Source organism: Pinus tabuliformis, chromosome 3_2 (genome assembly GCF_031772625.1).
Source record: "Pinus tabuliformis cultivar Carrire ecotype Pingquan chromosome 3_2, CPIR1, whole genome shotgun sequence".
Taxonomy (NCBI): domain Eukaryota; kingdom Viridiplantae; phylum Streptophyta; class Pinopsida; order Pinales; family Pinaceae; genus Pinus; species Pinus tabuliformis.
Genome location: NC_142302.1, coordinates 743,249,634 through 743,321,722, shown reverse-complemented (window position 1 = coordinate 743,321,722; position 72,089 = coordinate 743,249,634). Strand labels below are relative to the sequence as shown.

At 38.9% G+C, this 72,089-nt stretch overlaps 2 pseudogenes; both read left to right on the top strand.

Moving 5' to 3' along the window:
- Positions 1-43,278: 43,278 nt before the first annotated feature.
- On the top strand, positions 43,279-44,883 carry LOC149182732 (putative E3 ubiquitin ligase SUD1 pseudogene; annotated as a pseudogene).
- A 190-nt stretch (positions 44,884-45,073) lies between these two features.
- On the top strand, positions 45,074-50,843 carry LOC149182731 (putative E3 ubiquitin ligase SUD1 pseudogene; annotated as a pseudogene).
- The last annotated feature ends 21,246 nt before the right edge of the window (positions 50,844-72,089 follow it).

Genomic DNA, 72,089 nt, shown 5'->3' with positions numbered 1-72,089 from the left:
TGACCAAAGTTTTGGAGGTGTCCTTAGATTGGTTTGGATGTCATTTCAAAAGGACAACATGTGAGCTCAACAAAGGATAACGGTCAGAGGACAGTGATTTAAATTCACAATGCGCTGTGAATCCAGGAAAAATGTTGCGCATTCATGATATTTATCCCTAAATCATAATTAACACATTCACACTTGCTCCAAGCCATTCAGAGTGATCATTTGAATTTCATTATTTTCTCTTAATGCTCATCTTTTCCTTATCATCATAAATTTTTTTAAGAGGACTATTTTTTTCGATAAGAAAGGGAGGCAGGGGCACTGCAAATCCACACAGGGTTAAATTTCTCGTAGCTCGATGATCCAAATCCTTTCACAGGTGCAAGTTTGGCTTTTGTTTTGTCTTTCAGTCATGATAGAACTTTGATATTGCATTTAAAATCCAACACAAACCATCTAGAGCTTTCAAAAGGAGAAAAAATATTGTCGTTTATTTTATGCATTTCACTACGTTTTTTCTTTCTCAGCACTGCATTTTCATCCCAACTTGCTGCGAATCCACACAATGAAATATTTTCCTTATTTCTCATTGCTAATTTTCCTTTTCACTATGAGAGCATCTGCATGAAAATAGTTGCCTTAGTTTAAATAATCTAACAAAAAAAAATTCCTTAAAAAATTTATGCTCAAAGGTGTTTAGAGGTTGAATGTTCTAGAGTTGCATTTCTGATTTGTGCGTTGCGACTGTCCCTAGTTTTCTCTTTTTCCAACAAATGCAAAATTATGGGTCCTATAGGGTTTTCCTGAGGAATTATAAGGTTGTGTTTCTTCGTAATTTTGTTAAATTGTGTTTTAAAGATATTGTCATAAGATTTAAAAGCCATAATGCCTCTATTATTGCTCAAGCAATTTGTTCATAAACTGAAACTATCTATTGCTGCAAAAGTGAAACCATGAAAACACCAAAAGACAAAAACACAAAGGGGGAGCCATTGTGTGTTTTTAACCATATAAAATCACAACCATTAATTCAGATCCAACCATTGGGATGGCTTTTGAACAAGGAGGGTGCATGAAATTCTATGAGAGAATTTAGGGATATCATTTGCAATTGATAAAGGAATTTTCTAGGGGTTTTGATGGTGTACAAGCAAAAGTGGGAAGCATGACTTTTCCTATCTCAGCTCAATCAATAGTTGAGGCTACTGAGATACCTTTGAGTGGAGAGGAATGGTTCAAAGGGATGGATTTTGATTTGGTTGCTTTAAAGGACTTCCTCAAGCCAAAACATAGGAAAGGGTATGGTTCATTTGTTCCAAGGAGCTATTTACAGGATCATCATGGAAAACTGTTGGAGGTCATCCAAATGTACTTCACATGTGAGGGGAGATTCAACAGGGTGTATCACTATCACATTAGGCTCCTAATGCATTTTACTTGCAAGAAACCTTTAAATCTTCCCTATTATCTATTTAGGAGTTTATGTAAAATGGTTGACAGGGTTCAAACTAAAGGAAGTCAAGTTGAGGCAAATTTGTTCCATTTCTCATTAACTAAATTGTTGGTAATGAAGGAGCTTGAGAAGAAAGAGCAGTCATGGCAGGAGTTCTTGGTTTCTTCAAGATGGGCAACCCAATATTCAAACAGTCAAAGGAATAAGAAAGACACTCCCTTAGTTGTGATTAAAGAAGCTTCACCTGCAGCATAAAGCTCAATCAAGAAACCTTTGACTAAGAGCAAATTGGTTGGTAAGAAAAGTGCTAAGAAGCTATAGTTTTCCCCATGAGGTAGAGAAGGTGACATCCCCTAAGGTAGAAAGGGTGGTAAGGGTGCCGAGAACTAGAGTTGCAGCCAAGAGAGTACCCGTGGCTCCTCTATCATCACCAATTCCAGTCATGGAATCAGAAAGCACATAAAGAGAAGTGGAAATTGATGAGAAGGAGCCATTTGAGCATTCTCGAAGACCTAGGACTAGGTCTGATGCTAAGATACATATGTAGGAAAAGGAGATAGTTCATCCTGTGGTTTTTGATTAATAAAAGGAATTTGAGAAGCTACTGGAATAGCTTGAAGGGATACAACATCAAGTGGATCAACTTACAGAGTAGGATCATAGGGAAAAGTGGGCCTTGTTTAGAGAGGTAGAGGTTTTTTTGTAAACTGAAGTGGAACTTGCCTCTACATAGGCAAGTAAAGAATTTATATGTACAAAACTTACTCCTTAAAAAAAGACTCAGGTTGGTAAAAAGAAAACTCATTGAAGTCAAAGAAGATGGAAGGAAGAGGAAGAGAAGAAAGTTGGACTTACTTGTAGATGCTAGTACTAAGGTGGATATCCAACAGGGAACCTCAACCCAGCTCTAAAACCTTGTTTTTGGTTTAGGAGATAAAAAAGGTAAAATTTTGATGACAATTGCAAAACTGCAACGAAGGGCTTGCTGCGCTTTCCATATACAAATTTTTAAAAGTGTGGGATAGTGAAGTTGAAAGTTTTTGTTGTCATAATGGAGTCTTATGAATATTTTATCACTCATTTTGGTGTTTCCAACATTTCATATCAAGGAAAAGTCACCATATGTTTCAGTTTTGGAGGCACTGCGAAAACAGACTAGCGCACTACGAAAATGGAGTATAGGTCAAAGGGATGTTTACAGGAATTTCGAATCTAGTTTAGGAGGACCAACACCATCACATGGATATATGGATCATACCCATTTGCTTCTTTTTTATAGACAGGGGCCGCAACCATATAAAGCATGGAAGCTACCTCAATGCATTGCGAGTCCGCCTAATACGTTGTGAATCTGGACAGTCAACTCTTCTCAGTTTAAATTTCTAATTTTTGATCTCTAGTAGTGGTATAGATTGTAAATAAATGGAAAAGTTATCTTAGGGGGTGTGTTTAATGATTATTGGATAATATTTCAAGTTAATGATGTTTTAGGCTTGTATTGCTTATTAGGAAAATTGTTCCTATTTTTAAGTATATGAACTAGCTTTTGAATGTATTTAGTTGGAAGTTGGTTTTGGTTAATGAATTTGACCTCCTAGGATAGGATATGGAATCTTTGATCATGTATAAATATACAAAAAAGCATTGTAATAAGGTTGTTGTTTGGGATTAGAGGATAAGACTTTATGCATTGTATTTTGAAGCTTTTTCCAGTGAATGAATGGAATACATAGGAGAAAATTGCAGGGACTCATGAGTTAGAAATTTGGTGGTTTAGTGATCTTTTAGTCTTGTAAGTTATTTATGTGTCTCCATCTCTTTTATGTACATATTCTTGGTTGGAAAACCAAATGATTAATTCAGAATTAATCTTTGATGAATGCTTTGTTTTAGTTTTCTAAGTTATCAATGTTTTAAGCTAAAACAACACTTTAGTATTCATCCATGGTTTGATGCTCTAATGCATTATTTTTTCACCTTTTACACATTCAAATCCTTAAAAAATTTGATCTAAAACCACCGCCAAAGTTGCCTACTTTGCCCCAATGAAGGAACCCTCTATTTTCCATCATCTCATTGGATAAATTCATATTTTTGATGACTCCATGCCCAATGGATCTGCCACTTTTATCATCAACAGACCTTTAAAAACTCAAACTTTGTTTAGCTTATTACCTAGCCTAATATCCTATTTGTTGAGTGACCTAAGTGAGAGAGCCCTCTCTAGGTCAAAAGTGTTAGATTCTAACCTAGAAGTGGTTTGTGGTTACCTTTGGGATTCCTTTCTCAGCCTAGGGAAATCACAAAGTGCTAACATTCTGGCATCATTGTTGGGGAACTCGAAAGCTAAATATTCCTTGGTAAAACTCTAATTTGAAAATTTCAAACCTAGTTCCTGTGGGTGACAGTGAGTTAGGAACCATTAGGTTGAAATTTTCACCTAAAGATTGTGTTTAAGCCTAGCTGTGATAAGTTTTCTTGGAAATTTGGCTTCTAGAAAGATCCATACAAGATCACATCCAAATCCTGATCCCCCTGAAGTTGTGAGTGATCCTGAGAAGTTGGTTAGAAAGAAGAAATTTGAAGAAGGTCAAGCGAGTAACAATCATTTACTGAGATCTCACACCCTTCCAAAAAGCATTATAACAGCTAAGGATATTGAATTTTATTTTCCATTTGAGCATAGAGTTTTTAGATCTAAATCTGAAACCTTTGTTTCTAAGACATTCATTGATGAAATTAAATTAATACCACTTATCCTTCCACAAAAACTTGGTATTTCAAAGTTTGACATAAATATTTTACAATAGTTCCATAAACTTGAGGACTTCGTTCATCAGTTGCACAAGCCTAAAGAAAAATCATCCACATTTCAACGGACTGCTACTAATTCTTCTGCTCCCTCAGTTATTATCCCTTTAATACCTTCTCATTGTTTTTCTCCTATTACCTATGTTGTCTATACTCCTCCCTTTACAACAACTCAGTAGATCATAGTTTTCCCAGCTCTGCCACCCTCATCATCAAGCACAACAGTGGGTGCATCCAACTCTCAAACATAATCATGGTAGCTCGTTATGTCCCATTGGTTTTGCAAGCACCACTGAATGCCATGCCACAAAATTATGGAAAACACATACCTAGATTTGATGGAACTGGGACAATTACTTGCACATCAGCACATAGACAAAATGAATGGTTCTACATACCTTGAAGAAGTAGACGACGATGGTGTGAAATTGAGGATTTTTGCCCAAATCCTAGCAGGTGAAGTTAGAAAATGGTACAAAGATTTGGCAGTAGGCAGTATTGCTAATCTTCAATAGTTTCATCAAATTTTCTTTTCTTGTTGGGAGATCAAAAAGAACCCTCTTCAAATTTTAGCAGAATATGAAAGCTTGAAGAGAGATCTAGGAGAGTTAGTCCAAGATTATTCAAATAGATTCAATAATGTTTAAAACTCTATCCCTACATAAATAAATCCTCCATCGGGTTTGTCCTTGTTTCATTATACGTATGAATTTGATGCTAACATGGCCTACTAACTAAGAGAAAGAATCCTAGCTGCTTTGGAGGACATGCATAAGATTACAATCAATGTAGAAGCAAACTTACTAGCCAAGAAAGGCAAGTTAAAGTCTGAGAAGAGGGTAACTATCAAGGAGGAAAATTCAACATCATCAGACATTAAATTGGACAGTTTGGTGAAAACTATGGAGAATATGATGGAGAAAATGACTTTGTCATAAAGGGAAACCACAAGAGAGCCTCAAGGAGGTCCTCAAATCAGAAATATGAATTTTATAAGACAACAGATTCAAATCAAGCATAGGGACCAAAGAAGTCTAGCAGACCAACAACAAATCAAACCTCCTTTCAGCAGAATTAAGCAAAATAAGAACAAGAAGAAGACCAGATTAATATCTTTGGTGAGGGAGAAGTGGATAATATTTTCTTGTCAAAGGAAGAACAAGAGTTGTTCTTACAATCAAGAAAGGATGACATGACTGCAGAATCAAAAGATTACAGAAAGGGTTATCATAATGCTATTATGGAAGTCCACAAATAGTGTAATTTGAGGAATAGGAAATTCCCAATAAAATCTTCAAAAAAGGTCCAGGCTGAGGCACCTTCTACTAGCTAGACAAAGTCTGATCCTCCCAAATCCATTCATGAAAATAAAGATGCAGTTTTTAAGGAGGTAGAGAGGAATTCATCATCTTATGCCTTGAGAATGAAATATCAAATATTAAAATTTATGTCCCATTAGTTGAATTGATGAAGAAGGATGCATATAAAGGACAAATTTTGAAGGCATTGAAGGTAGGAGAAGTGTCAGATATTGTCAATGTAAATGATGATCACCTGGAATTGATTTTTGGTGCAAAATTTGAAGGAGGTTTGCAAGAAGTCAATGTGCCACCATTTTATGTCAGCCTTAATATTCATGATTTGATATTGCATAATGCCATGTTAGATTCGGGTGCTTCTGTTGGATTTTAGGTTGGGCTGACCCAGGTTTGATGTTTTATTATGCCTCAACAAAACCCTAAATCAATGGCCATTTCGGCAATGACTTGCAAGCAGATCGCAGTCTCACCTAAAGTGACTATGGGAGGATGCAGAAATAGGTTTCTGCAGCCTTGAGGAATGATGCGATGTGGTATTTTTATGTTTGTTTCTCCTTAACATACATTGATTACTTCACATTCATATATTAATTTTCCACATTACATTCATCACTTAAAACATATCATATACATCCATAAAACCTTACTGTACTGAAAAAAATGCAACTGCTATGCTACAACATATAATAAGCAAATAAACACGTGGAGGCACATATTTTACCGTGGTTCATCCCAATGTTAGTGGTTCATCCCAATGTTAGACTACGTCAATAAGAACTATTTATTAAAATAGAGAATTTGTACAACAAACAGTTCTTAGCCTACGCACTCAGTTGCAGGCAGTCTGCGCACTTAGCTGCAGGCCCAGACCTCTGTGCACTTGGTTGTAGAGCCTCGCCTTCCTTTCCAAGTACAAATAAACAAGATATGCCCATAACACAGATTTAGATCATAAGAGGCTTCTTCTCTTTATTATCTGACCCTATTGTATACTATTACATCGAGGGTCCATCATTACAATACCATGGTACATATACCATGGACTCCCCTAATACAAGCTATTATGGTCTGAAAACCATTCATCATATACAAAATTACATTATTTTAACAAAAGGGAGGGGCTTCGACCCACTCGGAAGCCCATATATCACACGGTATAGCTACTGCGTGGTCCTCTTTGGCACTCCACTACTCCACTACGCGTCCACTTCACGCTATATTGCATCGTTTAATTTGCACTCCACTCCACAAACTGTGGAGTCTTCATAAAAATCTAGGCCAAGTAGGGTTGTGCCCAACATGCCGCCAACACTCACATGTGACTCGTGCCGAGTCACTCAACTTCTTTGCGGCTAATTTTTACTGCGATGATGTTGTAGGCCTAATTGAATTGTTGCAGAGCTTATGTAATCTTCTTTTCCTCGGTGTGTGCTTCCTCCAACAATGCCTCTGTCACATGTTTTGTAGCCTTCTGCACCAACACTGTTTCCCTTTGTGAAAGCTCTTGATGCTTCTCATCCACTGCCTGTGATAACTGGAGGGCCTCATCCTACCAAGGCTGAGTCCTCTCTATCAAAATTTTCTCCTCCTTCTTTAGTTCCTCAATTCTCTTCTAGAGGGCCTTACTCTCATTAATTTTTTTGAGTTTCCATGAGATTAGAAAGGTCTTCACAGATGCCTAAACTTCTTCTAGCTGTTGTTGCTTCTGCTGCATTTCCTCCTCAGTTTCTGCAATATTAATAAAGTCTTCACAGATGCCCAAACTTCTTCTAGCTATTGTTGCTTCTGCTGCACTTCCTCCTGCAGTTTCTGTACATTTGGATCATCCTACAGTGAAGTCCAAATCTGAAAACTTTCATCTAATAACTTCCCACAGTATGCCAATGCTGCGAAGATGTTTTCCATTACAGTCTTAAGGTTAATTGTTGGCATTATGACACAGGTTTGGCACTATGGCACATGTGTTTTCCTTGATGGCAACTCACTCAGATGGAAAATTATAGTTCAAGCTCTCAGAATGGAAGAAAAATACATATACGTAGATTCCTCTTGACCAGGTTGCGTATACACGCGGGATTGCTGATCAAAAGTCGCGTATGCGTGTGCATGCACTTTCATGCACGGAAAAGTGCATACATGTGGGAAAGCTTATTTTTGGGTACGTGGTATTTGGACCTATGGTTTTGGACCTTAGTATTGCATCTGAAGTATTGAACCCAGTTATTGGGTCCCTAGTATTGGTTCTCTATGGTTTTAAACCATGGTTTGAGTAAGGCCTAAGACTATAAAAAGGGAAGGAGATCATTTGGCAAGGGCATCGACTCAAGTATTGAATATCTTATGAGGAGCAAGATCTGGTATACTGGTGATTGGTTTGTGGTGCATAGCTGGGTCTGAATCAAGGAGGAACCTGACCACTAGAAGATGGATAAGTTCTATCGATGGGTCAAGATCTTAAGCCTTGAATAGTAGTATCTTTTAGTGATTTTTATTTGTTATATTTGGCGCATGATTTGATCTATAAATCTGATAATTTGGGTATGACTGATGTTTGAATAAGTGAAAAGGGTAAATTATCTTTATAGATCTGTACACAGGTTCGACACATCAGAGGCGCGTATACACGCTGGTTTAGTAAGTCAAAACAACGTATACGCTGGTTGGCCTTAATACAGCAGCGTATGCACGCAGGTTTCTGCATATTGAAGTAGCGCACGTCTCTTGAAATATGTTTTAGCTAATTCTGTTTATTGCTATAGTGTTCTGGGTTTAGAATTGGTGTCTGGTTACTGTTACTATTTTCTGGGTACAACATTAAGAGAAATGACTATTTGATTCAGTTTAGTTTGGTGCAAAGGAGATTGGTTATGCAGATATACTTCATATTTGATTGATGTTATTCATGAATCTAGTCTGAAAATTTATGAAACATGGTCTCTGGAAGAAAAGAGAAGGTTGTAGCCTTCTGTAGGTCAGCACCTACGTACTAGTACCTCAGCTAGTACAAGAGCTAAGGGGGTTGTAGCTCCCTTCTAGGAGAAGCCGGAGAACGAGAGAAGGTTGTAGCCTTTTGCAGGTAGAAGCCTGTGTACTGGTATAAGACTACACCAGTATAGATCCATTGCAAAAATAAGTTTCTAATTGAAAGAAGATAGAGACGAATTACAGCAGGTGGTTTTCACCCACATTGGGTTTCCACCTTATATCTTGTGTTCTTGTGTGTGACTGTATGATCTGTCTTACTGTTCCTGGTTACTATTTATATGGTTCTGACACATAGATTAATGATCAACATCAGAAGAATAAACTAAATTACAAGTCTGCAAGTTATATGTGAATTTCCTTAACTGTAGTTGCATATATACGTTGTTTTCACTAATTGAAGTAGCGTATGCAAATCTGATTGTGAAATGAAAAATAATTGACCTGATAATACTGATTCACCCCCCCTCTCAGTATTATTTCCAACAATTGGAATCAGAGCAGGTCCCTCAAAAGAAGCTTGATCGCTTGAAGGAAGATCTATCATCATGAGCAACTATGAAAAAGAGGCACCGATCAGGCCACCAATTTTTTATGGGAGCAACTTTGTCTATTGGAAGGTAAGAATCACAACTTATCTTCAATCTCTTGGTACAAAAGTCTAGGATATCGTGGAAACATGATACAAATTTCCATCAGCAACTCCTACAGATACGGCTGGTAAGAAGCAGTATGAAACAAATGCAAAGGCTGTCAATACTCTATTCGGGAGTCTATCTCAATCAGAATTCATCAAGGTTATGTAGCTCAAAACCGCAAAAGAAATATGGGACAAGATCATTCTGAGCTATGAAGGAGATGATCAGGTAAAACAAGAAAAACTACAAACTCTCAGAATTCAATATGAAAATCTCAGAATGCACAATGATGAAAGTGTGGCTAACTATTTCTTACGTATAGATGAGATTGTTAATTGTATGAAAAATTTGGGTGAAGAAATAAAAGAAGTTGTTTTGGTTGAAAAGGTTCTAAGATCTTTGTCTTCTAAGTTTGAATCAAAAGTTTCTTCCATAGAAGAAAAACAAAATCTACAGAGCATTACCATGTCACAGCTGCACGAAATCCTAACTGCTTTCGAAATGAGAAAAGGAGGACCATCAGACAGGAGAGAAGCCGCATTCAAAGCCTCAGGAAAATGAGATTACAATGAGTCAGGACATATGTCAGAAGGAGAGGAAGAATCAAACTTTGTCAAGAACCTTCAATGGGGTTCTGGAAGATTCAGAGGTAAGCTACCTTTCAAATGTTTTGCTTGTGGAAGAGTTGGTCACTATGCTGCCAAGTGTCCTCATAAAGATAAGCTTGACAAAGGTAAGGAACCAGTTAGATGGAACAGAAAACAGAATGTAAGTAAGAAGAGCTATTATACACATGAAGACAGTGATGGATTTTCAAATAGTGATGAAGATGAACAATGTAATGATTATAGACTTTTGATGGCTTTTGAAGATGATGATTTCTTGGATGCTATAGATGAAGAAGGTCTTTATGAAGAAATTTCTAAACTTAAAATTTGTTTAGAAGAAAAGAATATGATTATAGATGCTCTGAAATTCCAACTTGCTGAAAGGGAAAAACACAATGAAAAGTTAGAATGTGAAATTGTGGGACTTAGAAAAGATATTGAGAAATAAAAATCTCTTAATCTTAGATTTGCTAAAGGATTTGAAACTTTAGATGAGATTATCAAAGTGTAGCATTCTCCTCTAATCAAGACAGGTCTTGGATATATTGAAGAAGCGTCTCAAGCACAGAAGCCATCCACCTCCAAAACTTATCTTGATGCAGCAAGGAGAAGTGAACAGGTTGAAAATCGACAGAAAAAGCATAATGCAGATCACCAGGTAAATCAGGGAAAATTTACTTCCAGAATGAGCAGAGATCACCAAGTAAATCGGGGGAAATCTACTTCAAGGATGAACAAAAGCTACAACCAACCACAGGTAAATCAATCTCAATTTTCCTCAAGAATGGAGGTCAATGGAAACTGCAATCATTTGGTCGGTAGGTTTGATAATCGCAGGAATTTCTTCAATGGCCAATGTTTCTCTTGTCATAACTTTGGATACAAAGCTGCTCAATGTGTTGCCTACAAGACCATCATGACTAAAGAAGCTCAAAAACAAAGGAGTATGACTCGGATCATGAAAAGGACCTACAATAACTTTTTTGCTCTTGAGAATGAAATAGAATGTTCTATTTGTAAGAACTTCGGTCATGAAGATTCTGAATGCAGGAGTAGGTTTCGGCAAACAACTCAGAAGGAGCAAGCTTCATTAAGTCCCAAAACATGGAGAAAGAAAGAACCACAACCAGAAAGATGTGGGATAGCCTTATATGCGGAAAGATAGAAAAATTAGTGGTACATCGATAGTGGATGCTCGAAACATATGACAGGTGATAAAGAAAAACTTCAGTCATATAGTGCCTTAGAAAAGGAAAGGAAGGTCTCATTTGGAAATGACACCCCTACACTCATAAAAGGTAAAGGTTTTGTTCTTTTGAAAGAAAAGGTCAAAGATGGAAATGTTATGTATGTTGATGGCTTAAAGCATAATCTATTGAGTGTTAGTCAAATGTGTGATCAAGGAAATGAGGTAATATTTTGATCAAATGGATGTATTGTTTGTGAGCTTGATACAGGAGAAACAATGATCAAAGGCATAAGAACTCCAAATAATTTATACATACTCAAGGGAGGACAACAAAAATGCTATCTTAGTAAGAATGATGAACACTGGCTATGGCACAGAAGATTGGGGCATCTAATCTTCTCTCAGATAAGGAAAGTATGCAAATATCAGGCGGTTCGTGATCTCCCTAACATCAGAATACCAGACAATACAATATGAAAATCATGTCAGTTTGGTAAGCAAACCAGAACTAATTTCCCTGAGAAGGAAGGATCAGCTAGCAGGCCACTTGAAATTGTCCATACTAATGTATGTGGTCCATCTAGGAAAAGGTCATCTCGAGGAGAAGAATACTTTATATTGTTCATTGACGACTTTTCTAGGATGTGTTGGATAGGACTTATGAAGCATAAAGACGAAGCTTTCGAAAAGTTCAAAGCATTCAAAACCTTGGTTTAAAATGAATCAGATCGCAAAATCAAATGCCTTAGGTTTGATCGAGGAGGGGAATTTACCTCAGATGAATTTTTCGATTTTTATGAAGAACATGGAATAAGAAGGGAATTCTCTACTGCAAGGACTCTTCAGTAAAATGGAGTAGTGGAAAGGATGAACAGAATGGTTCAAAAAATGGCTCGTGCTATGCTTGATGAGTCTGGAACTCCAGCAACCTTCTGGGGTGAAGCTGCATTTGCTGTAGTTACTATTCTCAACAAGACAAACATCCGGGTAAACAACACTCAAACTCCACATGAACTTTGGTATGGTAAGATTCCCATGGTAAAATACTTCAAAATTTTTGGAAGCAAATGTTACATCAAAAAGACTGATGAAAACCTTGGCAAGTTTGAACCTAGAGCAGATGAAGGCATTCTCCTTGGTTACTCTCCCCACAACAAAGGATATAAGTGTTACAATAAAAGACTTGGAAAAATTGTTGAAAGTATTGATGTAGTGGTTGATGAAGAAGGAAACATTCCTAGGCAAGTAAAATCCGAAGATTTCGAAGATGATGAGGACTATCCTTCAACATCAAATCAGACTTATGATGAAGAAGAAACCCATGAGGCACCAGAAGAACAGATAAGGATAGAAGAAAAGACTCCATCTAGGTACATTTAGAAGAATCATCTAGAAACTCAAATTTTGGGGCAGAAAGAGGCAGGTGTACAAACAAGAAGAACTATTTCAGAAGCTTCAAGCTATCTAGCATTGCTCTCCTCCACTGAACCACAAAATATAAGAGAAGCATGCAAAGATGAATGCTGGGTCAAGGCCATGGACGAAGAACTTGAGAAGATTGAAAAGAATAACAATTGAGAGTTGGTTCCTAGACCAAAAGATAAGAATGTCATAGGGACAAAATGGATATTCAAAAACAAGCTGAATGAAAATGGAGAAGTTATTAGAAACAAGGCCAGACTTTTTTGTAAAGGGTATGCTCAACAAGAAGGTACAGACTTTGAAGAAACTTTTGCACCAGTTGCTAGACTTGAGGCCATAAGAATGTTCCTTGCTCTTTCTAGCTTTCAGAAGTTCAAAGTATTTCAAATGGATGTGAAATATGCCTTTTTAAATGGGGACTTAGAAGAAGAAGTGTATATTGAACAACCAGATGGATTCATCCTTGGAAATGATCCAAAACTTGTATGCAGACTTAAGAAGGCACTCTATGGTCTTAAACAGGCTCCAAGGGCTTGGTATTATCGTATGGACAAATACCTCCATCAACAAGGTTTTTCAAAAGGATCAGCAGATAGCAATCTATATATAAAAATTGATAATGATAAATTGCTAATACTTGTTGTGTATGTTGATGATATCATCTTTGGTAGCAATGAAGAAACCATGACTCAAAACTTTGCTTTAGTGATGCAGAAAGAATTCGAAATGTCTTTGCTTGGTGAGCTGACATATTTTCTTGGTTTACAAATCCAACAAAATAAAGACGGTATCTTTTTATCACAAACCAAGTACCTCAAGCAAATCTTGAAGAAACATGGCATGGAAGATTCGAAACCAGTATGTACCCCTATGGTAATAGGATGCAACCCCAACGCAAATGATGAATCAGCAACAGTACATCAACCAACCTATAGATCCATGATTGGTAGTCTATTCTATCTGACAGGTACCCGACTAGACATCATGCATGCAGTGGGAATAGTTGGAAGATTCTAGGCAAATCCAAAGGAAGCACACCTTTAGACAGTTAAGAGGATTTTCAAATATCTTCAAGGAACACAAAACTATGGCTTATGGTATCCTAGAGATGCAAATCTCACACTTCATGCATATACAGATGCAGATTGGGCAGGAAGTGTGGATGATAGGAAAAGCACTAGTGGTGGTGCATTCTTTATGGGTTCCAGATTAGTGTCTTGGTTCAGCAAGAAACAAAGTTCAATTGCTTTATCTACAGCTGAAGCGGAATATGTGGTTGCTGCATCTTGCTGCACACAACTCCTTTGGATGATGCAAACTTTGCAAGATTTTCTAACTTGTACTCCACCTATCTCCATCTTATGTGATAATACAAGTGCAATCAGTGTTTCAAAGAATCTAGTCATGCATTCAAAGACCAAGCACATACCTATCAAATATCATTTTCTCCAGGAACAAGTGCTTGAACAAAAGGTCAAATTGGAGTATGTTCCCTCTAAGGAACAAGTTGCTGATATACTCACCAAGCCACTGCCCAGGGAGATATTTGAATACCTTTGACAGAAGCTAGGAGTAGTCAATGCATCATCTTGTTGTTGAAACTTGTCTGTTTTAGAGAAAAGTGGTTGTACGCGAATTTCATGAGGAGGATCCGCGTACATACACCTGTTTATGTGGGTACAGTCACGTATATATTGGTTTAAGACAAACAGTGGGCTAGGCTTTAGATGAAAAGAGTCTGATATGGGTTTGACAGAGACCATCTGGCACAGGTTCAGGGGGAGCATATATTCTTCTAAAAATTCATTGTTTGCATTATATTAGAAGATCTTGGTTCAATTTCACAGTTGTTTTTGGTTTCAGGTGGAACAGATGCAGAGGGAGAACATGGTTGCTGGTCTGAATGATGATTGACAAATGCTGCTGATGATAGTTGTTGATAACTATCATAGTCTTGTTGTAGATATTTTGTCGCTATGTCATGTATTTCGTTTCTTATCAAGGTCATGTAATGACCTTCTTTGATTTCCCCACTATGCCTCGGATGGTTGATGTAATGTTCTTGTTTTTTCTTGCGTAAACTTTTGGTGTATCCCCACTTGGTTGGGTGGATGAGTCAATGTTGGTATATCCCCACTTGGTTGGGAGATGGATGTATGTATGAGTCTTTGGTAATAGGAAGGTCGCTTATGATGTATGGAGTTATGGTCTTTCTTATAGACCATTTTTCTGCAGACCTTGCCTACAGTCAGGGGGAGCATGGACAACACAGCAGAACAGAGATTTCAGCATGTACTCAGGGGGAGCATAACCCTTTTCCCTTGATGTCAAAGGGGGAGAATGAATTTGAATGATTTGGGGTTGCCATCAAGTCCAAAGGGGGAGATTGTTGGCATTATGACATAGGTTTGGCACTATGGCACATGTGTTGTCCTTGATGGCAACTCACTCAGATGGCAGATCATAGTTCAAGCTCTCAGAATGGAAGAAAAATACATATACACAGGTTCCTCTTAACCAGGTTACATATACACACGGGATTGCTGATCAAAAGTTGCGTATGCGTATGCATGCACTTTCATGCATGGAAAAGCGCGTACATGTGGGAAAGCTTATTTTTGGGTTCATGGTACTTGGACCTATGGTTTTGGACCTTAGTATGGCATCCGAAGTATTGAACCCAGGTATTGGGTCCCTAGTATTGGTTCTCTATGGTTTTGGACCATGGTTTGAGTAAGGCCTAAGACTATAAAAAGGGAAGGAGATCATTTGGCAAGGGTATTGACTCAAGTATTGAATATCTTATGAGGAGCAAGATCTAGTATACTGGTGATTGGTTTGTGGTGCATAGCTGGATCTGAATCAAGGAGCAACCTGACCACTAGAAGATGGATAAGTTCTATCGATGGGTCAAGATCTTAAGCCTTGAATAGTAGTATCTTTGAGTGATTTTTATTTGTTATAGTTAGCGCCTGATTTGATCTATAAATCTGATAATCTGGGTATGACTGATGTCTGAATAAGTGAAAAAGGTAAATTATCTTTATATATCTGTACACAGGTTCGGCACATCAGAGGTGCATATACATGCTGGTTTAGTAAGTCAAAACAGCGTATACGCTAGTTGGCCTTAATACAACAATGTATGCACGCAGGTTTCTACATATTGAAGTAGCGTACGTCTCTTGAAATATGTTTTAGCTACTTCTGTTTATTGCTGCAGTGTTCTAGGTTCAGAATTGGTGTCTAGTTACTGTTACTATTTTCTGGGTACAACATTCAGAGAAGTGACTATTTAATTCAGTTTAGTTTGGTGCAAAGGAGATTGGTTATGTAGATATACTTGATGTTTGATTATGTTATTCATGGATCCAGTCTGAAAATTTATGAAACATGGTCCCTAGAAGAAAAGAGAAGGTTTTAGCCTTCTGTAGGTCAGCACCTGCGTACTAGTACCTCAGCTAGTACAAGAGCTAAGGGGGTTGTAGCTCCCTTCCAGGAGAAGCTGGAGAACGAGAGAAGGTTGTGGCCTTCTGCAGGTAGAAGCCTGTGTACTAGTATAAGACTGCACTATAGATCCATTGTAAAAAGAAGTTTCTAATTGAAAGAAGATAGAGATGAATTGCAGCAGGTGGTTTCCACCCACATTGGGTTTCCACCTTATATATTGTGTTCTTATGTGTGACTGTTTGATCTATTTTACTGTTCTTGTTTACTGTTTATATGGTTCTGACACACAGATTAATGATCAACATCAGAAGAATAAATTAAATTACAAGTCTGCAAGTTATACGCGAATTTCCTTAACTGTAGTTGAGTATATACGCTGTTTTCACTAAATGAAGTAGCGTATGCAAATCTGATTGTGAAATGAAAAACAATTGACCTGATAATATTGATTCACCCCCCTCTCAGTATTATTTCCAACACAATCTCCCTCTGATCTCATACCTCCTGTGGCATAGTTGGCTACAACTTCATTTGCAATTCACTAATCTGCATTTCACACTTAAATTCCATTGTAGCAATTTTGTCCTTGTAACCCTTCACTACAAGGTCGAGCTTCACGACCTTGTCTTATGCTAGTGCTTCTTCTCAGACCTCAAGGTCCGAGATTTGTTTTCACATTTCCTCCACTGTCTCCTTGAGCCTCTGGTGTTGCTGCGCTATTTGATCCCTTTCTTGCATCGTTTGTTCAAGCTTCTACCACATCGCAACTCACTCTTTTTCCACTTGTATATTCAGCTGCGCTCTATGTTGTTCATGAAACTTCAGTTCTTCAATTATTTCCATGTGCAGTTTGTGTAGTCTTGGCAATGACACTGTTGATATGTTCATGTTGACAAGCTTCCATTCTTTAGCCTATTGTTGCAGTTCGACAGATTCAAACTGTAAGGCCCCTGCAGGTGTTATCTCAAAATCAGACCCTGATAGGCTGCTAGTCAGGTTGACTCTAAGTAACTATTTCAGACCTACTTTAGGCTGAGGCTTAGCCTCCTCAACCTGAGAGGGCTCTCTCTTAAAGGATTAATGATTTTGATTAAAGATAAGATGGCTAACTCTTATAGAACAACTGTGAAAATATGAATGCTGGAAATACATTAAACAACTATCCATTGGGCTTATGGAGTCAACAACACCTCAATATAACAGTGAACTCAACCTTACATAGAAGTCAGGGCATTCAGCATTTAGACATTCAGAACATAACTCATATGGGACCATAGTTTATAAATGCATACAGGAAATCAGAGCACATTCAGTGAATTCTGAGTGATTATACATCTATACCACTGTAAAAATTATGGAAAGGACAAGATCACACATACTGAACATAAAAATCCCTCATGAATCCTGAGAAGTAAAGTCAAAATTATATTACTGAAAATGAGTCTTTACATAAGCCAAATACAAGCTGTATCATAAAATTTTCCAACCCTGATTACATTGCTATTTCAGCTATATATAGAGTTCTTATTCTAACTGATCGAGATTCCTCCTCCAGCATGAGGGGAATTCAAAAACTACTTCTAATGACACCTATTAACCCTTTAACTAACTAATAAATACAACAAGGTGTTGACTGGAGTTTTTTAGAGATCTGAATCAACTATGACTCTAACTCCATATTACATGCATGATGGCTTCTCCTCGTTCTTTGACATCTGGTTTTGTTTCAGTTTGGCTGAGATGGGTATTTAATGCTTCATGTTGACCTTGGATGCTGAATCTTCTTAACTGCCCAGAAATATTAGGAGACTATCCTTGCTTCTCGGCTTCAGTTTTCCCCAAAATATTCGAATGCAAAGAAGCATGTCCTTTATCTTTTAATCACCCAAAATGTAGAAGTCTGCCACGTCCTTGATGCGTTTTCCCATGTACATGTGTGCAGGCAAAAGTTTCTTGTAAACTGTTTAACATATCTTGAACTGTGGTAAATTGCTCACTTTACGACAAAAATTTAAAGTTGGATTTTGAATATATCTTTTCTCCACTTGTCTTGACCTGGTTGACTGTTAATAGCTTCAGATGATGCCTTGTATGCCTTTTAGATGTTTCCCTTTCAAAATTCCCGCTTATAATTCAAAACTGCTTGATTTGCGTTAAAATCATCACCTTCAGCAGTTTCGTAGCGCGCTACGAAACTGCTGAGTTGTTTAAAACAACTTTGCTTTTAACCCGAGACCTTTATTAGCCGAGTACTTGATTGCCAAAAACTCCTTTAGACTTTCCACATGTCGAATAGGGATTTATATTTCCTCAGAAAGATAAAATCAAGAAAATTTGTCAAAACTTTAAAACAAAATCTTACTTGAAATGTAAACTCATTTAGCAGGTAGCTAACTTAACTGTGCCTTCAGATCTTCAATTTGTTTCTTCATAGCCTTATTCCCAGCTCTCAGTTGCATATTGATCCTTCTGATGTATTTGGCTTCTTTGATTGTTGGTACTGTCCATGTGTGAAATTGTGAATGGCCATCAACCACTAAATTCAGCTGAGCTTCTATAGCAGCATTCCCTTCCCATAGAGTTTTATAATACTTTGCATGTATGGCTGCATGTTTTCTAGCGGCTTTCTTCAATTTGGCAATTTCATATTTAGCTGATTCCAATTGTCTCTTTATGGCTGCTATATTATCTCCTTGAGATGTGATGACTGTTTTGCCTGTGTCTTTTTGTGTCTCTTCCCCTGTTTCCTCTGTTCTTGGCAGTGCTTCCTGTACTTGCTGGAATCTCCTTGTCATAGGTCTTCTAGGTTTAAAAATGAACTCTTCAGCTGGCACATCAAATCTAAGCCTTTTTGAGGCCTTGGATTTCTTGGTGCTTTCTTGTTCTGACTGCATCAATTCGATTTGAACTGGTAGAGACTGCTCGAATTCAATAGCCTGTAATAAATCATTTAAACTTGCCTTGGACACTGGACTTTCTTCAACTGCTATAGCTTTACCTTTTTCCTTATTTATCTGACTTCTTGTTCTTACCCTTGAGACTACTTCAGATGTGCTTGTTTCAGGTACAGTCTTTTTACCATGAGCTTTTTCCTTAGTTGATTGCTGAGGTTGATCTTGGATGATAAGTGGCTTCACTTGTTTTCTTATTTGTGACTTTGGAACTCTTTTAGCTCTTGCTTCTGTTTGGAGCTCAGCTATTGTAAAATCTCTAGCAGGTGGTGGAGTGAGGCCAGTCTGGCTTTTGAATCCAGCCATAAAAATGAATGAATTCCAATCTCTGTCTATCTTTTGGAGCCCATCTAAAACCAGTAGTTTAATCAAACCATGATGAAACAAAGAGGTTTCACAATCCTCTTTCCTCAGCTGTACCTTATCACACATCTTACTCAAACTACGGAACAGATAAAAAGGTAAGTCTATGGAGACCTTCCCGGTGAAATGCAAAAGGAGTTTAAAATGGTAAGAATAAACCTTGTTATACCTTCCTTCACAAGTCAGATATTTCTGTATGCAGGTGAGTAAGTGAGCATAATATTCTTTGACATAATTCCTGGGCACTGCCTTACTTAAATCTTCATTTACATAATCATCCTTCAAAAACTCCTTGCAAGGATTCATGTCAAATTTGAAAATTTTAAACCATTCCTCTTTTCCTCGTGGGATCTCTGTTACAGTAGATATCACTTCTGGCGAAACCTGCAATTCTAACATGGCTACCTTTGAATTCAAGCCTGTGAAGTTAAGTGCAAACTCTTTGGTTACCTGTGCGTGTCCTCCTTGTAACTTTTTGCAAAACTTCCAGCACCCGGCCTTTTTAAATGCTTTCTTCACCTCTTCATTTCTCAGCGTTATATCTAGGCCTTCAGGCTCAGTCCTTAGAGGTTTGCCGGATCTGTGCTCCTTTTTCTCCATTGATTCTTCCAAATCCTCGCAAACAATAACTACCAGCTCCGGTTGGAATTGTGTTTCAGCTTCTATTTGAATTCAGCCTCGCTTGATTATCAGCCTCGCTTGAATTTTAAATTTTTCCGTTTAAAATCTTTCAAGATGTAACCTTGCAGATTTGTCATTCATGCAAGGCTTACGGCCATCATTAAGATTTACGCACGGTTGTCTTTCTTGGGAATGATAATTCATGAGTATCAACAGATCTAGTGGTGGTGATAGTGGCAAGGAGTGGTGAAATGTGATAAGCGGGGTACATGAGCTGACATGAGAGGACACAGCCTATGACTCACCTAACGGATTTGATATTTCGGGAAAGATTCTCTGCGAAAAGTACGAATCCATGATTTCGCAGCGCGGTCAGTTTTAAATTTGAATGATGCGCTGCGAAACTGCCTAATCATGATTGCGCTGCGAAACTGCCTAATCATGATTGCGCTGCGAAACTGCCTAATCATGATTTCGCTGCGAAATTACAAAAAGACACGGTGGCTATAAAACAATGGTAGATGGAGGATGGCTGATATAAGATAACAGGTGGCTATAAAACAATGGTAGATGGAGGAGAACCAATGGGAGTTGAGAACAACTTGACTCAAAAACTCTTGAAAACTCCAGATTCTAAGGGAAAAAATTAAAACCAAATTAAACTAGCACTGACCTTTGTCAGCGGGCTAGGATAAAAAATTACATGTATCAATTTTAGTTCTAAGTGATAACAGCAGGTATCTGTGATAGCTTCGTTACAAGTGTAGGCTCTGTCTGCCTTTCTGCTCCAGCCCTTTCCTCTATATGCGTGGGTTGTCTAACTGCCTACGTCAGTATCTTCAATTTTACGATCCGCTCTGCGACACTTGTCAGAAGTGCGTTGTCGCGATCTTCTACTCTATTACAGGATTTTGTTTTTTCTTCCTGTATCTTCCTTCAATTTGATATAATTCCTCTTCAGTAAGGACCATGAGATCCTTCTTCTTATCGGCCTTTTACTTCTTCTTTTCTTTGAGGTAGCTTCGCCTTCTGCCTTCCTTTTCTCTGCAGTAATTTTTTCTGTTTTTGCCTTTTCTGTCTCCGTAGTCTACTCATCTCCCTCAAGAGGATCCTTCTGACCCTCATCATGTAGCTCTTCCTCCTTTGAATCATGTTCATCCTACTCCTTATCTTTTGCATTGGCTTCACCATGATGCGAAGTGTCCACCTATTCTCCTTTTATCTCATTGTTTCATGTTACCTCTAGCGGAGTCATCCATTCTTCGGGCCATTTCTGTATCTGCGCTGCAAGCTCAGCTTCAGTCACCATATATGGCAATGAATGTTGTTTATTCTTTGGATCTCTCTGTGCATCGGGAGATTATCTTCTATATTGGTTAGTTGTTCACCTGTTTCCAATCTTAACAAATGGTCAGGTATTGCATTCAGTCTTCCTGGATTAACAACAATTTCAAAGTCATATTCTTGGAAAAACAATAACCATATACAAATTTTCCCTCCTAAACAAGCTTATTAACCAAATACTTTAATGCAAAATGATCTGTAAACATCTTGAAATATGACCCCAACAAATAATGTTTAAAGTTTTGCAAGGCATACACCATTGCCAATCCTTCCCTTTCTGAAGTTGTCTAATTCTTCTCTTCTTTAGATAGTTTCCTACTTTTAAAAGCTATAGGATGATCAATTTATCCTGCACCAGGTTATGCCAGTACTACTCCCAAATCTATGCAAGAAGCATCCACATGTACATGAAATTCTTTATTCCAATAAGGAATACTAGTATAGGAGCAGCTACCATCTTTTCCTTCAATATGTCGAGACTCTTTTGAAATTCTTCATCCCATTGGAAAGTGATATATTTCTTCAATAACTTTTCCATAGGAAAATTAATCTGAGCATATCCTTTGATAAACTTTTTGTAATATCCTGTATGTCCCAATGTAGTGCGAAGCGGCATTATTGTCTTCAGTGGAGGTAAGTTCATAATGTTAGCAATTTTCGTAGGATCCACCATCCATCATTTCTTGCAAGCAATATGTCCAAGAAATATACCAAAATGCACACAAAATATACACTTCTTTAAGTTCAGGGAGATTTGATATTGTCTACATGTATCAAGCATAAGTCTTAAACTTCTAGTATGTTTGATTGATAACCCAAATATTTTCCAATCATCAAAGTATACCTCTAGAAATTTGTGGATATATTCTTTGAAAGTTGTGATCACCACTCTTGAAAATATAGTAGGGGCATTCTTCATTCCAAAAGGCATCATTGTGTATTGATATGAACCCCATTATGTAGCAAAGGTGGTCTTATGTCGATCTTCAGGTGCAATTCTTATCTGATGATATCCTGAAAATCCATCTATGAATGAATAAACTTCTTGACCTCCCACATTGTCTAATACTTCATCTATGAAAGGGGTAGGGAAAGGATCATGTAAACATGCATCATTCAACTTTGTCAATCAACACAAATCCCAATTTCTCCTTGAGTTTTCTTTTCTTGTACCACCATAGGACTTACCCATTCTGATTCTTCCATACATTCAATGACTCCTGCTACTATCATCTTATCCAACTCAACTTTTACTTTCTACTAATAATTTGGATTTGATCTATAAGGTCTATGCTTGATTGACTTCGTATTACGCTTAAGAGGTATCTTCATAACTCCTAAATCTCCTACTATACCTCTCATTTATGAAAATTTAGTGGGAAAAAGCTCCTGATATTCATGAATCAATTTTGTCACTTTGATGACTGTTTGTTCATCCCAATAATCTCCTGTAGTTGCAAACTTTGGTTCCTCTTCTGATCCTATATTTACCTTATTTGTCTTTACTAGATTTTTTTATATATAGTATATCTATCTCAAGTCCATTTACTTCGTGGTGTCCTTCTGATTTTTCTATGTCAATGTTGCAAGGATCTTCTTCTTATTCTATAATAAGGTTGTAGAATTCTAGTGCATGTTCTATCTGTGCAACCCAATCAAGTTGTTTCCATGTCCTTGGAGCTGTATTTTCAAATATCTTCCTCTTAACTATCTAAAGGGCTGAATCTATATATGGACAATCATCTTCAAAGCTAAATGTCAATATAAACCCATCAACCATATCTACCCAGTTCATAATACCATGTCGAAGCTCTGTTTCCAAGTACCAATTCTGAGGAATTGTTTCCAATGTATGAACAAGCCCATGTACCCATTCTAGTTGTGGCATCTCCTTCCATGTTGTAGTACATAACTGGATACGCTCCCTAGGACTAGTTTTAGGATGATATTTCAACTGCATTTATGTGTTTATCTGACCAAATCTTATCCACATCAACCTTTGACCTTCCTTCCTGTTTAGCCAATTTAGTATGTCCTAAATTGCTACATTAATTATCAATCCGGGAGTCGTAAATTGATGAAGTGTGGAGCACTATATGTGCAAGACAATCTCTTTCTTAATTTTTATTGTTTTCAATTTTATTTTGTTTTTGGGGGTTTTATCTTGGTTTGTCTCCTAATGCGAATGGAAATCCTATTCCTAAGTTTTAAGAATACTTTAGAAGGCAAGTATGGATATAGATTTTAAGGCAATTATGTCCTTTATGATGATTTCCAGAACTTAACACTTCAGAGGATCTCAAAACATGCTAGTGATGAAATTAGTACTTGAACAAGAATGTAAATGTGCAGCTATTCAAATAAAACAAATGATAAACTACTAATCATGAAATAACTATCTCTTCTACTCATCTAAATACATAAATAAAAGTTAAGCTATTGCACTCAAACGAATCAAAAACTGCAAACTAATAAAAGTAAAACCAATTCACTTCACTTATAGTCCGATAGCTTGCCAAGTAGCTTTTCAGGGTTAAGCCATGGCTCTAGAGATAATGTCAATAACATGGGGAATTGATATCTAAATTATCTACTTGCAAATGAAAATAAAATCAAGTCATTTCACTTATAGTCCGATAGCTCGCTAAGTAGCTTTTCCGGGTTAAGCAATGGCTCTAGAGATAACATCAATAACATGAAGAACCTGATATCAATTGCAGAAATGAAAGTAAAATCAAATCACCTCACTCATAATCTGATAGCTCACCAAGTAGCTTTTTGGGGTTAAGCCATGGCTCTGGAGATAACGTTAAATGACATGAAGAATTTGATATCTAGACTAACTATCAACAACAAATGAACAAGACTGAAATCAAAGCATAACTGAGATTGAAAGCTAAGAAAAACAAAGTCAGCAGAGAGGCCAATCTCATGCCACTATTTTATTGCAAAGATTGTATGAAAACGCCTAGGCCTAGCCTATCCTGAAACACACTAATCAGTGTTAGCACAAATATACAATGCTTGGAAAATCATGTACAGGAATGAAACATTAACACCATAACTGAAATATGAAATATACACAGGTGAACAAACTACGAAATATCTATAATGGAAATAAGACAACAACATATGAAAACTTTACAAAAATAAAGAAACAAAACCTTAGCCAGCAGGGGCCCTCTGCACGGCCTTGGTTAACACGCTATCAGTCCGAAATCACACTCACACAGTCATATAAAACAGAGTCTTGTTATATTGCAAAATAGAGGAAGGATCCTCTTGTTACAACAGCAGGACCAATGTCACGGCACAGTACATGAACTAACAGCAAAATTACATAAAAAAAAACTAGCTACATGCGTTTGCAAACGCGTTATTTATAAAGGAAATTACATAACTGCTTTTCCTATGGAACACCTTCAGCAGAGGACACATAAAAAGACAGCATCTGTGAGCTTAGCGTGTTGGTTGCCATGATCATTCAATCTACCAAAAGGTGGCTGTTGGATTTGCGTTGTGGAGGCAGTCTACAGCTGTCAAAATGAATCCATGGATCTAGGAACGGTCTCAGACCCTTCACGTGTTGAAAACAGAGACATGTTTGCTGTAGAACTCCTCGTTTGACCATCATTTGACCAAGGCTTTCCTCTACGAATCTGGATAAACCAATAGGACTTGGTCCATGTCTAGATCATTTCTGAACTGCCCACGTGCCTTGTTTTGCTTGCTGACACCTGCAACCTAGAGATCAACAAAAACAGTTGCGGAATCTTAATTCAGCTGCGGAAAGTGGCTGCATTCTGTAGCTGATGAGAAAAATCTAAGTCAAATAGCAAACACAAAAAAAAAGTTAGAAAACCACTTAAATGCACTCTCAGAGTCAATATGTAATGATCATTGATAGCTTGTGAGGCACTGCTGAGGGGAAAAAGTCTAAAAAAGTGTGTAGAAGAGATGTAGTTTCAGGGCTCAACATACCCCCACTGTGAAGGTGTTGCATGTCCTCATGCAACCAAAAATGTGACCATCCTCCCTTCAGTTCATGTGTTCTGAGACCTCTGCTAACACATCCAGCCTTATTTTCTTCTTTCTTGGTACCAGTGTCATCCTAGGCTTCCTCATTAGGCACCTGAATTTGAGGTTGATGAGAGCTCTGCTCAACCTCCTGCTCTTTTTCTTCAACTTCCTATTTTTCTTCTGCCACAACCCAAGATGCAACATGGTGTTGTCATGAATAATCTTATCCAACTTGCTCTATTCTTTCAATGTTTCATTTTTTGTTTTGATGTGTCTATTTAGGGCTTCTAGTTCAAAAAATTCCTGTTTTAATGATTGGATTAGAGCTTCCTTGGCTGTATTAGGCTGGGCAGATGAAGTGCCTTGATATGTGGCAGTCTTCTCCAATGACTCAATAAAATCATACATTTCTTACTAGGTCGGATCTATCTTAGGTGTAGCCTTTCTTGGGCTGTCCCCAAAATCTGGTTGAGAAGGACTGATCTCAAAATCTGGCTGAGAAGGACTGATCTCAAAATCTCGCTGAGAAATAGGAGTATGGTGTGGGATACGGCCAAGAGGGATTGCTGGAGGCTGTTCCGGTGTTTCCCCTCCTAAATCAATGAAGCGGGCCCCTTTAGTTTGTACTTTCCTCAGTTTTCCTTTAAGTCTGGAGCTCCTCCTTAGATTCTGTGAGCTAGTGTCTCCTTTCTCCACACTCTGTTTTTCTTTCCCTTTTCTCTTTGCTGCAGCTGATTGTTCCTGAAGGTAAACTAGTCTTTTAGAGAGTATTTGGTCCTCTTCTGAGGAAGGTTCTAGGGTTTGATAGACAGCTTCAATATTTCTTTTCCCCTTTAGTTTTCTTTGCTTCCTAACCTCAGTTCTTTCCTTCCTACTTTTAGACAACTTCTCTTCCTTATTAGTTTCTTTAGCTATGTTAGTAGGAGTGTCCTGAATGTTCACTCTTGTTTTCCTTCTCTTAATTTTCCTTGTTGAGCTACTCTCGGGTGTTTTAGGTGGATCCTGAAAGAAGTTTCTTATCAAGAACTGTTCCCAAGTGTCCTTCTTTTCCTTCAACTGTTTTTCAATCAAAATTTTTACAAGGCCGTGATGGTACAGGTGGGGTTCTATGTCCTCCAGATTCTTTTGTATAGTTATGGACATCTTTTTTAGGCTATTCAATAGAAAGTAAGGCAAATTGATGGTTCAATTTTCTAGAAAATTCATTAGCAACCGGATGTGGTACATATACATGGACCCAAACCATCCTTCACTTGTAATAAACTTCTGGATTATCAATAATAAACTAGTCCACTTTTCTTCTAGAGCAGAGACAGGGATTCCACGTTTGAAAATGGTTATATCCATAATTGGATTGCGTAAGATGATCATCTAAGCCCTCTCATAGAAGTTTTTTTTTTGAACCACCATTCCCCCACCTGTGGGAGTTCCATTGCTGCTGCGATAGATGCCTCTGTGACTGAAAATTGAAGATCTCCAACCTCAACTTCCACGCCATTAAAATACCTCGCAAATGTCTTCGTGACTTCTTTATGGTAACCTCTGAATTTTTGGATGAACTATAGCCATCGTGCCTTCGTTAATATGCTTTTCAATTGTGGATACCCCTCCATGAATTTAGGCCCTTCCAGTTCTACTCTTAGCAAAAGACCCATTCCTTCCTCTTGCCTTAAAATACATCTGTGAGTGATGGACTATGAGTAATGGATTGACGGAGGTGAAATGGTTGTGTTAGCGGGGAATGGAGAAAGTTTGTGGAGAAAAACTAGTAGTTGCAAATGAAAGAGCAGAGAATAGGTAATGAGAATGAGTTCATGGAGATGTAAATAGGCGAGAAAGAACAAACACAACTTCAATGGGATAGTATGGAAATAGAGTGAGCCCAACTTTTAAGATAGAAGGCTGCGGAATAGGTGTGAGCATGTTCTCAAAATGATTGCGGATTTGTGCAGTGGGGAAGAGCCATGATCAAATAGATTACATCCTCATAATTACCCGGTTCAACAAGTGGAATGCCAACGTACAAATAAACACGAGTTAAATTTGGAGGCGGATCGTGAGGCCGTTAAAAATTAATGCAAAGTTCGTGGTGGAATCATGTAAAGGCCATGGAGCAGTTATGAAAGCTATCAATGCTAATCATTACACATAATGGAGCCATGGTTTCATAACTATATAGAATGTGCTTTAAAATGCTATTTTAAATGAATCTTGCTCATACCTTGGAATTTTGCCACTACCGTCCATTAACCTTTGATTAGCTGCTTCCTATTGGTGCTTTACGTGCTTTATATCTTCAAAATATTTTCTTTTTTCATACTTACATTTGGTTCTCATCATTATTTGGCTAACATTTGACTGTCAGTACTGAATAAAAGAGTGTTAGCTGTGGAATCAACAACCAGCCGCGAAATCAGTTTTTAGTTGCGGAAACTGAATTCAGATGCAGAAACTGACACGGTGAACATATGACTGAATGGAGATGGATGGAAATGAATGATGACTGAGTGAATTGATATATGAAAACTGGTCATAAAAGGGATTTTATTGGCGGAGTGTGATGATGAAATGAAGTGAAGCGAAATGACATGAAACTATGAATAAAATGAGGAATTTTTTTTTTGGAAAATATAGGGCATCAGAAGTTTCTGATTTTCACCTTGTATTTTCTTTATAATACTACCAATCAGTGATTGGTTTTTAGGCTTATACAATTTATCTATTTATTTATTTTTAAACAGAAAAGAACGAGGACTAGGCTGGTGGAGAAGAAAGATTCTTCTTCACCAGCCTTATTGCAGAATTATCTTGAAAGATTTTGACAAATTCCTCCTTTGAGAGTGGCTTATGATAGATCTTTAATCTGTGACCATTCACAATAAGAGGAGTTTGATGTTCATCAATGGTTTTGATTCTTACCGCTCCATTGCTAAAGACTTTGTCAATCTCATATCGCCCAAGCCAATGAGTCCGAACTTTACCTTTAAAATCTTTGAACTTGAAATCAAATAGCAATGCCCAATCTCCTTCTTGAAATTTTTTCTCCTTGATGTATTTGTCATGCCACTTAGCTCTTTGATATTGAACTAGATCAGTTCTTAGGATTGCTTCTTGTCTGATCTCATCTAGTTCATTCAACTGCTCCATTCTATGCTTTTGGGCTTCTGATAGATCCATTCCCAATTGAACTGCCATCTTGAAGGTTCAAACTTAGAACTCAATGGGGAGCAGAACTTCTTTCCCATAAACAAGTTCATAGGAAGAATGTCCTGTTGTATTCCTCCATGTAGTTCTGTAGGCCCATAAAGCTTCAGGAATCTTTTTGCCCAATCTCTTCTATGTAGATGAACAGTCTTGGTAATGATGCCTTCAAGGACTTTGTTTGTAGACTCCACTTGATCATTTTCTTGCGGATGGTAAGGAGTATATTTTTTGTGCTTGACCTTGTACTCTTCCATCAGCTTCTCCACCAGTTTGGATGTGAATTGACCTCCCTGGTCTGTCACAATTTCTCTTGGAACACCAAAGCGAGTAAAAATATCCTCATAAAGAAAACTAACAACTGAATGCTCAGTAGCAAAAAATAATGCTTTGGCTTCTACCCATTTAGTGACATAATCAGTACATACCAATATATACTTTCTTTGTTTAAATGGTGGGTTAATAGGTTCAATGAAGTCTAAAGCCCATTTTTCAAAGGGTTCGATGAGTACCTGTGGTTGTAATGGCATTTCATTTGAGAGGGTAGGTTTCCCTACTCTTTGGAATCTGTCACATCTTTTGACATATTGTTTTGCATCTTTGAAGAGGGATGGCCAATAATATCCTAAAGAGAGGATTTTATAGGCTGTCCTTTTGTCAGCAAAGTGTCCGCCGCATGGTTCATCATGACATGCTTTGAGAATATCAGGCATCTCATCTTCCCTAACACATCTTCTGATCACAAGATCTGGCCCTGTTTTAAACAATTCATTAGAAATCCATGAATATTTTGAACTCTCCTGAATAATCTTTCTTCTTTCACCAGGAAATAAATGTGGAGGTAGTTTCCCTGTAACCAAATAGTTAGCTATATCTGCATACCAAGGAGTCTTAGTAGTTACTGCAAATAAATATTCATCAGGAAACTTGTCCTCTACAGGAGAATCTTCTTTAGTATTCTAAATCCTAGACAAGAAATCAGCTACTGTGTTTTGTTTCCCTGGCCTATCTAACATAGTAATATTGAATTCTTGTAAAAGTAGGAGCCACCTTGTAACTCTGCCATTAGTAATGGGTTTGTTCATTAGATATCTAATTGTAGAATGATCAGTATGAATAAAAGTTTCATAGCCTGTTATACAATGTCTGAACTTATTGATTACATGAACAACAGCTAAGAACTCGTTTTCAGTCACAGTATAATTCAACTCAGTAGGAGTTAAATTTTTACTGGTATAGTAAATGGCATAAGGAACTAAATCTTTCTATCCCAATACAGCCCCTAGAGCTGTATCTGAAACATATATAGAAATATGGAAAGGAAGTTTCCAATTTGGTCCTCTCAAGATAGGCGCTTCATATATTCTTGTTTTCAAAGTTTCAAATGTTGATTGGCAATTGTTGGATACCTATACCAATAGGTTTCATATTTCATGATTGGCCAAGGAAAGTCCAAATATGCTCTGCTTTGGTATCACAAAGATCCCATATTTCCTAGAGAACAAGAGGTGTGTAAAGTGTTTCAAATGTTGATGACCTTATTTCAATTTTGGTGGATGATTCAACAGTTTAACCTGGATCATGCCATGTTTCAATTTTGAGTTATAGAATAGAGAAAGAAGTCTGTCCAAACTGCTTAATCTTGGCAGACCAGTAGTTCAGGTAGAGAAGAAAAGGTTCCCAACAGCTCAATCTGGGACCTTGGAAGAGATAAGGGTAGAAGTAGATAGAAAAGAATAAAGAAAAAGCCAAAGAAAAGAAAAGGCAAGTAAGGGTTTGCAAGTCCAAATGCACCCTCCAAGGAGAAACAAAAAATGCTAGGAAAATAGCTGGGTAAGCAGTTGTGGTTGCAGAAAGGGCATTTTCACCATTGCACATATGTCAAAAGCTGTTTTGCCAAGGAAAAATCTATCAATGGACAAAGTGGTTAATTCCATCAAATTGCAGCAAGGAGCATGACTAACCTCCCTCTCCCTTTCATTTCATTACTAACATTCCCTTTTCAGCTGAGATTCATGGAGAGAGATCATGGTTTTATGGTGGCTCTTGTTCATTCAGAAACCACATTTCTTGTCTAAAATCTTTTCATTTTGATCTAGTCTCTAAACTAAAGCAGTTTCACATGAACTCAGTGAGATCCCCCTCATTTGCCCCTTTCATTCATATTAACCTCTAATTCTACTATATAGCTCCCCCATCTTACCTTGTCCCCTAATAATATTAACACTATGGTGTATAAAGCCCCAAATTCTATAAATACTCCTCCCCTTGGCATTATAGCCATATGTTCTTCAAAAGGAACCAAAGTGACCTCTGGTCACCTTGGTGAACCTATCACGTCCCATTCCCCCTTGCTACAAGCCAACTTGCTCCTCAAACCACCATTTGCATTGAAAAAACCCTTATAAACCCTCTTTTACCCTTAAATCCTTTGCAAAAATTACCCAAAGTCTAAAAAGCCCGCCTCTGGCACATTTCCAAAAGGTTAGCGCGCAGTTTGTTTTAATGGAAAACATTGAAAAACCATTAAAAAACCATATTACAAAGTTTTCCGCCTACGCTTATAAATCAAGCACCTTTTTACCTCACCCACCGTCGGATCAGATCTTAAGGATCCGACGATCCACAGCGATATCGGAGCGGCCCCCATGGTGGTCCTTTACCGCCCGAGAAAGTGACGTTGCGTCACGTCACGGGCAGGCCACGCGTCAAACAATAAGGGCTCTCGGAGCCAGGCCTGACACTTTCAGCGCCGTACCCAGACCGCCCCGAGAGACCGTAGCGGCTAGCCTTAACCATAACCGCTACGGTCCTGACCGCCAGCTGCCCTCCTATGTCATATCGCCACGTCATTTCTGCTTATCCTTTTGCCGATTGATTGGTCCACCTCGCTGATGACATGGCTGCCACCTCATCGCCCCCATGGACCAATAGCTTACCGCCACGTCACCCGATGACGTCAGCTGACGTCACCTCACCTTGGCCCACCAATGACGTCATGCTGACGTCATCACTAAAAAGCGCCAAAATGGTAAAAAGGTCCATATTAACCCAAAAAACCGTGTTTTTCTCACTTTTTACTCCTGTCGCTACTTCGGCTCTGCATGGCTGTTTACGTCCAAATTTTCGCCAACCTGCTCAGTTAACCAAGGCGACCTCCAGAGCTCCAACCGTGCACGCCCATGCGACCTCTGTTCGTCAATTAACAGGTATTTACCGTTTGCTGCCCTCCATACGCCTGTTATTGAAATTAAAGTTACTCAGAGGGCTAAGGAGACCTTAAAAATTATATTTTCACCGGCCATTTCCCTCTGCACGTCCACATTTGCAACTGTGAAGTCCAAAAACACCAGCCGAGCCTTAATACCTGTAATTTCGCTCAAAAAACAACATTCACCGCGTATTCCCGACAAATTTCTTGTTAAACTCAATTCACCCGCTAAAAGAGGACATAGTGAGACCATAGAGAAGCCCTGCTCCTGAAACAAACAGTATTTCAACTGCTGTTGTGTAAATTCCTCCTCTGGTATCTGAGATACAAACTGTTTTTACAGAAAATCACTTCTATTCTGTGTTGCTTCCATTAAACCATCCACCTACAATTGTTGAACTTTGAAGAAGACCATGGAGACTCCCATTGCTCTCAACATCAAGCCCCTCAATGCCCCTCACCAGGAATTGGAGTGGAAAGCCCTGGGAGATATGGATTACCAGATGTTGGATTGGTTCCTTATGGGCACCAAATATAATATTCAGATGCTGAATGAGTTGAAAGCCCAGCATCTTAGTGGAGCAGACATTTTGGGAATCTGGGACTCAAACCTGCCAATCTATAACCTCCCCCAGGTAAATCCTATGCCAGAGTTGATATACAGCTGCCAGGAATGCTATGACCCAAGTCGAAGAGCTGTCATTAGCCCCTCAGGCTTAGTTTTGTTCCAGATCACCTCAGAGAGTATTAATGAGATGCTACACTTCCATACTGCCAAGCAATTGACCCCCCTCAATATGCAGAATTTGATAAAGAAAGGAAGCAGGCTGACAACCGACCAAGTCATTAAGCTTAATCAGCTGTTTGTAAGACCAGGCTCTGACACCATCAGAACTCCTCCTATTGGATATCAGTACTTGAATGAATTGGGCAGGATGTTAGTAGATTTGATCAGCTATGCCCTAGGATTCAAGGGAATGGAGGATGTGGATGAAAGCATAATGGCAATGCTGTCTCTATTCTCTCTTGGTAAGCCCCCAGCTGTGCATTATGATTATGCTACATACGTTGCAGATAAAATCCATGACCAGTTTATGAACTTGAAGAGGGAAAGACTATTCAGGTATACCTCATACATATACCACCTCTTCTTGTTTTATCAACCAGCTACCTTCTCTTTTCCTTTGAAGCAACTCAATGCCCAAGGAAATCCAAGATCAGTGGTGTTCTGGACCTCTGTCTTTCACTGTACATCTGTGTCACCTTACACATACAATGAGTTCATTGACTTATTCATTTATCCAGCCTTGACAGTATTGCATGGTGTTCCTCCTCCAAGGCTAACTGATGATATGAAGAGAGTTCTTCACCTAAACAAAACCTACAGCATTGGTAATTGGTACCTCTACCAAAACCACACAGTCATCAGAATATATGGCTGTGAGTTGACACCTTTTAGGTTGCCAAGGTATGTCCCCATGAGGCTTTTTGCCTTGGAATATTTCAGACAGTTTGGCAACTCAGACTACCTGCATTTTCAGAGCAAGAACAAGAAGTCACAGCTAAAGGTGAGGAGCCAGCTGGGTCCTTTCCTATATAACAGAAAAGAGGAGGGGTGGAAGGAGGCAGACAATATCCTGGAGGGCCTCAGACTGCAAACTAGTTTTGAATGGATACCCTATGACCCCAATCATTTTGTCTCCCTCAGGAGGATAAAATACAAATTGGGTAGCTATGCACACAAGAGACAACCTGAAATTGAACAGTATGCCAATGCATTAAGCTGGGAAGAGGGTACCTTAAAAGAAGAAATAACTGCTGAAGAGCTTCTAGAAAGAGAAGCTAGAAATATACAAAAGCAAGCTGACTTGGAAAATTGTGGACAGGTTCCTCATTCATACAGAAGACAGCTTGGATCAGCCGCTTCATCATCAACAACACAGCAGCAAGCTGCCGGGAAAACACCACAAACAGCCAGTAAAGATAAAGGGAAACAGGTGGAACAACCACCTCCATTGACAGAAGAGCAAGTGGAAACATTGGTGCAACAGCAAGAAGAGATGGAGCAGCAACAAGAAGGGCAACAGCAAGAAGAAGTGCCACTTAAGGAACAACAACCCTTGCAGCAAGAAAGGGTGATTGATACTCCTAGTTCCACTGAGCAACAGGCTCAGAATATAGTGCCTCCTAGGGCAGAAACTACTTTTGATGCCTCGGTCCTCCAAACCCCACAAAAGGAGGACTTAACCAGGAAAAGAGATAGAGAGACTCCCCTGACTTCATCCATCAATCAGGGAGAGAAAAGGCAAAGGTTGAATGACTTCCCAGAAGATGATGCGGCAATAAGACAAGCATCGGGCATGGGCCCACCCAGCCGAGAAGTGTCAGCCAGTTCATTCCAGCATGAACATGATAGAGCTATGGGAGGAGAGGTCAGTTCTTCCAGCCAGCACCAAGAAGGACAAGTAAGCATCAAACAGCAATTTATCGACAGAGTGATCCTATTAAAATACAGCTGTACAATCATTTGCTGAACCTGGCTCCCACCAATCAGCAAAGACTCATGTCTGCCTTTGATGTAAGTGAAGGCAAAATGATCATGAGTCATTTCATGCCCACAGCTCTGCATCCCCAATCTGCCTCGGATTACCTGAGAACCAACATGGAGGTTCTGGCCAAAGATATACACCCTATGGATAAAATCGAACTGCATAAACAAACTGGTGAAATGGTGTATGCCTCCTTGGCAGATGAAACATTGGAAAATTATAAATTGAAGAGCAGCCTGGATAATACAGCCTCTCAGCTAGAATTGGAGAGGGCTTCATCACAAGCCAAGGACAACAGAATCAAGTCCTTGGAGGATGTAATTATAGAAATAGGACATGATCCTAAAGATGTTAAAGGTATCCAAGAACTGTTAAAGATAAGGGATCAAGACATGGCTGCCTTAAGGAGGAAAATCAAGCTCCCAGCCACCATCCATCCTCAAATAGATGAAGTTGCTCAACAAAGGCTAGAAAAGGATGCTACGGATTTGATGATATCCTTATACAAGGAGCTGGTTCGGACTCAAGACCAGCTAGGACAATCAGAAGCTGCAAAGGCAGCATTACAGACAGCATTGAAACAGAGAGAAGAGGGCCAAACTTCCCAGCCCCCTCCGGAAGTAATCAATCTTGAAGAAGCTCCTCCAACAACTACTCTTCCTCCTCAGCAGACAGGAACTACAGCACCATCTACAGCAACAACTACGCCAACAACAGAGCAGACTCCTAGTCTGGATATGCAGAAGCTGCAAGCTGAGATCCAAGTTCTTGAATCCCAAATGAAAGAGCTTGATGAAGTCAAAAGGTCTTTGACTAAGGTGAATGAAAGATTTGACAAAAGCAAGCAGAATGAGGCAGCAAAGGAAAGAGAGGTAAAAACTCTAAAAAAGAGAATAGCTGAACTAGAAAAGGAGCTTGCACTAGAAAAAGTAACAGCAGAATTAAAAGCAGTCCTCTGGGGTAACATTGGTCGATCCATCACCAATCAGTGGCAGTATATTGATACTATGGATGAGCAAATAGTACTCATCACAAAGGCAAACAAGGAAATACACAGAGCTAGAGCAAGCCTTGGCCACATGCCAGATGCTGCCAGCAGAATGATCAATATTTTAAATAACAAGACAAGCTCTCAGCTGGCCACAATAGGAATTACCAACAGGACTGAGACAATCTCAGTAGTTAAAAGAGTCCTGACACTACGAAGTCTAGTTGGAACGCTGGAGAGGAGAACACAGGATATGCAGACCGAGATCAACAAATTCCTGGACAGATTCCTGGCATTACAGAACAGAGGCCTCCCCAGCATATTAAGCAGTGTAGGAAGACTGCTTACCCTGGAAAACTACATCAAAAGGGTTGATGCCCATGCTGCAGCACAAATTGCCAAACAACCTAGTACCTCAGCAGAAACATGGCCAGCATCAGGGCAGAATTTGTATGATAGGGTGGATAACCTGTTTTTTATCATGAATGAAATTGATCACCTGTTTGATACACCACCAAATTTCTTTAAGTATACAGAAGCAGATGAAACTATGGAGGCAATCATAAAACACCAATTGCCCACACAGGAAGTATGGAGGAATTTGACACAGATAATCTTATCAGGCCAGAACCTGTAGCGTTAATTTTCTCCAGTTTTTGAGCAGTCATGCACAGGCAGAATTTTGGTGGATAACTCCACAAGGAAAGGACAGATGCTGAGCCAACTCAGCAGGGCTATTTACTCACCACAGCGGCAATCACAATCACAGGTGGCAGACCCAAAATACAGCGCACGAGCCATAAAGTCGGGTTCTCCAGCATTTGATCAAAGTATCCCAACCGACTCAGCAGCTCCCAAAGGCCAAAATATCTTCTGACAGAACATCAAGATGCCTTTATTTTGTATTCAATGCTGTAATAAATTTCTGATAATAATATCTCAAAAGTTGGTGAGAACATTAAATCTGAGATAACTTAGAACTCAGATATTTTTGTAAAAAATCGCAAGTATATATTCGCCCCTCACAGAAGCTTAAGGGGTTGTTGTTATTTTCATTTGGGAGATCTCACTTGCTGTAAAATTCTCAGAGAAATAATACAAAGGGTGAATGGAATTTCCGAAGCTTGGCGTACCTTGATGCATTGTGATGAATGGTGAATGTTGCAGGATTCCAGAGTGTTTCATAAAACAATAAGTCTTTCTTAAATCTCTGTATTACATGTTTTTCGAGTCTTTTGTTCTCTTTTATTGTTTAAATGTTTTACACTTAATAGCAAAGTAGAAGAATAGTTCCAGGATTTAATCACTGATTACCCTGAACTCAAACTAAGCTATTATCCATGTTTTCTTCAGATACAGTGAATGAAGTGTAATTCTTAATTGCTGCACTTTAAAACTATATCTTTTGCAGTGATAGACATTCCCAGGGATTCAAGTTTTGCCCCTGAGACATCTATCCGTTTCTCATACCTAGTTTGGTGGAAATACTTAAATACTTTAGTGAAAATTCTTAAATGCTTTCACTGTTTGTTTCACCTGTTCATGTTATAAATCAAAAATTTTGTTGTATGAAGTATCCAAATGGCCCTGTAAGTTTCACCAATTCACCTCAAGGTTTCTAGACACCTGTAGCCATAGACTCCATTGCCCAATGATATTTGACTCTTTGAACACTACATCACGAGACCTGAAAGAAACTCTTCAACCAGAACATAAACAAAACCTGTGCATAATACCTAGCCTAAAACCCTATCATAACAGATACAAATCATAAAGAGAGAGCCCTCTCTGATCACAGTTTGGCTAGAAACAGTGATCAAAAGATTGGTTAGTGGTTACCCCGGCCGTATTCCCTTGGGAGTCATAGGGAACAACCTGGGTGTTAACAGCAATCAGGACCCCATTTGAATTCACAGTCTTCTGTAAGCAGTTTGAAGAGTGGAGATGCTATTTTGGTGACGTTTTCTATAAATCTTCTATAAAATCTAGTAAATCCCAGAAAACTTCTAACATCCTTTTGACAATTTGGAATAGGTAACTTGGAGATGAATTCAACTTTTGATCTATCAACTTTAATCCCATCCCCTTAAATATGATGTCCTAAAACAATACCTTCAGTAAACATCATAAAGCATTTTTCATGGCTTAGTGAAAGGTTTGTTTTTTTACATCTTATAAGGACTTTTTCCAAATTTTCTGATGCCTCTTCAAACGAATCACCATAAACTGTAAAATAATCCATATATACCTCTACAAAATCATGGATTAGATCAGAAAAAATTCCTAGTACTGCTCTTTGGAATGTTGCGGGTGCATTACATAATCCAAAAGGAAGCACTCGATAAGCAAAAGTTCCCCATGGATAGGTAAATGTGGTCTTATCCTGAACTTCGGGTGCTACCTGAATTTGATTATAACCACTAAAACCATCTAGAAATGAAAAATACTTTTTGCCTGCTAATGTATCTAATACTTGATCGATAAAGGGCAAGGGAAAGTGATCCTTCAAAGGTGCTTTATTCAATTCCTTGTAATAAATGCATACCCTCCATTTACCATTCTTTTTGGGTACTATAACCAAAGGAGAAACCCATCGGCTATCTGAAATTGGGTAAATGAAATTTACATTGAGTAGTTTATGGAGCTCTTCTTTCACTATCTCCCTAAGATTTGGATTCATCCTTCTCTGAGGTTGTCTGATTGGTCTACTGTTTTCCTCGATATAGATATGATGGATGCAAGTCTTAGGGTCAATACCTTTCATGTCAGTATACTCCCATGCAAATGTAGTAGAATGTTTTTGCAAGATTTTGGTTAGCTCTTCCTGTTGTGACTTTTCCAAATTTTTGTCGATATTCAGTGTTTTTCCTGGAAAAATTTCAATGGTAGAGCTATGAAACTCTTCCATAGAGTAAAGAGACATTTGTCTTGATAATAAATATTCAATATCAGAATCTAACTGAAATTGTGTGTGGTCATATTCTGAAGATGTTTCAAAATTTTCTAATGTGTTCAAAATTTGACTATCTTCACTAATTTCAGAGATGGTAAAGATAGGTTGTATAATATCTTCATCGTCGACCCATTCATTATCTCCTACTTCTGTAATTGCTTTTGCTGGAGGATACAAATTGAATTTCTTTATCGAACTACCATCAGAAATATACATATCCCCAGATCTACAACTAATGAAAGCATCAGCTGTGGCTAGCCAAGGTCTTCCTAAGATGAGTGGATGCCCTCATAAATTACTCTTGGGAGTTAAAATCATGAAATCTACTGGATATTCCAAAGAATCTAAGGAGACTGAAATATCTTCTAGTACACCATCTGGTTTGATTATTGATTTATCTGCAAGTTGCAGTAAGGTGGGTGTAAAAAGAAGATTAGGAAGTTTAAGCTGTTCCATAGTCTGTCTACTCATAATGTTTATAGCAGCCCCTAAGTCAATAAAAAGTTTTTGGAATTTCTATCCCATTTATATGTGTCTTGACAATTGGACTACCTGGAACCACATACTTTTGCATGGTAATTTTTCCCATCATGATATCTGCAATTTTTCCTACCAGGTGGATTCTTCTTGTATCTCTTGGTTTCCTTCCTGGTATTTTGAGACTCAACTCCTTTATTGTTTTCGCTAGAATAGGAATCTCTCTAATGGCTTGTAGCAAGGGAATCTTGATACAGACATTCTTTAATTCATCTAGAAAATCATAGTCAGGCAACAAGATTTGTTTTTCCACCCCTTTGTCAATTTGTAATCTTTCAGGGAAAGGAGGCGTGGATGAAGATGCAGGTTGCTCAACTATAGGAGTTGTGGGGGTTGACTCTTTTTCTTTTTCTTTTTGAATGATTGGGTTTTGAAGAGATGCTTCCTCAGAACCTTTATTGACTTTAAGAGAATCCTCCTCAGAGGTACCTTGCTCTTGAACATCTATAGAAGGTTTTTCTAAAACTCTACTAGATCTGAGTTGAACATCATTAAGAGGAACAATCATATAGGTAGGAAATTGTTGTCCTTCTACCATGTAAGCATTCTGAGGATTTTTGTTGTTGGGATTTGGCAATGGCTGGGCTGGTAGTTGATTTGTCTTTTGTTGAAATGGAAGCAAGAGTTGAGAATTTGGATTTTGTTGAGAAGGTTGTTGTTGTGGGAATGACAATGAAAGTTGTGGGCTTTGATTTGGAATTTATGGATTTTGTTGATTTTGAAAAGATGGAGGATATTGATAAAATTGAGCAAATCTCCCATAAGGATTTTTCATCCCTTGTTCCCGTGATTGGTATGAATTTTGAGGTTGGGGCCAAGGTTGTTGCCAAGAATTCCAATTTGGTGGGAGCTGAAAGTTCATAGGATTGTTAAATCCTTGATTTTGTTGCCCCTGCCATGGTCTTCTTGAAACAAAACAAAGGGACTCTAATGAATTTGAATCTTCCTGAAAGAAAGCTTTGAGCCCAGGAATTGAAGGAAAATCCTTGGTCTCATGACTTTCTGAGCAAATCATACATCTTTTTAGAGCATGTTTCTTTCTACATTTTGGACAAAAGATGGCCAAGGCATTAGCTTTTGCTTTTTGCTTGTTTTGTAATTTAAGGGTGTCTAATTGTTCACTAAGGCTCCCTAGAATATCAGTTTTGAACTGATCAAGCATATTGCCAATCTCTATTGTACTTACTGATCCAGTTGCAGATTTGTTTGCTCTAATAAGAGAAGGATCTCTTGGCCCTTTTCCAGTTTTAGATTTTCCCCTTGAGATATGAACACATAGTTCCACTATGTCACGAAGTGGAAGTTGAGAAATATCTCCCTTCCCCATCATGTTTAAAATATCTATCCATTCATCTCTAATGGCTTTCAATAAAAGGGCTTTCAGGGTTTCCTCATCTAAATTACTCATTTTTGCTCTCTTTAAGTTGTATTGAAATCTTTCTAGTAAATCCTCCAAATTTTCATCTTCTCTTTGCATCACTTTGAATACCTCATCCTTATGATTGGTGGGCATACAATAATCTAGGTATCTATCCAAAAACGTTTGTTTCATATCATTCCAAGTCCTAATAGATTGAGTGAATAATCACATGAACCATTTCAAAGCAGCTCCTTTCAATGTTGAAGGAAATAGTTTGAGTTTTTGAGAGTCTTCCATATAGTCATAGGTTCAGCACAAGACTTCAAACTCAAATAGAAATGTTTCAGGATCCTCACTTCACAACCCATAAAATTTTGGGAGGACAGATGGTGAAATGTTTTTCATTGTTGTATGAGTTTCCTCATCGGCTATAGGGAATCGAAATGAGTTATCTCCTTCCCTATTTCCCACATTGTTACCTCTACCTCCTCCATTATTTCCTCTTCCTCTACCTCTACCCCCTCCTCCAAATCCATCTACTACTTCCTCTGTCATGATAGTTTCCTCAGAGTCTTCTGGTTCTTCTATTAATGGTGAACAAGGAAGAGTTTCTCCCTTTCCCTCTTCTTCAGGTGATTCTACTTCTTTGATTATACTATGTTCCCCTGTAGAAGTGAAGAAAGGTTCTTCTCCTAGATTAGATTTAGTAGATAGTGTGGGAGAATCTCCTAATTCGGCTGCTGGCCCTTGAATTCCAGGAATCCTAAGGCTGGGAGTATGAGTCAGAGATGGAGGTGTATCTTGTCTATGCCTTGAAGTAGTTGGAGTTGTGAAAATTGAACTTTTGGACCTAGCTATAAACCTTCCCCTAGAATCTCTTGCTCTATGCATGTCATTTTTTTATTTTTTATTTTTATTTTTATTTTTTTTTAAGTTGGGCTAATAATTCTCTTTCTAATCTTCCAGGTCACACTAGGTGCAAGAAGGGAGCATAATCAATAAGTTATTGAACTAGTAACTCTCTTTTTTGATCCTCCAGATCACACTAGGTGCAAGAGGAGAGCATACTTCAAGAAGTTATCAATTTTTCCCTTTTTTTTTTTTTTAAAGAGATCGGCTGTTATGAAACCAGCTCAAGAAAAGATAGAAAAGATAGATCAACGCCTTAGAATTCAGCCTCTTCGAGGGGGCAACCTCCTTTACATTACATAAATGAACAATTCTTGGATGATTCAAATGACAAAACCTCCTTTCTATATATAGGAGTCTAAGGAGTCACAATATAATCCAGCCGACCTAACAATAATAATATAAAGCCACAAAAATAACAATAGAGGGATTCTATGGGGCACAGAAATAACAATAAGGGGGTAATAGGGGCACAACAATATAAATAAGGGGTATAACTATAATAGTAATGGGGTAATCACTAGTACTATAGGGACCACACATGACCCTCTCCTTCAAAAAAGTATTGTCCTCAACGCTTGAGTAATTCTGGATACTTCTGCATAAAATTCTCATCCTCCCATGTGGAATCTTCAGGGGATAAGTTCTTCCACTTGATAAGATACTCTGAAATTGATCGATTTCGTAGCTGTCGAGTTCTTGTTTCTGTGACTGCTTCCGGTTCCAATAAAATTTTTCCTTCCTCGTCAAGTTCTTGCAATATTGTTTGAATTGGGAGCTTGTCACCTATAACCTTCTTTAAACATGAAACATGGAAAACTGGGTGCAATCGAGAAGCTGCAGGAAGCTCCAATTTGTATGCCATAGTACCAATCTTTTGCAACACCTTGTACGGACCATAATACTTTGGTGATAGTTTATTATCCTTCTTAGCTTGCTTTAGGGACATTTGCTTATATGGTTGTAGCCGTAGGAATACCCAATCACCTACATCAAAACTTCTTTCACTGCGATGTTGATCTGCCTGTTGTTTCATTCTATTTTGTGCCAACACGAGGTTATCCTTTAAGAGTTGGAGGACTTGTTGTTGATGTTCAATGTGATGTTCCACTGCCTGAACCTTAGAATTTTCTCTTAAATATGATGTGATGGATGGTGGTTGATACCCATAAAGTGCCATAAATGGGGTCATTTTTGTTGCTATATGGAAGGAAGTGTTATACCACCATTCAGCCAGAGGCAACCATTTGACCCATTGTGTCTGTTTATCAGATACAAAGCAACGAAGATATCCTTCCAAACATTTGTTTACTATCTCAGTTTGCCCATCAGATTGAGGATGATAAGATGAGCTATGAGCTAACTGAGTACCAAGACAAGAAAATAATTCTGTCCAAAAATTTCCAGTGAAAATTGGATCTCTGTCACTTACAATAATCTTTGGGTTTCCATGTAGCTTTTGAACTGTTTCCATAAATGCAGTAGAAACTGTATTGGCTTTAAATGGGTGTGATAATGCACAAAATTGTGCATACTTGGTAAGTATGTCAACTACCACCATGATGACACTCTTTCCCTCAGACTTGGGTAAACCTGTGATAAAATCCATTGAAACTGTAATCACTCAAGAAAAATTTCTAAATTGTTCACATCAGTTCGATTGTTTGCCAAAGGGTTGGTGTCAATTTTGGGTCTAGTCTTTTCATCTGGTTTTAGAGTCTAAATAGTTTGAATAGGAGTCTTGTTAAGAGTATTGTTGGTATGTATAAAGGGGTCAATTCTCTGTTTTAGTCTATCATTGGTCTCACATCTCACATGGATATCATATGTCCAAACTCATTTCAAAGACGAAATTGTCTAGGTGATTTTGTAGCGCCTGTAATCATTTTAAAGTGGATTTGCAGCACATAAATCCTTTTTAGCAGTTTCGCAGCGCAACATGTTTTAGGTGATTTCGTAGCGCATAATTCATATTTTGCACTGGCTGTGCTACGAAATTGGGGATTTGTTCGAATCCATAGCCATTCTTTCACAGCTGTCATATCCATCAAAATCCATCAACAGTTGTCAGCGTATACACTTCGTCTATCATATCTGACCGCTTATCCTCATCATTAGGTCGTTAGGTGTCTTGGTACCGGCACATGTTTGCAGTTGTATTTTACTCAGCGGTTTTGGTCGTTCAATCAGGGTTTTCTAATGCGTATCATGCGCAAAGACAATTTCTTAATCAGGATGTAGAACAAGGGTGTGTTTGCCATGTCTATTCCTCGGTGGGTTCTTGGTGCAGGTCCTATGGTTCATAAAGCAAATGGCACCGAGAATTTCCTGATGTTGACAAAGACTCTGGAATGGACTAAAGCAGACCAGCAGAAAAAGAACAGCCTGAGCTGGTTGTCTTGAACATGCAAATGGATGGGGAGCTAGATTGGAGTGAAATGGAGTTCTTGATTAAGTGGAAAGGACAGTCATATACGCACTGTCAATGGCAATCTCTGTCTGAGCTTCAACATCTGAATGGTTTCAAAAAGGTGTTAAACTATATGAGGAAGGTGGAGGAGGAACGAAACCATAGGCGGTTACCTGGGCAAGGGAATAGAGCTAATATTGGTGGTGGAAATGGTGATGCTGGTCAAGGTATTGTTGGTGCAGGGCAATTGATAAGGAGAAATGCTGAGAATGTAGCTGCTCGTTTGGAAATCCAGGCTGCACGTCTTGAAGCACATGTCGAACAAATTTTTGATGGTGTTGATGATGCAGATGGTGCAGAAGATGTGCCGTTTGATGAACTTGTTGGGATGCAAGGGCCTGTATTTCATTTGGTTGAAGATGCCATTACGGTTTTGGCCAGCAATGCAATTTTTCTCGGTGTCGTGATTTTCCTTCTTTTCACCTTAGGGCGGATAGTCCTTTTCATACTCTCTCGACTTGTGGTAACAAATACTAGTACAATACTTACAGCAGGCATTTCTCCCTTGGACTCAGCATTGGCTTTAGCTAATATGACGGTGCAGAATACATTGAACTCTGTTGCAAATTTATCAACAGAAACTCGAACAGACTTCGTATTCAGTCAGGCCGGAGAGGCACGTGCAGAGCATCTAATACCAAATGTGACCCATTCAGATGCGGCTTCAAATATTCTTACAAATGAAAGTCCTATAGATCTGTTAACAGTAGCAGGGGTTGCTGCCTTGCAGCTTTCTGATATGGCTACTCTTGCTGTAGGTTACATGGTTATATTTGGTCTGGTTTTTTGTTATTTTGGACTTATAGCTTTGATCCGCTATAACAGGGGAGAACCTTTGGCTGAGGGTCAGATCTATGGAGTTGCCTCTATAGCAGAGGCTATTCCTTCTCTTGCCAGACAATTTTTGTCTGATGTAAATTATTTCATGACAATGGTGAAGGTTGCCTTCCTTTTAGTGATTGAGCTAGGGGTTTTCCCTTTATTGTGTGGATGGTGGTTGGATGTTTGTACTATCAGTATGCTTGGAACAACAATTGCTCAGCGGGTGGCTTTCTTCTGGTCTTCACCACTAACAAGCTCTTTGTTACATTGGCTTGTGGGGATTGTATACATGTTACAGATAAGAATCTTTGTTAGCCTTTTACGAGGGGTTCTTCGGCCTGGAGTTTTGTACTTTCTCAGGGATCCTGCTGATCCAAATTATAATCTCTTCCGTGATCTCATTGATGACCCAATACATAAGCATGCGCGGCGTGTCCTGCTATCTGTTGTTGTTTATGGAAGCTTGATTGTAATGCTCATATTTTTGCCAGTCAAGGTTGCAATGTATTTTGCACCTTCAATTTTCCCTCTAGATATATCAGTTTCAGATCCATTTACTGAGATAATGCAGGATGCAGTGATTCAATCCATGAATGCGTTGTTAAAGCCAGAGCTTCTAAGGCACCAAGACAAAGATGTCAGGCTCATTGTTGTTACTTGCATTAGTGAGAATCACACTAAAAACGTATCTGCTTCAATGCAAACAATTATGACTTTGGTTTGAATGAGAGTGAAGACATATCACAACAACTGTTATCTGTTTTACTGAATAACTTGAGAACAGACAAGCAAAAAGCTTCACCAGCTGCCCTTGCACTAGCCGTAAATGTTGTTAAACGCTGTGCAGAAAAGTTGAGGCTAATAATCATGCTCATTTACAGGTTGTTCCCATAACCTTGTCCAAAGCATCAACTATGCGAAGTGAATTTTTAAAGGCAGGGAAGAAATTAGGATTTGAGTTTGATGTGATTAGACCTGGAGAGAATGATATTGATGTCAGAATGTCATGGAAGAAAGTATTACATGGAGGAATGGGCTATTTCTTTGTGGAGATCCCAGAGGGAACTATATTAGCACATCCCCTTGCACCTGAAGAGAAGATGCCTATACAATTTGGACGTGAGGTATTAACCAGATTCATACAGTTATATTTGGAACAGTCAATGGTGTTATTGGTGTCATTGCATCTCTTCCTCAGGAGCAATATTTGTTTCTTGAAAAGTTGCAAGAAAATCTTATCAAAGTGATCAAGGGAGTAGGGTGCTTAAGCCATGAACAGTGGCGATCATTTAGCTATGAAAGGAAGACTGTGCTTTTGAAATTACACAGCAGTTTCGTAGCGCGCTACGAAACTGCTGTAGCTGCATGTTACAATTCAGTTGATCAATTATGATTGACAAAGCGGCAAATCTTTTTGAAAGGTTTTGTCATCACACAGGTACATGAAAACGGTGGACAACACATCAAGGACGTGGCAGTCTGCTCTATTTTGGGTAATTAAAGGATAAAGGACATGCTTCTTTGGATTCGAACATTTTGAGGTAAACCAAAGACCAGTAAAACAGGGATAATTTCCTATGTTTCAGGACAATGGAAAACGTGTGACATTGAAGACCAACATGAAGCATTAAAGGTCCATCATAGCCACCACCAAAGGGAACCAGATGTCAGAGAACGAAAATGATTGTAGACCAAGGCTGTTATGGAGTTAGAGTCATAGTTGATTTAGATCTCTAAAAACTCCAGTCAACACTTTGTTGTATTTATTAAGTAGTTAGAGTTTAAGAGTTGTCAGTAATAGAAGTAGTTTTCGAATTCCCCTCATGCTAGAGGAGGAATCTCGATCAGTTAGAATAAGAGCTCTATATATAGCTGAAACAGCAATGTAATCAGGGTTGGAAATTTTATGAAAAGCTGGTATTTGGCCTATGTAAAGACTCATTTTCAGTAATACATGCTTGACTTTACTTCTCAGGATTCATGAAGGATTTGTTATGTTCAGAATATGTGATGTTATCCTTTTCTTAATTCTTACAGTGGTATGGATGTATAATCACTCAGAATTCACTGAATGTGCTCTGACTTCCTGTATACATTTATAAACTGTGTGGTCCCATATGAGTTTATGTTCTGAATGTTTAAATGCTGAATGCCCTGACTTCCATGTAAGGTTGAGTTCATTGTTATATTGAGGTGTTGTTGACTCCATAAGCCCAATGGATAGTTTTGTTTAATGTGTTTCCACCATTCATATTTTTCACAGTTGTTCTATAAGAGTTAGCCATCTTATCTTTAATCAAAATCATTAACCCATCAAGAGAGAGCCCTCTCAGGTTGAGGAGGCTAAGCCTCAGCCTAAAGTTGGTTTGAAATAGTTACTTGAAGTCTTCCTGGTCTGCAGCCTTCCAGGGCCTGATTTTGAGATAACATTTTGGTGCGTCTGCCGGGAGCCTGAAGATTAATCATTCCCGAAATCAAGAGGCTGAACTTCTGAAGGTAGCAGGAGCTCAGAAGACTTTTTGAGGCTGCAAATCTACCTTGGCGACTCCATTGTTGAAGAATTCAAAATTCATACATTCATGGTGATTCCACTGGAGTTATGAAGGACCCAGATGCTACCATTCTTATTTCAAGGTATGCATGCATAGATTTTTCAGGAATTCATGGTTTCCCAAATCATTTTCCCAAGGATGCATATTTTCTAAGGAATGGTCCAAAATTCAACGGAGAAGATTTGAATTTAACTTTGAAGCATATATCAGATTTTTGTGATTTTACAGAGCTTCTTAGAGTTAAACATGAGGATGTTTGCATTATGTTGTTCTATGATTCATTTCAAGGGAAATGTAAACAGTGGATTGAAAGCTTTCCTACCAAATCCATTAAGTCATTTGAAGACTTTTGGCTTATGTTTTTGGAGGAATGGATAGATAGATCAGATGTGGTGGCAAACTCTCCTTCAATTCAAGGTTTCAAACAATGGAATGATGATCATATTAATGAAGAAATAGATGAAAGTTTTTCTTTGTCCTTGTCTTCGTATCTAAAATCATTTGAGTGCAAGGCAAAGGATAAGATGAAATTTTTGGATGAAGTTGCTAAAGACATTGAGAAAGACATTGAAGGTTTACAAGGTCAAATTCAGGCATATAGTTTTCATAATCATGATCATTATTTTCAGAAGCTTTCTATGGCAGAACACAAGGAGAGAGTGTTGCTTCCTTTCTCTTTCACGATTGAGGAACTGTACACTGTTGTTGAAGATCAGTTTGCACAACCAGAAAGTTACAAGAATCATCAAGCTGATCATGTATTCTGGGATCCTATAGCCAAATATATGGAAGAGTTTTACTTTCCAGTGTTTCAGTTTTTCTATGAAGATCAGAGGCAATTTCAGTGGCACTGGTCATCACAATATCATTGTGGCTCTGAACTCCGATGCAGTCAAAAAACTCAAATATCAGATAAGACAAATGATTGGCTACATTGGAAATTTCACATTGATTGAGCTGAAAGAAGTTTGAATTGATAGGGTAGGTAGGTAGGAAAATGAAAATAAGCTCAAGGTTGACTGAGCAATTTTTTTTAGTAGATATAGACTTCTCTCTCCTATGGTGATTATCAAGTTCAAGCCCGAGGTGAAGGCCCCAGAAGCTTGAAAGGGATGCTTGTCAAGCAAATGTTTGTTATCATAAAGGATGAAGCACTGGACCTACGAGTTCTTAGTGTACTACAGGAGCACACTATCCCAAGTGGAGCCACTGTTATCACTCAAGAAAAATTTCTAAATTGTTCACATCAGTTCGATTGTTTGCCAAAGGGTTGGTGTCAATTTTGGGTCTAGTCTTTTCATCTGGTTTTAGAGTCTAAATAGTTTGAATAGGAGTCTTGTTAAGAGTATTGTTGGTATGTATAAAGGGGTCAATTCTCTGTTTTAGTCTATCATTGGTCTCACATCTCACATGGATATCATATGTCCAAACTCATTTCAAAGCCGAAATTGTCTAGGTGATTTCGTAGCGCCTGTAATCATTTTAAAGTGGTTTTGCAGCACATAAATCCTTTTTAGCAGTTTCGCAGCGCAACATGTTTTAGGTGATTTCGTAGCGCATAATTCATATTTTGCACTGGCTGCGCTACGAAATTGGGGATTTGTTCGAATCCATAGCCATTCTTTCACAGCTGTCATATCCATCAAAATCCATCAACAGTTGTCAGCCTATACACTTCGTCTATCATATCCGACCGCTTATCCTCATCATTAGGTCGTTAGGTGTCTTGGTACTGGCACATGTTTGCAGTTGTATTTTACTCAGCGGTTTTGGTCGTTCAATCAGGGTTTTCTAATGCGTATCATGCGCAAAGACAATTTCTTAATCAGGATGTAGAACAAGGGTGTGTTTGCCATGTCTATTCCTCGGTGGGTTCTTGGTGCAGGTCCTATGGTTCATAAAGAAAATGGCACCGAGAATTGCCTGATGTTGACAAAGACTCTGGAATGGACTAAAGCAGACCAACAGAAAAAGAACAGCCTGAGCTGGTTGTCTTGAACATGCAAATGGATGGGGAGCTAGATTGGAGTGAAATGGAGTTCTTGATTAAGTGGAAAGGACAGTCATATACGCACTGTTAATGGCAATCTCTGTCTGAGCTTCAACATCTGAATGGTTTCAAAAAGGTGTTAAACTATATGAGGAAGGTGGAGGAGGAACGAAACCATAGGCAGTTACCTGGGCAAGGGAATAGAGCTAATATTGGTGGTGGAAATGGTGATGCTGGTCAAGGTATTGTTGGTGCAGGGCAATTGATAAGGAGAAATGCTGAGAATGTAGTTGCTTGTTTGGAAATCCAGGCTGCACGTCTTGAAGCACATGTCGAAAAATTTTTGATGGTGTTGATGATGCAGATGGTGTAGAAGATGTGCCATTTGATGAACTTGTTGGGATTCAAGGGCCTGTATTTCATTTGGTTGAAGATGCCATTACGGTTTTGGCCAGCAATGCAATTTTTCTCGGTGTCGTGATTTTCCTTCTTTTCACCTTAGGGCGGATAGTCCTTTTCATACTCTCTCGACTTGTGGTAACAAATACTAGTACAATACTTACAGCAGGCATTTCTCCCTTGGACTCAGCATTGGCTTTAGCTAATATGACGGTGCAGAATACATTGAACTCTGTTGCAAATTTATCAACAGAAACTCGAACAGACTTCGTATTCAGTCAGGCCGGAGAGGCACGTACAGAGCATCTAATACCAAATGTGACCCATTCAGATGCGGCTTCAATTATTCTTACAAATGAAAGTCCTATAGATCTGTTAACAGTAGCAGGGGTTGCTGCCTTGCAGCTTTCTGATATGGCTACTCTTGCTGTAGGTTACATGGTTATATTTGGTCTGGTTTTTTGTTATTTTGGACTTATAGCTTTGATCCGCTATAACAGGGGAGAACCTTTGGCTGAGGGTCGGATCTATGGAGTTGCCTCTATAGCAGAGGCTATTCCTTCTCTTGCCAGACAGTTTTTGTCTGGTGTAAACTATTTCATGACAATGGTGAAGGTTGCTTTCCTTTTAGTGATTGAGCTGGGGGTTTTCCCTTTATTGTGTGGATGGTGGCTGGATGTTTGTACTATCAGTATGCTTGGAACAACAATTGCTCAGCGGGTGGCTTTCTTCTGGTCTTCACCACTAACAAGCTCTTTGTTACATTGGCTTGTGGGGATTGTATACATGTTACAGATAAGCATCTTTGTTAGCCTTTACGAGGGGTTCTTCGGCCTGGAGTTTTGTACTTTCTCAGGGATCCTGCTGATCCAAATTATAATCTCTTCTGTGATCTCATTGATGACCCAATACATAAGCATGCGCGGCGTGTCCTGCTATCTGTTGTTGTTTATGGAAGCTTGATTGTAATGCTCGTATTTTTGCCAGTCAAGGTTGCAATGTATTTTGCACCTTCAATTTTCCCTCTAGATATATCAGTTTCAGATCCATTTACTGAGATAATGCAGGATGCAGTGATTCCATCCATGAGTGCGTTGGTAAAGCCAGAGCTTCTAAGGCACCAAGACAAAGATGTCAGGCTCATTGTTGTTACTTGCATTAGTGAGAATCACACTGAAAACGTATCTGCTTCAATGCAAACAATTATGAATTTGGTTTGAATGAGAGTGAAGACATATCACAACAACTGTTATCTGTTTTACTGAATAACTTGAGAACAGACAAGCAAAAAGCTTCACCAGCTGCCCTTGCACTAGCCGTAAATGTTGTTAAACGCTGTGCAGAAAAGTTGAGGCTAATAATCATGCTCATTTACAGGTTGTTCCCATAACCTTGTCCAAAGCATCAACTATGCGAAGTGAATTTTTAAAGGCAGGGAAGAAATTAGTATTTGAGTTTGATGTGATTAGACCTGGAGAGAATGATATTCATGTCAGAATGTCATGGAAGAAAGTATTACATGGAGGAATGGGCTATTTCTTTGTGGAGATCCCAGAGGGAACTATATTAGCACATCCCCTTGCACCTGAAGAGAAGATGCCTATACAATTTGGATGTGAGGTATTAACCAGATTCATACAGTTATATTTGGAACAGTCAATGGTGTTATTGGTGTCATTGCATCTCTTCCTCAGGAGCAATATCTGTTTCTTGAAAAGTTGCAAGCAAATCTTATCAAAGTGATCAAGGGAGTAGGGTGCTTAAGCCATGAACAGTGGCGATCATTTAGCTATGAAAGGAAGACTGTGCTTTTGAAATTACACAGCAGTTTCGTAGCGCGCTACGAAACTGTTGTAGCTGCATGTTACAATTCAGTTGATCAATTATGATTGACAAAGCGGCAAATCTTTTTGAAAGGTTTTGTCATCACACAGGTACATGAAAACAATGGACAGCACATCAAGGACGTGGCAGTCTGCTCTATTTTGGGTAATTAAAGGATAAAGGACATGCTTCTTTGGATTCGAACATTTTGAGGTAAACCAAAGACCAGTAAAACAGGGATAATTTCCTATGTTTCAGGACAATGGAAAACGTGTGACATTGAAGAGCAACATGAAGCATTAAAGGTCCATCACAGCCACTGCCAAAGGGAACCAGATGTCAGAGAACGAAAATGATTGTAGACCAAGGTTGTTATGGAGTTAGAGTCATAGTTGATTTAGATCTCTAAAAACTCCAGTCAACACTTTGTTGTATTTATTAAGTAGTTAGAGTTTAAGAGTTGTCAGTAATAGAAGTAGTTTTTGAATTCCCCTCATGCTAGAGGAGGAATCTCGATCAGTTAGAATAAGAGCTCTATATATAGCTGAAACAGCAATGTAATCAGGGTTGGAAATTTTATGAAAAGCTGGTATTTGGCCTATGTAAAGACTCATTTTCAGTAATACATGCTTGACTTTACTTCTCAGGATTCATGAAGGATTTGTTATGTTCAGAATATGTGATGTTGTCCTTTTCTTAATTCTTACAGTGGTATGGATGTATAATCACTCAGAATTCACTGAATGTGCTCTGACTTCCTGTATACATTTATAAACTGTGTGGTCCCATATGAGTTTATGTTCTGAATGTTTAAATGCTGAATGCCCTGACTTCCATGTAAGGTTGAGTTCATTGTTATTTTGAGGTGTTGTTGACTCCATAAGCCCAATGGATAGTTTTGTTTAATGTGTTTCCACCATTCATATTTTTCACAGTTGTTCTATAAGAGTTAGCCATCTTATCTTTAATCAAAATCATTAACCCATCAAGAGAGAGCCCTCTCAGGTTGAGGAGGCTAAGCCTCAGCCTAAAGTCGGTTTGAAATAGTTACTTGAAGTCTTCCTGGTCTGCAGCCTTCCAGGGCCTGATTTTGAGATAACAGAAACCTCCTCCCAACGTTGGCTTGGAATGGATAAAGGTTGTAATAGACCTTGTGTCTTAATTGTTTCAACTTTATTTTGTTGGCAAACCAAACATTCCACCACAAACTTTTGAATATCTGATTTAAGGCCATCCCAAAAAAATTCCTTGTTAACCCTGTGGTAAGTTTTTAAAAATCCTGAGTGCCCTTCTAAGGGAGAAGTGTGCAATTCCATAAGAATATTTTGTTTTAGCTGGGAATTTTGACAGAGGTATAAGCAATATTTGTACCATAACGAATCATTTTGCCAGCTAAATGTATCAGAAGTACTGGAATCTTGTTGTAGCTTTCGAATAAGTGCCCACACTTCTTCGTCATTCTTCCATTCCTCCCTTGCTTCGTTTATCCAATCTGGTTGGATAATAGAAATGGCACACAACAATGCTTCCACATCCTCATCCTTTCTTGAGAGTGCATCTGCCACCACATTTTGCTTCCCTTTTTTGTAGATGATTTCAAAGTCATAACCCAACATCTTTGTGACCCACTTTTTTTGCTCTTCAGAGGATAATCTTTGTTCTAAAAAGTATTTAAGGCTATCATGATCCGTTTTTACCTTGAAGTGTCTTCCCATTAGGTAGGTGTTGATGCCCCGAAAATCGTTGCAACAACATTGGGGAAACCACCCGGTCCGGACCTTAGTGCAGCTCCTTTTCCGTTTGGAATAGTGGTTCCGACTGGGGATAATGGGACCAGTTTCCCAAGAATTATAAGTAAACGGGATGGATGAGTGACTTATGATATAGGATGGTAATAAGCGAACAGCTAAACTATAAGCGAAATGTAATAACTATAATCTAATCCCGGGACTTATCACTTAGTAAAGCGTAGCGTTTGATGATCTGTGCTTTAAGGCAGGCATATAGATGACTCTAACACTTAAGCATAGATGTTTAAACCATTTAAAATTGCTCTGCATAATTAGTTATGCAGAGCGATTATAGCGAATTACTACACTTAATCGTTTATATCATTGATACATGCATGGGTGAAAGAGATAACAAATTACCAAAACATTCAATAGTGAAACGAAATGAAGATTCGCTGTTATATCGCATACATGCATTCAACAATAGCAAAGATAATAACACAACAATTCATATAATAAGAAAGAACACAGATACAGATAATAGTACCATGTAAGCTGCTCGATCAATCCAGTATATTAATCACTATGTCGCAGTCCTTCCTTCAAATCAGAAAGCATTCCCAACAACAGACAGTCGTGCGCAATTGTGTAAAACAGCCTTCTAATCAAAATTAAGAACCTTTGGTCGAGTTTCACAAAAGAATATAGACTGAAGCACAATAGTGCAAACTTCAGCCTTTAAGTCTATTACAAAATTTTACGACCCTTTCCAAAACAATGAAAGGGTCTATAAATACTATACTAATCTAAATATCTAAACAACTGAAGAGCTATTAAATTGGCATCAATAAATGTTTTTTTCCATCTTTCTTGGCGATCTGGCAGTTGGCGGCAATGCTTCATTCGGTGGGTTCTTTGCCTTTACTCCTTAGCTGACATATCACCAGCATTGGCTCTACTTCTGGTGGAGTGTTGAGACGCGAAGTTAGCTGGGCATCATATGTAGCATCCTGAATGTCGGGGATCAGGCATCCGAGGGCATCTGTTAAACACTTGAGAGCAGACCTTTGAGTATGTGGCTTGACTAGAAAGAGCCAATATGCATCAGAGGTTAAAGTATTTACTCCGGTAATTAAATTCCTCTGTTCCTCCAAGTCATGATAACTTGTTTGTTCAAGCATATCTGCTGTTGTTATGCTTCCAGGTGTGCACTTGGAGATCATGTTTGCTAAATAAAGTGTATCATTGACTAGGTCGATCATATTGCTGGCAATTATTTTACACCTGGAAGCCGCCCTTTCTGCTTTCATTACCTGAGTGTTCCATTCCGTGAAGAGTATGTCCTTGTACGCTTCATGGATTCGGGACAAATTCGCCGCTTTCCCTTCTTCAGTGTCTTGCCACTCAAGATAATCGGATATGGCTTCTTCGGCCTGATCTAGCTCATTTCTGGCCTTCTCTATTTGCTCACACACTATTGTAGATATTTCGCATAATGGCTCAGCCTTAGCAAGTTGTTGACATAGAAGTCTGATCTGAGACAGTAATGCGCTATTTATTTGAGTTGCCTCTGCTCTGAAAACTTTCACATTCTGTGTGCTCTTGATACCTTCGAGCTGTGCTGATAGTTGAGCTATTCGCTCATATTTCGATTTCATCATCAGCTATATTGATGCTTTCAACTGTGACGATGCCTCCGACAATTCTTTTGCCTTCTGATTTTCACTTTGGTCTATCCTTTGTCTTTCAATTTGCAGTTGCTGGGTTAACAAATTGTTTTCCTGCTGTTGAGCCAGCAACTGCTCTTCCACCTGTGCTGCTTTGTTTTTTGCTTCAATTACCTCTGCCTGTAATGCATATATTTCATGGTCCTTAGTCTTCAACAGAAGACTTACCTCCGATGCTTTGTCGATAGTTGCTGCAGAATAAGCTCCTGCGAATTGAGACAGCTTTATTAGATCATCGGAGGGATCCAAATCTTCCTTCCAGACCATATTGCCCGTGACTGTTTGCTCAGGAAAGATAGAAGGTTGATCAAGCCTTCGTCTTTTCTTAGAGCGCTTAATAACGGCTCTATGCTTTGGGTTGTAGAAAATATCCAGGGGAGGAATTTCTTCCACCTGGAGAACAATTTGATCGGAAGGGTCCTTATTGATTACCTCGACATCCTGTGAAATGGGTGGGCCGCTGGTTCCTCCTAGAACCTGAGAAGAAGTGGTATCGGGCGCATCGCTTGTTTTAGAGGTGTCTGTGTCTTTGGAGCCTTCCTTACCACTGATAATGGAATCGAATTGGTTCCATTGTTTAATCAATTCAGGATCGGTGGAGGTTTGCTTATGTTGCTCTGTAGGGGCTTTGCTCCATTCTTTTTCTTGTTCTAACTTCTGTTGTTCTTCAAGTGCTTTTCGCTGCTGCTCCTCTTGCGCTTTCCGCTGTTGCTCCTCTAATTCCTTTTTCTGCCTATCTGCCAGTTCTTTCTTTAGTTTCTCTTCTTCCTTCTTCTTCCTCTGCTCTTGATCCTTCTGTGCCTTTTGCTGCCTTTCTATCTGCTCCTTTTTCTGCCTCTCTGCTTGCTCTTTTCTTTGCTTCTCAGCCTGCAGCTTCTTCTGCCTTTCCTCCTGTTGTTTATCCTGTTCTTTAGTTGTAACAGGAGGTGGATGTATCTGTTGCCGACCAGGCTCGCTTGAGGAAGACGCTGGGGTTGTGGATAATAAATCTAGAGGCAGAGTTTGCAACCTCTGCTCCCTAAGTTTATTAAACTCAGTCAACACCTCATCGTTGTATTTCATTCTGGCAAGCTGTTTGGTTTGACTTATTGTATCGGCACCTGCGAACAGGTCATCAAACATATCCTCTTGATGATCAACTTTTGTCAATTTTTCCTGTTCTAGGGCAGTGTAGGCAGTATTCTTTGGATCATAGAGTCTGTTTGGGATAGTGGCCAGGGATAAAGTTTGGAGTTTTGTCGCTTCTTTTTCTGCATGCTTGTAATTAAGCAGAGTAAAAACCCCAATTCTTAAAGGAAAAGAGGGCCAACCTCTCTTCTTCTCCTCTTTGAGAGTTTGTGTGACACTCTCGGCCATAATCTGGTAGCAGATTTCCCGGGCTAACAGTTTGTCTGGGATATATAAAGGGAGGACATGCGGCCTAGCCTTACTCCCAAAAACTCTAATATAGGTGAAATGCTCTTCCCCGAACCAACTTGCTACGGCTGGTAAGTCAAAAGAAGCTTCATAGGAAATTCTGGGAATGGGTTTGTCATAAATAGAATAGTGAATGGGCACCATGAAACCATTACAAATTTGGTACAAATGGTCCTTGTAAGAGGACTTCCACAATTTCTGATGGTATAAATGAATGGGTGTTGGATCTTGGGTGGTCCATCTCCAACCGAGGACAGGAAACTCAGAATTAAAACACAGGGTATCCATAATGCAAGCAGTATAATAAAATGGCGGGATTTTCCTTTCGGTGACTATAGTTTTGGCTCTAAATTCACGAATAGCTACGACCAGGTTATCAGAAAGAATAGTGGCCCAATCCATAATTATACTATTGACAGCCGCTTCCATTAGGGGAACCATGTCAATATTGATATTAACGGAGTCATGTAATCCCCACAATCTACACATCATAATCCCCGCATAGCAATAGGGAGAAGCCAAAGAAACGTTGGAGTACTTACCCGAGCTTTCATGCTTGTGTTTGGCTGGGTTCTGCCTCCAATCTCGGAGGGGTTCGGATGGTGATTCATTTTCTTTTGCAAATTTCTCCACGAAGGCTCTGTTATAGACTAGCTCCGGTTCAGGCAAATGATACATTCGCCTCAGGTCATCAGGCTTGAACGACCCGAAAATCCTTCCATCCCTTGTATGAAAAGTTCTATCAGTGATGGGGATTTCTTCAATTGCCCAGCGCACTACGTCAGTGTAAGGTAGGACCTGCTCTCTGGCTGCTATTCTGTGTAAAAAGGAGTCGGCCAAGTCTTTGAGAGTTGCATCAGACTTCCTTAGTACATCCACACTAGCCTTTGTCACTACCTTTTATGGTTGCTCGGCCTCTAACAGATTATATGTGCCCTGCCATGTGGTCCTAGCAAGACCAGTGCACGTAGTGTCCGAGATTAGGCCTTTCTTCGAAATTGTAGCAGCTTGACCTGCAACAGGTGTTGCAGTGGAACCAGCAGTCCTCTTGTGTTTCTTCCCCATCATGTTCAGGCTTTTCTCAACAAACGAACTCTACACAAATGCAAGAGAAATCGTAACACGAGAAATAATGAAGACAAAGCATAATGGGAAAGATATATATCACTTGAAGCGTGGCGATATTAATTTTCAAAAAGTAGTTGCGGATCCAATCACTGGTAAGAGATCGCATATGCATTAATGGTGTTTTTAAGGCCTGCTACCCATTAAATGACCTTTACACTGTTATTCAACTGAATGACCCCCTAACGCGTGCAACAGATATGATAATGCTTTAGACGCAAGTATTCGTTAATCGAAGGGGCAAAGTTATTAAATACGCATGCATTACCTTATCCCTGCATTTAACGGCATTTTGAAATCTGCGCTTTATCAACCGGATTTAAATATAATTTTAAGGCTCAAAGCAATCACTTTTTGAGAATGCCGATTACCGATGAACAATATCACATCGCATCGGGGGAAAGAGTTACACTATCGTTTGAAAGAAGTCCTGGCGAATGCCGATTGCGACATCGCATCGGACTAGCGTGTGAACAGATTACCAGATGCATATTAAGTGATTTGCCGACCTCCGATAGCGATATCGCATCGCATCGGGGAAAAACCTGAGCGCCTTATGAGAGTGCATGGGATTCCGCCGACGGCCGATAGCGATATCGCATCGGGTCGGGGTTTATAACTTAAAGTGTTTTCCCACAAGAGGCAGTGCCGATAGCCGATCGCCGATATAGCGTCGCATCGGGGTGTAAGATATGTGCTCTTTTTGTGTATGCATTGAATACCGCCGATCGCCGATAGCGATATCGCATCGGCAAAGACCAAAGTGCCATTTAAATGCGTCTCTTTTGTTATTGCGATATGCGATCTTGCGATCGCTTTATCGCAATAACGAAAGATTGGTTTTATTTTGGGAACATTGTTATTCGAAAAAGGCTTCAATTCACAAACACATTTGATTATCATATCCTTTTCGAACAAAATCATTAATGCCAATTATTTTTTTTAAAAGGGACCCATTTCATATGTTGATTGTTATGAATACAGATGATATGAAATGGGGGGTTGTTGTAGGGCACAACAATTGGCGATTCGTTGGTAGAACCAGTTATCTCTGAAATTAATACAAACACTCAAGCTTTTCAAAAATAGAAACTCAATCAGAAGGAGAACTTCTAATATAACTAGATATTCATGTGTTCTGACTAAAGTGAACTTCATTTTGTTAACTTCTTCCCATTTAGTTTCAAGAAACCAAATACATAATAAGTTTCAAAAATAAGTCTTTATTGGTTCATAGTGATAAAATAGAAAACTTTCCCACATCAACTTTTATAATTAACTCCTTTGTCATAGGTAGAGCCTCTGTTGCCAGCAAACATTTATAGTCTCGACAGGGATACCTTTTAACCATAGTATTGTCCACTTTTCCATTCACATAAGAGTGTGATTAACAGAATGAATCCATAAAATGTTTTCATATTTTATTTTTCATCTGTTTTTCTTTGTAATTAATAAGATAAAAAAGCCACTGTCCTGGTTTGGTGGCCAGCTTATGACAATGCCATTCACTGGTAATAATTTAACTGATCAAGCTGGCTCGTGATGAGACCCCTTGTCTTGAAATTTCAAGCCATTACCCTGTTTTGGTAGGCAGTATTGGTAATGTCAGTTAACCTATTTTCCTATGAACATGGTAAGCAGGCTTATGATAAGACCTCTTATCTTTAATCTTTTATATTTTAGAATTACACTCTGAGTAATCATAACCTTTAGTGAATGGGGTGAACAATCTTCTCCTTAAGAGCAAATGGATGACAGGTGAAGAGTTGAAGATACTGAAAATGGGTTAGCTTCTATCTTTTAACAGATAACCTTTGGAGACTAGTTTTGAAAACAGAAAATGATTCAGAACTTTTACCTCTTGAGAGGAGTCTTCAAAATTTAAATTATAGTTTCAGAACACAAGGATATCTAGTTTCCTAGAAACTATTTCTTTTGATTGAGGGTTCTATTATCTAAAAACAAATATTTATATTATTTTTGTGAGACAGCTTCCTCAAACACAACAAAAGGTCAATGGAGATACTCTACAGTTTTATTTCCTACCAATCCTACAAACTACGCAAATCTACAAAAGGAGAAGGGGTTACCTTCTCAATTAAAGAATTTCTTCAGGATCAGGCCATTGACGGGGAGAGAATCTCTCAACCCTGATAAGTCTTGCAATATAAAAGTTGAATGGCCTATCTTTTCACAGATCTGAAATGGTCCAAGCCACATTTTCTGAAATTTGGTATGCTTACCTTTATCCTCATGGGCCTTGTCCCATTTGAGAACTAAGTCACCAACTTGAAGTTGTTTGGAACCGGATGATGCTGAGTCGAAGGATGCTTTGATGATTTGTTGATGTCTGGCATGAGTGATTCTGGCTTTTTCCCTCTCTTCTTCTAATTTGAGAATTTGGTCATGTCTAAGTTGAATAGAAGAAGAAGGAGTCTCTTCAATGTACTGTACTAGGGCTAAAGATGGAAGAACAAGATTTGTAGGCAACACGACTTCTTTTCCATATACCAAATTGAAAGGAGAGGTCCCTATAGAAGCCTTTTGTGTTATTCTATCAGCCCATAATGCAAAGACCAAAGATTTATGCCAGTTTCTATGATTCTGTTCAACAGTATGCTTAATGATTTTGATGAGATTCTTATTAGTAGATTCGGCTAAACCATTTCCCTGGGGATAATAATTGGAAGAATATTTCAGTTTAAACCCCCTTTTAATAGCAAAATCATATATAGCGTTTCCTGAGAAATAAGAAGCATTATCAAAAACAAGAGCGTTTGGAACACCAAACCTGGTAATGATGAATTGGTCAATGAACTCGATAATTGCCTCTGCATTTGCCGCCTTCAAAGGAATAGCCTCTACCCATTTAGTAAAATAATCAGTAGCAGTAAGGATATACCTATGTTGTTTGGAAGATGGTGGAGTAATTTCCCCGATGATATCTAATCCCCATTGTTCGAATGGCTGTTCAATGTTGACAGGTTGCAGAGGGAAAGCTGATTTTCGTTGTCTTCCACCAGATGTTTGGCAATTAAGGCATTTTCTTACGTACTCATGGCAATCTCTAAATAGAGTAGGCCAATAATATCCAGCATGAATAATCTTGTGAGCTGTTGTGTCAGCTCCAAAATGTCCCCCAGCTGGTCCATCATGTAGCTCCTGCAAAACCTTTTGAGCTTCAGGTTTCTCAAGACATCTTAACAGGATAGAATCATAATTTTGTTTAAACAACAGATCATCAATGAGAGTGAAATTCTTAGCTTTTAACCTAATGGCCCTTTTATTTTTGTAAGATAAATTTGGAGGAGCATAACCGTTCTTCAAATAAAATATCAAATCAGCATATTGAGATTCAGAATCAGTGACACTTATCTGATTGATGGATTCAATCTGATCCTCATCGCTTGATTCGTGAATGTTTGATGCTCCTGCCAATATCCTGCAAAAACCTTGGCCCCTAACAATCTTTGCTGGCTTTATTTCTAAGTCATACTCTTGAAGCGCTGTAACCCAATTGGCTCTTTTTTCACCCAATTCTTTCTGAATTAATAGTTGTCTTACCGCTGGGAAAGGAACTATAACTTTTGTGTGGGTTTTCAAAAGGAAGGGTCTATAATGTTTGACTGCTTTGAATACAGCAAAGGCTTGTTTCTCCACATCAGAATAATTCAATTCGGCACCTTGAAGATTTGAACTGAAAAATGATATGGGTGCTTCTAAGTTGTTATCATTCAGTTGTGTGAGTACTGCAGCATATGAAGTGTTGGATGCAATAGTATATAGTGTAAAATGATTAGAAAAATTTGGAGTATTCAAGGCTGGGGCATTGATTATTGATTGTTTGATAACATCAAAAGCTTGCTTTTCTTCTGATCCCCATTTGAAGACTGAATTCTTCTTGATCATTGTCTGAAGTGGTAATACAATCTGCGAAAAATCTGGAACAAATCGTTTGACAAAATTAATCTGACCCAAAAATGACTGCATTGATTTTTTGTTATGTGGGAAAGGGATTTCAAAAATTTCATTAATCCGATCAGGATCAATATAAATACCATCTTTGGATACTATAAAGCCTAAGAGTTTTCCTTGGTCAAGGCAAAGAAGGACTTCTTTGGGTTTAGGGAAATACCATATCTTTTGCATCGCTGAAAGATCTGATTTAAGTCGTGCAAATGATTATCTCTCTTCTTAGAATACACAGTAATATCGTCTAGATAGACGACTACTGATCGATTAATTAACCCTCTGAAGGCCATGTCCATAGCTCTCTGAAATGTCGCTCCGGCATTTATAAGACCAAAAGGCATTTTCTGATATGCATAGGTTCCCCATTTTGTTCTGAATGTAGTTTTAAGCTGGTCATCAGGATGTACCAGAACTTGATTGTACCCTGAAAAACCGTCTAGAAAAGACATCAATTCAGAACCTGCCACCGATTGGAGAATTTGCTCCATAGTAGGCAATGGGAAGTTGTCTTTTAAGCTCGCTTTGTTCAAATTCCTGAAATCAATACAGATTCGAATGTCGCCATTTTTCTTTCTGACTGGCACCATATTAGAGACCCAGTTTGAATGTCGGACTGGAAAGATAATCTTGGCTTTCAAGAGCTTGTTAAGTTCCGACTTTATCTGGCTCTCCAAACTTGGATGTATTTTTCTTAACTTTTGCTGAATCGGTTTCTGATCAGGAAGCATAGGAATGGTATGCTGGATAATAGATGTATCATATGTCTTTAAGTCATCATATTTCCAAGCAAAAACCTGTTTGTTTTTTCTTAACAATTTAATAAATGCTTCCTTTTCCTTCTGAGATAGTCCTGTTCCTAAATTGATGTTTTGAGGAGACTCGTTGGTTCCTAGATTTATCAATTCAAACCTAAGGGTAGAACTCTGAAGCTTTGTATTAATTATAGGTTTAAACCTGTCTTTGATATCATAAAGATCTTCTAATTTTACCACTGGTTTAGGGATCGAATTTTCTTTGGGCACTTCTTTCATCTGGGAATCATGATCATCTTCCTCAATAACTTGCTTATCATAAGATTTCTCAGAAGTTAAAAATTGCAAAATATCATCATCATGATTAAATACTCTCCAATTAGTGACATTGTCAGGAATTGAAGGTCTGAAAAGTAATTCTACAGAAAATCTATCAAGGCTGTAGTCTTCAGAAGGTAGAAGCTTTGAAGCTACATTGGCTAGTAAATTTGCGGCTGAATTTTGAGATCGAGGTATAGAAGAAATGTTGAATGCCAAAAAGTGTGAGGTAAGCTCTTGAACGAGCGATTGGTAATGTTTAAGGTGAGTCGAAAGGCAATGAATTGCATTTCTAACCTATTTGACAATGATTTCCGAATCGCCGAATACCTTTAGATATCGCACCTCCAGGCCGATTGCTTTGTATAATCCTTGGATTAAAGCTTCATATTCGGCTGTATTATTAGTGCACTCAAACTCTAACCTACAAGAAAACATTGTCTTTTCTCCTTGCGGACTAACCAATATACATCCAGCTCCTGAACCTTCAGTGGACTTAGAGCCATCAAAATACAGAGACCAAAATAAAGGAATATTAACAAAAGTATCTACATTTTCCTCAGCATCATTAAAACATCTTGACCTATCAGTTTGTGAAAAATTTTCTATTTGAGATGTAAAATGATTAACTGAAAAAGGAGATGGTTGGGCAACAAAGTTGCCAAAGAATGATTCTGCCAAATAGTTCCCCAAAATGTTGTTGTTGAATGCCACAGGTTGGTTTTCTTGCTCGAATTCAGTAACTGTGTGGGTCATATGCTTCTCACGATCGATCCTTATTTGATTTGGCTTTCCCTTGTAGGGAAGCCACATATGTGACCAATCTGTAGAAATATACCCGTGCAGTTTTTCGGACCAATCTCTGCTCAATATTAAACCATAAAATTCAGGTATGTCGGCAATTAAAATATCAATTCTCTGGACAACCCTGGGGTCGGCAGACAACCTGATGGTTACAGAATTAATTTCACCCACTACCTGCACTTTAGTCCTATCCAACTGCACAATATGAGTGGCTGACTTCTGTGGCTCAATGTTTAGCTTAGAACAAACTGAAGCTGGCATTATATTAGATGAAGCCCCTGAATCAATTAAACAGTTGTGGAGGTTCCTATTATAAATCTCGTACGTCAGCAGGAAGGGTGGAGTGTGAGAATTTGATTTATCTCCAATTAGAACTGAATCGGTAGCTTCAACCATACCTGCAGGAGGCTGGCCTTGATCGTTGGCAGCTCTTGTACTGGGAAGGGGAGTAGAGGGAACAGCATTTAATTCTTTGAGAAGTAATTTTTGTTGATGTTTTAATTTGCTAAGCTCAAACATAGTTATATTTGCCTTAGTTTTCTTCATATCATCAACAATATTATACTCCATTGAGTCAGATATCACTAATGTCTTGGATGTTGAAGGAGTATTAGAAGTTGAAGATTGGTTTTGGGGGGCTACTACAGGCGACTTCTTGGGGGGAATTTTTTCCTTTGCTGTAGCAGCACCTGCGCTCCTCTTCCTCGAGGTTGCCTGGGGAAGTTCAGAAGTACTTTTACTTCTTGTAGTAACCGGAAAGGCTTCTTCTTCATTCTCAGTATCAGAGTTTGGGAGTATAAAATCCCACATTCCATGGCATTCAGCTACATCTTCTTCATCATCGGTTTGTGAAGTCGTTTCCTCTTCCTCTTCTTCTTGGTCTGAATCTGCGTTAGATATGACGTTGGGTGGCTTTGATTCAGTTTTCTTGTAAGTTCTAAATGGTCTTTTATTTGAGGTTTCAGCCACCTGCTTCTTGATATCAACCATTTCGTTAGACAATGTTTTAAGGACCTTTTGTAAACCTTCCATGTCATAGGGGTCCTTTGGGGTTTTCTTCTTGGAATCTTCTTTAAACGAGAATTTTTTGGCTTTTCGATCTTCTAGAGCAGCTTTCTTCTCAAGAGCATTAATGCGCTTTTCAACAGCAAGTGCTTCTTTCATGTTTTCAGCTAAGGTAGGTTTCCCAGCCCTGTCTACAAAAATAGCTATGTTGGCAGGTAAGGCGGTAATATACCATTCGCTTCGGATTTGTTCACTTGGTTTAGAATCGGTAGGGATTTTATTCAGGAGTTTATTAAATCTGGCATTAAACTCCTTTATTGGTTCCCTATGCTCTATCCTCAAATTGGAGAGATCGTTTATTAAAGTAGCTAAGGACCTATCATCTCCATACTTGGTAAGAAACTGCTCTTGGCATGTGTTCCAACTGGTAATTGAACCAGAAGGTAAGGAAAAATACCAGGATCCTGCTGATCCTTGTAAAGTGTAGGGGAAAAGTCTTACAACAACATCTTGCTCTGTCACTCCTTTTAAGTTAACTGCTAACATAAAATTGTTAATATGTTCTTCAGCTTGGGTTCCGTTATCTGGATTAAATTTAGGCAGCCATTTTTCGGGAGCATCTGGTAGATCATGCAATGGTCCAGGCATGTTGACTGCACCCGGCCTAGTCCATGGATCTGCCATTATGCTAGCGACAGTGGTTGACACTACTGTTGGAATTCCAGATGTTTGGGGAGGTATCAAAGATGAAGAGTGAATAGGTTGGGATATTGAGGCTCCTGTTCCCTGATGAACAACAATATGTAATGGAGGAGTGGGTGGTTGACTTTGCAGATGAGGAGATGAAATGGAGGATGTGGAAGAAAAATCCCCACTATCAGATCCTTCAGTATTTTTCTTTGGCTTTTTCCTTTTGGGTAAAGGAAACTCAGTGGGTTCAATACCAAGTTTTTCGCTCTGAAGTCTGGTAAGAGGATGAGTGAGGTTGAACTGCGAAGTCACACTGCTTTCTGATATCTCAGATTTCTGTGGTGAGATCGAGAAGCTCTGAAGTTTATGGATTAGAGACTGGACTTCAGGGGATTCAAGACTTAGCTGTTCTGGGATATGATGGGATTGAGCAGTGGTGGTAGATTCCTCTTCTTCTTGGTTATGGGCTGGCGAACCAGCATGTAATTGAGAAGAACGAGGAGATTTGGAGGGAGAATTACTCTTAGAATGACTTGCCGATTTGGGTCTGCTTGCCATTCACAGTCAAGGCCCTCCTTCTAGCGCCAAAAATGTTGATGCCCCGAAAATCGTTGCAACAACATTGGGGAAACCACCCGGTCCGGACCTTAGTGCAGCTCCTTTTCCGTTTGGAATAGTGGTTCCGACTGGGGATAATGGGACCAGTTTCCCAAGAATTATAAGTAAACGGGATGGATGAGTGACTTATGACATAGGATGGTAATAAGCGAACAGCTAAACTATAAGCGAAATGTAATAACTATAATCTAATCCCGGGACTTATCACTTAGTAAAGCGTAGCGTTTGATGATCTGTGCTTTAAGGAAGGCATATAGATGACTCTAACACTTAAGCATAGATGTTTAAACCATTTAAAATTGCTCTGCATAATTAGTTATGCAGAGCGATTATAGCGAATTACTACACTTAATCGTTTATATCATTGATACATGCATGGGTGAAAGAGATAACAAATTACCAAAACATTCAATAGTGAAACGAAATGAAGATTCGCTGTTATATCGCATACATGCATTCAACAATAGCAAAGATAATAACACAACAATTCATATAATAAGAAAGAACACAGATACAGATAATAGTACCATGTAAGCTGCTCGATCAATCCAGTATATTAATCACTATGTCGCAGTCCTTCCTTCAAATCAGAAAGCATTCCCAACAACAGACAGTCGTGCGCAATTGTGTAAAACAACCTTCTAATCAAAATTAAGAACCGTTGGTCGAGTTTCACAAAAGAATATAGACTGAAGCACAATAGTGCAAACTTCAGCCTTTAAGTCTATTACAAAATTTTACGACCCTTTCCAAAACAATGAAAGGGTCTATAAATACTATACTAATCTAAATATCTAAACAACTGAAAAGCTATTAAATTGGCATCAATAAATGTTTTTTTCCATCTTTCTTGGTGATCTGGCAGTTGGCGGAAATGCTTCATTCGGTGGGTTCTTTGCCTTTACTCCTTAGCTGACATATCGCCAGCATTGGCTCTACTTCTGGTGGAGTGTTGAGACGTGAAATTAGCTGGGCATCATATGTAGCATCCTGAATGTCGGGGATCAGGCATCCGAGGGCATCTGTTAAACACTTGAGAGCAGACCTTTGAGTATGTGGCTTGACTAGAAAGAGCCAATATGCATCAGAGGTTAAAGTATTTACTCCGGTAATTAACTTCCTCTGTTCCTCCAAGTCATGATAACTTGTTTTTTCAAGCATATCTGCTGTTGTTATGCTTCCAGGTGTGCACTTGGAGATCATATTTGCCAAATAAAGTGTATCATTGACTAGGTCGATCATATTGCTGGCAATTATTTTACACCTGGAAGCCGCCCTTTCTGCTTTCATTACCTGAGTGTTCCATTCCGTGAAGAGTATGTCCTTGTACGCTTCATGGATTCGGGACAAATTCGTCGCTTTCCCTTCTTCAGTGTCTTGCCACTCAAGATAATCGGATATGGCTTCTTCGGCCTGATCTAGCTCATTTCTGGCCTTCTCTATTTGCTCACACACTGTTGTAGATATTTCGCATAATGGCTCAGCCTTAGCAAGTTGTTGACATAGAAGTCTGATCTGAGACAATAATGCGCTATTTATTTGAGTTGCCTCTGCTCTGAAAACTTTCACATTCTGTGTGCTCTTGATACCTTCGAGCTGTGCTGATAGTTGAGCTATTCGCTCATCTTTCGATTTCATCATCAGCTCATTTGATGCTTTCAACTGTGACGATGCCTCCGACAATTCTTTTTCCTTCTGATTTTCACTTTGGTCTATCCTTTGTCTTTCAATTTGCAGTTGCTGGGTTAACAAATTGTTTTCCTGCTGTTGAGCCAGCAACTGCTCTTCCACCTGTGCTGCTTTGTTTTTCGCTTCAATTACCTCTGCCTGTAATGCATATATTTCATGGTCCTTAGTCTTCAACAGAAGACTTACCTCCGATGCTTTGTCGATAGTTGCTGCAGAATAAGCTCCTGCGAATTGAGACAGCTTTGTTAGATCATCGGAGGGATCCAAATCTTCCTTCCAAGCCATATTGCCCGTGACTGTTTGCTCAGGAAAGATAGAAGGTTGATCAAGCCTTCGTCTTTTCTTAGAGCGCTTAATAACAGCTCTATGCTTTGGGCTGTAGAAAATATCCAGGGGGAGGAATTTCTTCCACCTGGAGAACAATTTGATCGGAAGGGTCCTTATTGATTACCTCGACATCCTGTGAAATGGGTGGGCCGCTGGTTCCTCCTAGAACCTGAGAAGAAGTGGTATCGGGCGCATCACTTGTTTTAGAGGTGTCTGTGTCTTTGGAGCCTTCCTTACCACTGATAATGGAATCGAATTGGTTCCATTGTTTAATCAATTCAGGATCGGTGGAGGTTTGCTTATGTTGCTCTGTAGGGGCTTTGCTCCATTCTTTTTCTTGTTCTAACTTCTGCTGTTCTTCAAGTGCTTTTCGCTGCTACTCCTCTTGCGCTTTCCGCTGTTGCTCCTCTAATTCCTTTTTTTGCCTATCTGCCAGTTCTTTCTTTAGTTTCTCTTCTTCCTTCTTCTTCCTCTGCTCTTGATCCTTCTGTGCCTTTTGCTGCCTTTCTATCTGCTCCTTTTTCTGCCTCTCTGCTTGCTCTTTTCTTTGCTTCTCAGCCTGCAGCTTCTTCTGCCTTTCCTCCTTTTGTTTATCCTGTTCTTTAGTTGTAACAGGAGGTGGATGTATCTGTTGCCGACCAGGCTCGCTTGAGGAAGACGTTGGGGTTGTGGATAATAAATCTAGAGGCAGAGTTTGCAACCTCTGCTCCCTAAGTTTATTAAACTCAGTCAACGCCTCATCGTTGTATTTCATTCTGGCAAGCTGTTTGGTTTGAATTATTGTATCGGCACCTGCGAACAGGTCATCAAACATATCCTCTTGATGATCAACTTTTGTCAATTTTGCCTGTTCTAGGGCAGTGTAGGTAGTATGCTTTGGATCATAGAGTCTGTTTGGGATAGTGGCCAGGGATAAAGTTTGGAGTTTTGTCGCTTCTTTTTCTGCATGCTTGTAATTAAGCAGAGTAAAAACCCCAATTCTTAAAGGAAAAGAGGGCCAACCTCTCTTCTTCTCCTCTTTGAGAGTTTGTGTGACACTCTCGGCCATAATCTGGTAGCAGATTTCCCGGGCTAACAGTTTGTCTAGGATATATAAAGGGAGGACATGCGGTCTAACCTTACTCCCAAAAACTCTGATATAGGTGAAATGCTCTTCCCCGAACCAAGTTGCTACGGCTGGTAAGTCAAAAGAAGCTTCATAGGAAATTCTGGGAATGGGTTTGTCATAAATAGAATAGTGAATGGGCACCATGAAACCATTACAAATTTGGTACAAATGGTCCTTGTAAGAGGACTTCCACAATTTCTGATGGTATAAATGAATGGGTGTTGGATCTTGGGTGGTCCATCTCCAACCGAGGACAGGAAACTCAGAATTAAAACACAGGGTATCCATAATGTAAGCAGTATAATAAAATGGCAGGATTTTCCTTTCGGTGACTATAGTTTTGGCTCTAAATTCACGAATAGCTACGACCAGCTTATCAGAAAGAATAGTGGCCCAATCCATAATTATACTATTGACAGCCGCTTCCATTAGGGGAACCATGTCAATATTGATATTAACGGAGTCATGTAATCCCCACAATCTACACATCATAATCCCTGCATAGCAATAGGGAGAAGCCAAAGAAACGTTGGAGTACTTACCCGAGCTTTCATGCTTGTGTTTGGCTGGGTTCTGCCTCCAATCTCGGAGGGGTTCGGATGGTGATTCATTTTCTTTTGCAAATTTCTCCACGAAGGCTCTGTTATAGACTAGCTCCGGTTCAGGCAAATGATACATTCGCCTCAGGTCATCAGGCTTGAACGACCCGAAAATCCTTCCATCCCTTGTATGAAAAGTTCTATCAGTGATGGGGATTTCTTCAATTGCCCAGCGCACTACGTCAGTGTAAGGTAGGACCTGCTCTCTGGCTGCTATTCTGTGTAAAAAGGAGTCGGCCAAGTCTTTGAGAGTTGCATCAGACTTCCTTAGTACATCCACACTAGCCTTTGTCACTACCTTTTGTGGTTGCTCGGCCTCTAACAGATTATATGTGCCCTGCCATGTGGTCCTAGCAAGACCAGTGCACGTAGTGTCCGAGATTAGGCCTTTCTTCGAAATTGTAGCAGCTTGACCTGCAACAGGTGTTGCAGTGGAACCAGCAGTCCTCTTGTGTTTCTTCCCCATCATGTTCAGGCTTTTCTCAACAAACGAACTCTACACAAATGCAAGAGAAATCGTAACACGAGAAATAATGAAGACAAAGCATAATGGGAAAGATATATATCACTTGAAGCGTGTCGATATTAATTTTCAAAAAGTAGCTGTGGATCCAATCACTGGTAAGAGATCGCATATGCATTAATGGTGTTTTTAAGGCCTGCTACCCATTAAATGACCTTTACACTGTTATTCAGCTGAATGACCCCCTAACGCGTGCAACAGATATGATAATGCTTTAGACGCAAGTATTCGTTAATCGAAGGGGAAAAGTTATTAAATACGCATGCATTACCTTATCCCTGCATTTAACGGCATTTTGAAATCTGCGCTTTATCAACCGGATTTAAATATAATTTTAAGGCTCAAAGCAATCACTTTTTGAGAATGCCGATTACCGATGAACAATATCACATCGCATCGGGGGAAAGAGTTACACTATCGTTTGAAAGAAGTCCTGGCGAATGCCGATTGCGACATCGCATCGGACTAGCGTGTGAACAGATTACCAGATGCATATTAAGTGATTTGCCGACCTCTGATAGCGATATCGCATCGCATCAGGGAAAAACCTGAGCGCCTTATGAGAGTGCATGGGATTCCACCGACGGCCGATAGCGATATCGCATCGGGTCGCGGTTTATAACTTAAAGTGTTTTCCCACAAGAGGCAGTGCCGATAGCCGATCGCTGATATAGCGTCGCATCGGGGTGTAAGATATGTGCTCTTTTTGTGTATGCATTGGATACCGCCGATCGCCGATAGCGATATCTCATCGGCAAAGACCAAAGTGCCATTTAAATGCGTCTCTTTTGTTATTGCGATATGCGATCGCTTTATCGCAATAACGAAAGATTGGTTTTATTTTGGGAACATTGTTATTCGAAAAAGGCTTCAATTCACAAACACATTTGATTATCATATCCTTTTCGAACAAAATCATTAATGCCAATTAATTTTTTTAAAAGGGACCCATTTCATATGTTGATTGTTATGAATACAGATGATATGAAATGGGGGGTTGTTGTAGGGCACAACAGTAGGGTCACCATTTCTTAAGTGCATGGAGTATTGCCAACATTTCCTTCTCATATATAGCTTTGCTTAAAAAATTTCCCTTGATTGGACGACTTTCAAAAGCAATGGGTCTTTCATCTTGCATTAGAACAACACCAATTCCATTTCCTGAAGCATCACATTCCACAATAAAGGTTTTTGTGAAGTCCGGTGTAGCTAAGACCGGTGCTTGGCACATTGCCTCTTTAAGATGTTCAAAGGCCTTTGTTGCTTCCGGAGTCCATGAAAATGAATCTTTCTTCAATAATGTTGTTAGAGGTGCTGCTATTCTCCCATAATTCTTAACAAACTTGCGATAATACCCTGCCAACCCAAGAAATCCTCGCAGATGCTTTATGGATGTGGGGATTTTCCATTCCTTAATGGCTTTAATTTTGCTAGGGTCTACCTTAACTCCTTCATGAGATACAATATGACCCAAATATTCCACCTCCTGGACTCCAAAGAAACATTTGGATCTTTTTGCATATAATTGTTTCTCCTCCAATAGTTGTAGCACCCTGTCAACATGTTCAACATGATCCTTCCAAGACTTGCTGTAGATTAGTATATCATCAAAAAATACTAACACAAATTTTCTAAGGAATGGTTTGAAAATTGAATTCATCAAACCTTGAAATGTTGAAGGTGCATTGGTAAGGCCAAAAGGCATGACCAAAAATTCATAATGACCCTCATGAGTTCTAAATTCCGTTTTCGGAATGTCTTCAATCTTCATTCTGATTTGATGATATCCCGAACCAAGATCCAACTTGGTGAAGTAAATTGATCCATGCAATTCATCCAGTAATTCATCAATGACAGGAATGGGGAACTTATCTTTAATAGTGAGCTTGTTGATCTCCCTATAATCCGGACACATGCGCCATGATCCATCCTTCTTGTGCACCAATACTACTGGAGCTGAGAAAGAACTTTGACTCGGTTGAATTATACCAGCCTCTAGCATTTTTGCAACCATACGTTCAATTTCACTTTTTTGGACATAGGGATATCTGTATGGCCTGATGTTTGGAGGAACACTTCCTGGAATCAGATGAATAGCATGATCATGATCACACATAGGTGGGAGACCTTTGGGAGTCTCAAATACCTTGGAATGATTGTCCAGGACTTTTTGGAGATCTGGAGAAATAGATGATTCCAATGTGGAAACATCTAGCGAACATAATTGTGCAATTACACCTCTTTGCTCCTTTTTTAGAAGCTTAGTCATGCCATTAGAGCTGATTATCTTTCCTGGTTTCCCTGCAATACCCCTTAATTCAACTTCCTTTCCTTCCACAGAAAATTTCATGAAAAGTTCTTGAAAATTAAAAGCTATTGTACCCAAGGATTGTAGCCATTGGACTCCTAGTACAACATCGGCACCTCCCATTGGAATGGAAAGCATTGGGCTAGTCAATACATATTCTCCCATGGATAGCTTGATATTATGGCACTTTCCAGAGCAATTTATTGTTCCTCCATTTGCAATCATCACTTGACACTCTGGTGCTGGATATAGGAAGCAATTCAATTCTTTTGCTACCCTACAATGAATAAAATTGTGGGTGCTTCCTGAATCAATCAACACTATTACCTTTTTCTTCTTGATTTGTCCTTCTATCTTGATGGTTTGAGGAGTGGTAATTCCCGCCAATGCATTACAAGATATGGTCGGATTTATTTGTTCTTCATCTAGGCTTTGTTCCTGGAATATATCCTCT